Source organism: Miscanthus floridulus, chromosome 4, assembly GCF_019320115.1.
Source record: "Miscanthus floridulus cultivar M001 chromosome 4, ASM1932011v1, whole genome shotgun sequence".
Lineage (NCBI taxonomy): Eukaryota > Viridiplantae > Streptophyta > Magnoliopsida > Poales > Poaceae > Miscanthus > Miscanthus floridulus.
In genome coordinates, this window is record NC_089583.1 from 58,703,495 (window position 1) to 58,775,583 (window position 72,089).

The following is a 72,089-nucleotide window of genomic DNA, read 5'->3' on the forward strand; positions in this document are numbered from 1 at the left end:
AATTGTTATCGGGTAGCTTGATACGGAAGTATATGTATGGGTATACATATATGAAAGTCTTTAATTTTACATTCTGCATATTTCATTATGGGTTTGGGCTGAAATGAAATTCTTATGTAGGTACACTAACAACGAAACATGTAGCTCGACTAGTTACGCTATATATGAGAGAACGTATGTATGCCACCGTGTCTACCGTTAGAAACAAATTTTTCCTAAGTTTGTGAGGACGTACGGAACAAGCATGCATCATGATAACTATCATTCACATAATTACATTGTTCCTCCCCTTATAAATTTCTTACTTGGTTATGTAACTCTTATCCATTATGGCCTTGTCTCACAAAGTGTACATGTTGATGGTACAGATGGCAGCACCAGTTGGATGTGAGAATTTCTTGATGGTTTTTGGAACACCTACCCTATTGTGGAGAGTTCTGCACTTTGCGGGGTACCATGAACCGCCCCTTTATCATTGGATTGAAGAGTACTTAGAAGGACAGCCATGGTACGAGGTGCGGCTCACTATACCAGCCCGCACACAACCGCCCTTCTGGCAAGAGTGGAAGGTAGAATTGGAAGGGAAGACTCCTTGGGAGGCTGTCCAAGTTGTGGCCTTTGAGGTTTTGAGGCAAATATGCCAATAGCATGGGAATGCACTCACTGGCAGTGCAGCAAGTATGTTTCCTTGGGTGGATCCATCCACCACAAATTGGGAACAACGTAGCTAGAATGCTTTGATCAGAGATTGGGATGAGCGAGCAGATAGCTCTAGTCCCTCCATGAGTGCAATGTTTGCGGTGATGAAGATGTTTTGTGCATGCCAGGACACTAGGGATTTCTGGTAGGAATCATACACAACCTACATGGACAAACTCATGAGAGCTGAAGCCGCACAGCACAAGCTTAAGAAGTGTGTGCGCAAGCAAAAGAAAGCCGCAAGTAAAGCCCGATGGGAATCTGACCAAGCCTATGCAGCTTTGGGCACTCTTCATGCCCAAATGGAGCAAGTGGATCAGTAGAGAGCAGCAGCTCAAGAAGCTAGAGCTAATGATCAGGCAGTACTTGTAGGACTACGGGAGGAGTTGGAGATCGCCCGTGCGGAGGTGTCCATAGCTAGACGTCAGCGTGATGCAGTAGAAAACCATGTTGCTACAATAAGGATAGAGCAAGATAGGCACCGCGACATGAGTAATGCCCAGGATCGTGCTGAAAGGGGCCTACGTCAGCAGCTTGCACAAGCTCAACTTCAAGTAATGAACCTTCAGCATGAAGTGCACTATTTGAACAACCAGCTGAACCTAATCTTGGATGGGGAAGAGGATGGTCCAAATATGAAAGAAGATGATGATGAGGATGAGGAAGAGGAGGAGGTGGAGCCTGAGGAAGGAGATGATCCTATCTCTGACCTCGATAGTGATCATGACGAGGATTAGATCGCGTAGTACTTAGTAGAAGTACTCAATGTATCATCATTTGTTATGTAATGAACTTGTAGTTTGAGTTTGGTGTTGGTGATTTGAACTATCATGTAATATTATTATTTGCATGACTATCGCACGTTCGGTTAAAACGCTAATTCCAGTTGATCTATCTAAGCTCATGATTTGGATATTAACGTGCTATGAGTCCGATGAGCAATCAAATTGGTGGTGTCATGTTGCGAGAATGAATTGTTATGCCTCTGTTTTTATTGTGAATTTGAGAATTTTCTCCAGTAATTTCAGTTTGGCATGATTATGATTCATCTGCAATCTTATGGCATCAACCAAAAATCGCTTATTGTTGCAACTTCGCAGATAACGCGCACCCGTGCTGGAGCTAGTAGCAACTAGGATGGCAATGGTGATGACTTACCACCACCACCGCCGCCAATCGCTCAGGAGTTCTTTGCTCAGTTCTTGGGGAGCCAAAGGACAATGGAAGAAGCTCTGCGCCTCATCACACAGAACACCGCTCGTGGTCACCCACATCAACAAGGGGCCGAGCCAAATCAGCATAGTACATTCAAGGAATTTCTGGATACAAAGCCTCCTAACTTCAAGGTGGCTGAGGAACCACTATAGGCTAACGAGTGGCTCAACACCATTGAGCAGAAGTTTCGTCTGCTAAGGATCACTGAGCATCTGAAAGCTGAGTATGCTTCACAGCAGCTGTAAGGACCAGCAGGGATCTGGTGGGCACATTTCTTGTCATCACTACCTGCTAATGCGCGAGTGACATGGGAGTAGTTCAAGTTGGCTTTTCAGTGACATCATATTCCCCTAGGCCTAATGCGCATGAAAGCAGGCTGAATTTATGAGGCTCACTTAAGGAATGAAGACCCTCATAGAATATATGCACACATTCAACAACCTGTCTAGGTATGCTCCAAGTTTTGTGGACACCGAGGAGAAGAAGATAGAGAGCTTCAAGCAGGGTCTAGGCACCAAACTGATGAAGACCATGGCCAATTCCAAGTGCACTACTTACAACGAGTTTATCAATGATGCTCTGACCTAGGAAAACCACAATAACATGCATGCGGTGGCTAAGGGTCACAAGAGGATGTTTGAGGTAGGTGCCTCTAGATCTTCATAGTCTAGAGCGCCTATCATAGCTAGGCCACAATTCCGTTCCCCTGCACCTAAGTTTAGGCCTCCACCACCTAAAGCTCAGAACAGTAGACCTCAGAAACCATTCCGTAAGGCATTCACTATTGCCTTACCAAAAGGAACTAACAGTCAGGGGAGCTCCACAGGACCTATGAGTAATCAGCCCTGTTTCAACTACAACCAGGAGGGGCATTGGTCCAAGGAATGCCCCCATCCCAAGAAGAATGGCAACTAGAATCAGAACAATCAGAGGCAGGCGAACACAAGGGCACGTCCGGGATACATGCATTATACCGCTGTTGAGGAAGTGCCCGCTGGAGAAGTTATCATGGCTAGTATGTTTCTCGTCAACAAGCATCCCACTATTGTTTTATTTGATTCGGGAGCTTCTCCTTCATTTATGAGTCAAGCATTTGCATCGAGACATGATCAAGAAATAATTGAAGTAAGCAAAGGGGGTTATAATATAAGTTCAGCAGGGGCAACTATTTCTACAAATAAGATAGTCAAAAATATGCTCATCTCTATACAAGGGAGGGAGTATACCATGGATTTGATAATATTGCCCAGGTTATCGATAAGTGTAATCTTAGGCATGAATTGGATGAAGGATCATGGTGTTCTCATTGACACCAGCACCCGTACTATTATGTTGAGACAACCCAAGGGAGGGAATGCTTTTCTAGTACCACTCTCCCGCAATTTTGAACTCCAACATTTAGCTTGTGCTATCCAAACCACCACCCTTTGTGATATCCCCATGGTTTGTGAGTTTCCGGATGTATTTCTAGAGGAATTGCTAGGCTTACCACCTGATAGGGATGTGGAATTTAAGATTGAGTTAGTGCCAGGTACGGCACCCATCTTAAGAAGGCCCTATAGAATGCCACCCAATGAGTTAGCAGAACTTAAGATTCAGTTACAGGATCTATTGGACAAGGGTCTTATCCAACCTAGCTCATCTCCATGGGGATGTCCAGCCTTGTTTGTGAAAAAGAAGGATAAGTCACTAAGAATGTGTGTAGATTACAGACCACTCAATGCTGTGACCATCAAGAACAAATATTCGTTGCCTCGCATCGACATTTTGTTCGATCAGCTAGCAAAGGCAAAGGTATTTTCCAAAATTGACTTGAGATCAGGTTATCATTAGATAAAGATCAGGCCAGAGGACATACCTAAAACTGCTTTCTCTACTAGGTACGACTTATATGAGTATTTGGTTATGTCTTTCAGACTAACAAATGCTCATGCCTACTTTATGTACCTGATGAATTCGGTATTCATGCCCAAGCTCGACAAGTTCACGGTCGTGTTTATCAATGATATATTGATTTATTCAGAAAATAAGTCAGATCATGAAGAGAATCTGAGGATTGTTTTATCTAGACTGAGGGAGCATAAGCTATATGCAAAATTTAGCAAGTGTGAATTTTGGTTGAGCAAAGTACCTTTCTTAGGTCATATCTTATCAAGGGATGGAATCTCTGTAGACCCATCCAAAGTACAAGAGGTCATGGATTGGAAAGCCCCGACATCGGTTCATGAAGTTCGGAGTTTTCTAGGGTTAGCAGGATATTATCGTCGTTTCATTCCAGATTTCTCAAAGATAGCTAAGCCCATGACCAGACTACTTCAGAAAGATGAGAAGTACAAATGGACACCAGAATGTGAAGCAGCTTTTCACACCCTCAGAACTCTGTTAACTACAGCACCTATTCTAGCACAACTAGACATTAAAAAGCCTTTTGATGTATTTTGTGATGCATCTAGAATAGGTTTGGGGTGTGTGCTTATGCAAGAGGGATGAGTTATTGCATATGCTTCTCGGCAATTGAGGAAACATGAAGTCAACTACCCTACACATGATTTAGAACTTGTAGTAGTTGTTCATGCATTAAAGATATGGAGACACTATTTGTTGGGCAATATATGTCATATATATACTAACCACAAAAGTCTCAAGTATATCTTTACCCAACTAGAGCTGAACATGAGACAGCGAAGATGGTTAGAATTGATTAAGGACTACAATTTAGAAGTGCACTACCATCCGGGAAAAGCTAATGTAGTAGCAGATGCACTCAGTTGAAAGTCTCATTGCAACACTATAGAAGCATTATTGGAAGATGGATTCAACTTGTTACACCCTACTGTACTACACAATATCACAATTAGTTGTTCACTTGAGAGCAAAATCATAGAGCTATAGCAGACAGATGTAGGAATAAGTCACATCAAGAGAAAAATGCAGAGCAAGAGACCAAGCATTTCAGATTGGACGAAAGAGGTGTGTTATGGTTTGAGGACCGACTTGTGGTACCAAAAGACCATGAGCTTAGGAACCAAATTTTAGATGAAGCTCACTCGTCCACATTGTCTATTCATCCGGGTAGTAGTAAGATGTACCAAGATTTGAAAACCCGTTTCTGGTGGACTAAGATGAAGAAAGAGATCGCTGCCTATGTCGCTAGGTGCGACAACTACAGCAGAGTAAAAGTTGTTCATATGAAATATGTCGGATTACTTCAGCCATTGCCTATTCCAGGTTGGAAATGGGAAGAAATCAGTATGGACTTTATCACAGACCTTCTAATGACACCACAAGGTCACGATTCAATATGGGTTATTGTTGATCATCTCACCAAGTCAGCACATTTTATACCAGTGAACACAAGGTATATAGTTGGGAAATATGCTGAGATATATGTTTCTCAGATCGTGAGACTACATGGAGTACCCAGGACCATAATCTCAGATCAAGGACCATAGTTCATAGCTCATTTCTGGGAGCACTTACACCAGGCTTTGGGAACCAAGCTAATCAGGAGTTCGGCATACCATCCGCAAACTTTAGGATAGATGGAGCGAGTAAACCAAATCTTAGAAGATTTGCTAAGAGCTTGTGTTATATCTTCCAAAGGTTTATGGGAGAAATGGTTACCTTTAGCTGAGTTCTCCTATAACAACAGTTATCAAGCAAGTATCAAGATGGCTCCATTTGAAGCTTTGTATGGCAGAAAATGTAGAACTCCGTTGAATTGGATTGAGCTCGGTGAAAGGAGATACTTTGGTATTGACTTTGTCAATGAAGCTGAAGAGCAAGTACATGTTATCCAACAGCATATGAAGGTAGCTCAATCGAGATAAAAGAGTTATGCTGATAGAAGAAGGAGACCACTAACTTTTGAAGTGGGTGACTATGTATACTTGAAAGTATCACCCATGAAAGGGGTGAAGAGATTTGGAATGAAGAAGAAGCTTTCACCTAGATATGTAGGGCCATACAAGATTCTAGAACGAAAGGGGAATGTTGCTTATAAGTTACAATTTCCACCTAAGATGAGTGCAATATTTGATGTCTTCCATGTTTCTTAGTTGAAGAAATGTCTTCGAGTACCTGAAGAAGCTATCGCACCCACCAATGTACAGCTTCAATCAGATTTGACCTATGAGGAAAAACCAATCTGAGTATTAGAAGTGATGGACAAAGTAACACGGAGTAAGATTATTAAGTTCTATAAGGTGGTGTGGAACAATCACTGTGAACAAGATGCTACGTGGGAACGAGAGGATTATTTGCGAGAAGTTTATCCTGCCTTTTTCCAAGAATGGTAGGTCTTGCAAATCTTGGGATGAGATTTTTATAAGGGGGAGGGGCTGTAACACCCTAGGTGTTAGCCTTGCATAACTTGACTTGCATAGCATGAGCATGATCATCAAGCATTCATATATTAGCATTTACACTTGAAACATTTAATTGAAACCTATGCAACAATGCTTATTATTTCATGTTTCCATGTGTATAGGCCTATGATCATGAGTGTAAACATGTAATTGGTTGATGTGAGTCACAAAAACATGTTAGCAACACTTAGGTTAGCAAATGGGACATTGTTCATGAAGGTCACCTTTCATGATCAAACACTTAAGATTACATGTGTTAACCTAGATAGCACTATGAGTGACTAATACATGAAATGATTGGGTGACCTTGCAATTAGCTTAAACATGTTTAGAGTATCATTATGAACAACTTTGATATTCATGGTTAGGGGTAAATAGGTCTTTAAGCCCTAGTTTGAATGTAGCCCATCATTTGAATGAGACATGTTTGACCAAGTTTGAACTATGTGTTAGAGACCTTGCATGGAGGTGGTCACTAAAGCAAAGTTGTAGTATTTGATATAGGGAACAACTTTTATTTTTGGGTCATTGACTGGTTTAGCTCCTAACATACTTGAATTTGTCTCACAAGAATTAGCAAAACAACCATTTCAACACTTAACATTATTTTTCTAAGTCTAGATGATGAACAGCCTAACAAGCTGACCTTTAGGGTGACATAACTTGATTTCGGTTGCAAATTAGAGCATGATTCTTTAACAACAAATGGAGCTGGTACATAGATCTACAAAAGTCATTTGGGTCATTTGCACTAAAGAGCTACGGTTTAGCAGTTAATTCATTGTCAAAACACGCTGTCAGGCCACCATCGGGTGACTAAATGAACTGAACGATGCCATTCAGTGGCCGACACCGTCAGGGCTCGCGTGCCGCGTGGTGGCCAGCGATGGTCACGCATCACCGGCACCCTGCCCAGCATGGCCAAGGCAGACCGACGCGCGCTACTTCACTCCTAGCAACTGTCTGCACTCAGCCGCGCACGCCATTCGCCTCGCCTCGGCCTCCTTCCTCGCCCGCAGTAGCAGCCGCCTCCGCACCAAGCGCCGCCGTAGCCATCTCCAGAGCTAGCTTGCCCTCACCGCTTCTCCACCGCCGAAGCTACACCACCAGCACCCCCGTGACCCGCCGCGTTCACCCATGCTCGCTGACCATGCTCGGTAAGCTCCTGCACCGTGCACAAGCTCATCGGAGCCCCACCGCCGAGTCTGTCGTTGTGGCCACATCGTCACAGTCTACCATTCCACCTGATAGCTTGTGCGCTAGGTTCGCCTGAGTCTATAGAAGCTCGTCAGCGCTTGAGTTTGCTTCGCCGTGGCCTCCACCAGCGTAGCGCCGCCGTTCCGCTCCTCCGAGCCGCCATGGCCACCGCCGTCGTCATTAGCGTCGATGAGAGGCCCAGCCAAGTGGTGCAATTGACGCGTTAGGTCGTAAGGGTCGTCGCATGTTGATGTCACTGCCGGTGAACTCGCCGTAGTCGAGCTCTGGCCATGCAAGCCTCGCGTAGCGCCGCTGCTCTGCTTCTGGGTCATTGACGAGTGGGGTCCTCTATCAGGTGGGACCCAGCTGTCAGCGGCAGTGAGAGAGTAGGATGGTTCATTTGAATTCTAGATTTCATGTGTTTTATAATATTTAGATCTCCAGTTGTATAGCTTCAAAAATTGTGAAATAAATTTGGTAGTGTTCCTTAGGAAGTGGAGTATTTAAGAAAATTATGATCTTGACACTTACAGTAGAAATTTTGGAAGATTTAAATTGAAACTTGAAATGTGATTTTGAATGCATGCAAACTTGTTTATTTTATATCTAGAGTTTCTGTGCACCAAAAATTATGAAATTTTTGTGGTAAGCTATTCTTGACAGGTATGAGCTCTGGTAAAAATTTGAGGATCAGTGCATGTGTAGATTTGTAGTTATAGATTTTTCTTTTATAAATAGGTAATCCTTGTATGAATTTTTATAAATTATTTATGAATCCAATATTCATGAAATTTGTTGGAGGTCATCCTAGTACCATGTGGATGACAATAAAAATAGGAAATCTGTTGCTTACACTTTTCACTAGGGTTTTCTATTTTTGCTATTGTAAGCCTTTCTATCTTGTCATTTTTATATAGAATGTTCTACTTGGTAAAATGGCATGAAACTTTTACAGTAGTCTTTTGGTAGCAGTAGAAAGGCACTGTAAATTTTTGAGAATTTATGATACATATTTAGTATATATTTATTATTTAACCTAAGTACATAAATAAAATGATAAATGCTTTTAAATAAATATTTTGGGCTTCACCATTATGTTTTCTTGAGTGTATTAGGTATGCTTGAACTGTTGGTAGACTTTGTATTGTAAAAATTTGAATACTTATATGAAGTAGAAGTATTGTTGCTTTATAATTCGAATTGAGCGGGTTTTCGGACAGATTTGGTAGTTTGGTATGTTGCATGGTAAGAATGGTGTTTGCTGTAAAAATGGTTAATAACAAAGTCATAGAGACCTTCTTCATGTATCTTGTGTTAAAATTTCAGAGCAATAGGCCAAAGAGTTTGGGAGTTATGGCTGTTCAAAGTTAGTATTTCCAAATTGCTTAATCTCTGAAATTTCTAGGACAGCACGAGGTTACTTGTCTATTTTAGTTAAGATAAATTGTGAATTAGCTTTTGATGATTAAATAAGAGTTGTAGGCAATTTTATAAGCTTTCGAAAAAGTCCAAGATCACCATATTTGGATAAGTAGAACTTCAGTTATGAGTAAAAAAATTAGCTGCTGTTTTGTAGTGTGGTACATGAACTGCTGAAATGTTTTATTGAATCATTAAGAAGAGATATGCACCTACTCAGTAAAAACACGATACACCTATTATTACTTCAGCACCATGATGTTAAGAATACGTACAAGAATGCTTTCGTCACATATCATCATAGTATACTTGTCATGCATACATTCGCAATACCTTATGCCATATTCATGCATCTAGGATCGGAGGAAGGAATAACGTTGCTAGAATTCGACGAAGTAGAGGAAGGGGACCTAGCAGAAGAATCCTCAAGTCGTAGCTCCCAAAGGTGAGGAGCAGAACCCTGAAGAGCTTCTGGAGTGCCCTGATCACCACCCCACGTCCTTTCTGAAAGGCAAGCCCCGGAGCATTTTAAGTCTCCCAGTATTTTACAAATGATTACTTAAGTACTTGTGATTTATGCATTAGGTTATAAGAGTTGAATGGAACCACTTGATGCATATAAATCCCTTATCCAGATATTACACCCTTAACCCTATATAGGTCTAGGATCGAACATATGCTTAGACCGGTAGAAGTCGGGTGATTTCCTGTCACCTGCGAGATATAGGTGGATACCGGAGCACGGTTGGCTATATTTGCTATCGTGGAAAAGAACCATGGAGCAAAAGTAAATCGGAGTCGGGCGGAGTCTATGGGTGGGTTGACTCATGTGATCCCATCCGTGCTGATTAAGGACCGTACCGTTGTTGGTGCTTCTAACAAGATTGAATGCATGCCTATCATTTAGCTGGCCGGATAAATTGTTCTGACCGCGAAGCCGAGTAGCTCAATTCAGGCCGGGCCTCATTCTGTTGTGCACTCCTTGCGGGGAGCCAGACATGAGCCTAAGGCTAGGGTAGTCCTGAACGTCCTGGCAACTGGTTGTCCCCAATTGTGCAACGTGGTATGAACCCGTGAAATGTGTACCTGAGTTGTACCAAAGGTGACCTAAGGCTGCCTTCGCGCGGCATGCCTGGGTTTTTGTTAGGAATAAATTCCCAGCTGGTTGAAATCGATTTGAATCGCCGTCTCTCCCGGATAGTGAGAAACTTGGCTAGTCCCAACATCAGTAGTAACTGTGTATGGAACATGATGGTTCGGATGAATATGGAATTACAATACCTGCTATGGTTACTATTGTATGCTTTTAAATTGATATACCACATGTTTGGCACAGGATAGTTGCTAATCTAGAGATGGATAGTTATAATTAACTTGATAAAGGAATCATAATTGTACAACTAAGTAAATCGCTTTTATGCAAAATGTTGCCAAGCTATCTCCACTTATACAGCCTTGCATAATCCTTGGAGTCGTTTTTTTCTGGTTTATGACGGGTAAGTCTAGCTGAGTACCTTCTCGTACTTAGGGTTTTATTTCCCATTGTTGTAGATGGCACTATGTATCATGGTTATTGCAAGAGTTGCTTCTATCCCACCGTGGATGAGGAGTAAGCCTTGGGCAGGCTTCTTTATTAATTCCTCTATTTGCTTTTGTGGACTGTGATCCTATTTTGGCACTGTATTAAACTATGTTGGAAACTTTACTTTCAAAATTAATTTGCTTCCGCTTTTATCTATCAAACTCGGTTTGTAATAACTTGGTTTCATACTCTAATGATGAAAATTTATCTGTGAACTTTATGTAATATGTGACATGTATGTTGAATCATGTACGATCTTGGTTGTTGTAAATCATTTATCGAGACCCGTCGTGGTACTCGACGGACTACCGGGTTTATATGGGTTCAAGTATGACAGTGCGACCGCTTGCGGGCTGCCATTGTACTTGTACTCTTATAAATTAGTTCAGTTCTACAACAGGCACGGTGCCGACCACTTCCCACTATCGGCCTGCGCTTGGCCGACTACGAGGCCCCAATGGAGAACCCGTCAAGGCCCTATCCCTTTGGGCTAGAGGGTGCGGGATCTACTGTACCAAAATGTCATCCACTACCTTTTCATCAACCACATTGAGCATGACCACACCACCGATCTCTACATGATGGACCCAACTGACTCCGGTCAGCCTACGCCCATGGTCAACATGGTGGCTATTCACCAGCTCTTAGATGATTCCCCTCCTCTAACCGAATCTCTCCATAATGTTCTAAACGAGAGCCCCAACGATTATTTTGAGGGCTCAACTAAGACCATGCCAAGCTGCCCTACTTTCCCTCTAGGGTTTGTGGACATTATTTTCCATGTCAGCCATGATAGCATCACCAAGAATGGTGAAACCGCTAAAGAGCGCAAAGCTCATCTAGCGAAGAATGTCGATCGCCAATGTCACCGAGATGCAGAAGTAGCCCAAGCAGCCATCGAGGATGGTCGTGGCTCACCCTGCCATCAACATAATCTGGAAGAGGCATTTGACATGGTGGGTGACTAGCCAGTCTACCAGACTCCAAGCGCCAATCTACCCATTGCTTTCAATGAGCTAAACAAACTCCCTCACACTCTAGAGGTTGAGAAGGTTCGAGCACATATCATAGCCATGCAAGTCTAAGTCAATGAGTTTTGGAACGATGCCCCATCTTATTCCATTACGTCAGCTCATAGCCACCAGTCTCGCCGTGATGGAGGAGGCAAGCATCATGGCGTCGAGGGCCCCCAACCTCAAGCTAGAGGTCCCTACCTCTATAGAGGATCTAGAGGCAACTATGAAGCTCATTCACGTCACAATGCTCACCCTCCATGCCCCAGGGAGGTCAGGGTGGCAACCGCAACTAGGAGGTCAATCAAGCCCTCCCCTGTGACCTTCGTGACCACATCAACGCTAGCGCAGATGTCCGTGGCCGCATCAAAAATAGTAGGTCCGCACGATATGAAGTAGAGATGAAACGTCACCAGCAATTCGATGCCGAACATGAGGGATTTGCTGCCTATCAAGCACCACTCCCTACTGGCGCATTAGGACTTTGCCACTTCATGGAAAGGCTCCAAGCCATCTGGTGGCCTATGTGTTTCAAGGTCATTAGTGTTATCACCTATGACAGAAAGACCAACCCCGCTAAGTGGCTAACTCTATACGAGATCACCGTGAAAGCCATGGGCAGAGACAAAGATGTCATGGCGAACTATATTCCTATCATTCTTAACCAGTCTACAAATAACTGGCTCCTTAGCCTATGCGAGAACTCCATTCGATCTTGGGATGACCTTAAGAAAGTCTTCACCGATAATTAAATGGCTATGTGTGAGCAGCCCAACACCAAGTATGACCTAGAGAGGCTTCATCAGTCCTCTAGGGAGTCCCTGCGCTACTTCATCAGGCACTTCTCAGAGACAAGAAACTCCATTCCCAACATTACTAATGTCGAGGCCATCACCGCTTTCACCAAAGGGCTCCGACACAAGCAGCTCCATGGAAAACTATATCGCAAGAGGCCCACAACCATCGGCAAAATGATACAAACAACAAATGGATACACCTGATGCCGAAGAAGCCGAATGGGCTGTCCACTCCGCCCACCGCTAGCACCGCGATGATGATCAGCCATAAAGATAGGTGCTATGATGACCACGACCACTACCATGACAATCAAGACTGCCGCTGATGACTGTGACCGCCACCAAGATGACCACGAGCCCCAGCATGACAATCGTCCAGAGAGCTCGAGAGGTAGACAAGGCCACCATCATCGGCTTGATAACTTGATCAACACCAGTTAATACTCGTGCCAAGCACACCTACGACGCTGACATCAGCAAGCTACTGGATGGCACATGCCCTATCCATAAGGATGCCAAGCACACCATGCGAGAGTGTAGAAGGCCTGAAAGACAGCGCTTGGTGGGGAATCATCAAAGAAGCCATGGCGTGATGATGATGAGACTGAAGATGGTCAGGGTGGAGAACTGAGGCAAGAACAAGGGCCCCACCTAACTAGGACCCCACAAAGACCATCGCCACCATCTTTGGTGGGAGAGCTATCTTCAAAGACAGTAGTAGTAGAAGCTTGGAGCCTGACACATCATGTCAGTCACTACATATGATGGTCCTATCACTGATCCCTAGTACCTCGACTAGTCGAAGCACCCGATCACCTTCTCCTAGCACCGATTAGTGGTCAGACATCCCATACCCTAGGGCATTTCCCACTTGTCCTAGATCCCATAATCAAGGACATGCGCTTACAAAAGGTCCTCATCGACTGGACGGAGCGCCCTCAACATCCTCTTTGCCAGATCTCTAGAGGAGCTAGGGCTCAAGAAAGAAGACCTCACCCCCATGGACTCTCTGTTCTGGTGAATCATTTCTAGGAATATGTCCCTACCCTTGGAACAGATTACACTGCCGGTTCAGTTTAGCATCACCAAGCATTTTTGTGTTGATTACGTCAACTTCCTCGTCGTTGATTTCAACATGACGTACCATGCCATCCTTAGCCAGCCAACTCTTGCCAAGTTTATGGTCATGCCGCACTATATGTAGCTAGTGTTGAAGATGCCGATGGAGTAGGGGGTCCTCTCCCTACGCGCCAACCTTGACGTCCCCTACAACTATGAGAAGGAAAGCTTCATGCTCGCCAACACAATTGACATCTCCATCCACATGTAGGCCTGCATTGTGACTTCGTAGCTAATCTCTTTGGAGGACCTAGAGATCCCAACCAAGGAGGCTACCTGAGCATCAACCAAGTCTAAGGAGGCCAAGGAAGTGGCCCTCATCCCCAGCGACTAGTCTAAGACTGCTTGGATCAGGGCCAACCTCGAACCTAAATAGGAAGACGTGCTCATCAGCTTCCTAAGGGAGCATGTTGACATGTTCACATGGAAACCTATGGACATGCCCGGTGTGCCTCGGGAGCTAGTTGAGCACTCCTTAAACATCTCGGCGATGGCCAAGCCGATCAAGCAGAAGCTTCGACGATTCGCGTAGGACAAAAAGGAGGCCATTACGGTAGAGATAACCCTGCTCTTAGCTGTTGGTTTTATTAAAGAGGTGTGTCATCCGGAGTGGTTAGCCAACCCAGTTCTTGTAAGAAAAAAGAATAAAGAATGAAGAATGTGTGTTTATTACACTAATCTTAACAAACACTGCCCTAAAGATCCCTTCGGCCTACCTCGCATTGATGAGGTCATAGATTCCATGGCCGGCTATGAGCTCCTATGCTTTTTAGATTGCTACTCTAGCTATCACCAAATCGCATTAAAGGAAGAAGACTAGATCAAGATGTCATTCATCATGCCCTTCGGTACCTACTACTACATGACGATGTCCTTCGAGCTCAAGAACGCGAGTGCCACCTATCAAAGAGCCATCCAGCGCTGCCTCAAGGACCAAAATGGGAAGAATGTTGAGGCTTATGTTGATGACATGGTGGTCAAGTCTAGGACTGCTGACACCCTCATCGCCAACCTCACTGAAGTTTTTAAAGCCCTAAAAGTATATCGATGGAAGCTGAATCCCACTAACTGCATTTTTGGTGTTCCATCTGGTATCTTGCTAGGCAACATTGTTAGTTGCCATGGCATCGAAGCCAACCCATAGAAGATAGCGGTGGTGACCAACATGAAGGCACCGACCTACGTCAAGGACGTCTAGAAGCTAACGGGGTGCATGGCGGCTTTAAGTCATTTCATATCTCGTTGGGCGAAAAGGGACTCCCCTTCTTCAAGCTACTCAAGGCTCAAGAGAAATTTGTTTGGTTGGAGGATGCTAACAAGGCATTCGCTGAGCTCAAGTGATTCGCCACCACACCTTCGATCATCACCGCCCCCAAAAAGGATGAAACCCTGCTAATCTACATCGTAGTGACCAACCGGGTAGTCAGCACCACCATTGTTGTTGAATGAGAAGAGGCCGGACATGCATACAAAGTCTAGTGCCTAGTATACTTCATCAGTGAGGTCCTAAATGAGTCTAAGACTTGCTACCCATAGGTCCAAAAGCTGTTGTATGCCTATCCTAATCACATCCCAGAAGCTCTACCACTACTTTGATGCCTACCACATAGCAGTAGTCACTGAGTACCCACTCAGCGACATCCTCCACAACAAGGAAGCCAGCGGCCACATCATTAAATGGGCGATTGAGCTTGGCACCTATACCATCGACTTCAGGCCTCACCACATGATCAAGTCACAGGTGCTCACCAATTTCATCGCTGAGTGGACGGATATGCAGACTCCTATCTCGGTCGACCACCCCAAGCACTAGACCATGTACTTTGACGGGTCTCTCAACCTCAATGGTGCTAGGGCAGGCGTATATTTCATCTCGCCATCGGGGGATAAGCTTCGCTATGTCCTTTGCCTATACTTCCAAGCATCCAATAATACCACTGAATACGAGGCGGCACTTCATGGTCTCTGTATAGCTGTCGAGCTCGGCGTTAAACGCCTCTATGTGTACAATAACTTCGCACTCGTGATCAATCAATACAACAAAGATTGGAATTGCACCAACAAGAAGATGGACGCTTACTAGCGCCGTGATAAGAAAGTTAGAAGACAAATTCTATGGCATCGAATACCACCACGTGATCTAGGGCCAATAATCAAGCAGCTGATGAGCTATCAAAGATAGGATCAACCTAGGGCTGAAGTTCTATCTAGGGTGTTCATCCTAGGACCTTGTGGCCCCTTCCATCAAGTAGGAATAAGAAGGCAATGAAGAAAAACCATCTGTCGAGCAGATAGTCACAGCGGTCCCTGTTCTGAGCAGTGACTAGGAGGGAACCTTTCATCAAATACCTCACACTTTAGATGTCACAGCTAACAACATAGAGAGAGAATGCCTTACCCACCGCAGTAAGCATTATGTCCTAGTTGAAGGGAAGTTGTACTGCAAAAACGCCAAAGAGGAGCTACTCTAGAAGTGCGTCTCCAGTGAAAGAAGGCGAGAAGATACTCAAGGAGATCTACACTGGCACCTATGGCAACCATGCAGCCACAAGAACACTGGTCAAAAAGTCTTTCTAAGCCAGTTTCTATTGGCCCTCATCCGTAGCTAATGCCAAAGCACTCGTTCACCGATGTGAGAACTGGTAGTTTTTCGCTAAACAAATCCATATCCCAGCTCAGGCCCTGCAAACAATTCCTGCATCATGGCTCTTTGCATGCTGGGGACTAGATATGATCGGGCCATTCAAGCCCAGCATCGAGAGGTTTCCACTAGGTCTATGTTTGCATTGACAAATTCTCCAAGTGGATCGAATACAAACCCCTAGTCCAAGCTACAGCGAAAGAAAGCAACCGAGCTGCTTGGCAACATCATTCACCAGTTCGGCCTACTGAGCATCATCATCACCGACCTAGGTCCATGTTCACTAGTTGCGACTTCTAGGATTTCTATGATGAAAGATGCATCTTTGTCAACTATGTCTCTATGGCACACCCAAGGGCCAATGGCCAAGTCGAGCACACCAACGGCATGATCTTGGACGCGTTGAAGAAGCGGCTCCACGAGAAGGAACATAAACACCTAGGCAAATGGCTCAAGGAACTACCAGCTATGGTCTAGGGACTAAGGACCCAGCCCAGTCATAACATTGGTGTCTCCCCATACTTTATGGTTTTCGGCTCTAAGGCTGTATTGCCTGCTGGCGTCGCCTTTTGAGCACCTAGGGTGAAGAATTACAACGAGGAGAACTCTGACCAAGCTCAGCTTATTGAAGTGGAGAGCTTAGAAGAGGAACATCTGGTCACCTATGTTCAGATGGCAAAATACCTCGATGGCTTACGAAGATACTACAACCATAATGTCAATGACTGATTTTTTGTGGTCGGAGATTTAGTACTACATAGGAAATAGAAGACAAATGGGATGCACAAGCTCTCCTCACCTTGGGAGGGCCCCTTCATTATCAAGGTGGTCACCCGACTAGGGTCCTACAGACTATGCGACATGGATGAAAGAGATGTCCCAAACTCTTGGCACATTGATCTGCTTAGACGTTTCTACCCTTGAAGCATTCATTTCAAAGATATGTACCTTTCATATTTGAGTATTCAATAGAGTTTTTACACTGATGTTTCTCCATATTGTCTTCTCCATGCTTTTCTGCTAAGCGATATTGATTCTGCGTACACCATCTTAAAAATGACATGCCAACTACGCCTAAGGCAAATACCCTGAACAAACACGTTGACACTTGGATGCCTCCAGAGATGACTCTGTCTCCGACTTCTCCTTGCTTGCACATGAGCGTCTGCCCTCTAAGTCATGGGTGGTTGGCAGCGGTTCCTTAGCGATGCCCTATTCTTCCCATATGTAAACAGCCCCTATGCCTCATGTTACGGTTAACAGGCTAGCTAGGGCTAGGGACTTAGCTATACACTACTGATCAGATGGTTTATATCAAATATAAACACAAACATACCATAACAACAAGCATTCAACAAAAGTTGCTTTTGTACAACAATTCAACATGAGTTATTTCTAATCTATGGAGCATCGCTTCCCCCTTCACTGAACAGGTCGATGTCACTGGCTAATTTCTTCCCCGGTTCTTCAGCTTCGTTCTCTAGTTTGGCAATCTTGGCCGCATCCATCCCTCGAGCATAGCTAGTCACCACCTGCTCAAGATCTACCGAGGGGTAGTGTGACCGTAGCATGGCTAGCGCAGTGGACGATGGCCCCATGGGCAGTGCTGCATGTGAATTCCTTGAAGTCCGCCCATGCCGTCTGGCAACGGTTGATGATTGACCAATGCGGCAAGTCACCAGGCAATCGTGATGACAACGATGCCTCAGGTGGCGCAAAGATGATGCAGTCAAGTATGGGTTTGATCCCCACAATTACTGCCTCCAGCTTGTCATCCTGAGCCTTCACCTGCTCACCTAGCACCTAGAATTGTGTGTGCGCCTAGTATCAGTATTCTGTAATACACCAACATCAATAAACTGAGCACGCTCCTATTAACATCAAGAGCCAAGATAAAGAAAGGTGCACTTATGTTCAAGATCTACTGATGGCCTTCTCAGTCTTCTCCTTTGCTGCGTCCTTCCCCGTAATGTGTTGCCTGATGTTCTCATGGGAAAGGTCGAGCTCCATCTCCAGCGCAGTACTTCATAGTCAGATATCTTAAAACAGCTGAACACCAACAAAGCAAGACCTAGAGTCATACCTTTCTGCTGGTCACCACTATAGCTGAGTTGTTCCCTCAGTGAATGGTTCTCCGCCTCTAGTAGTTGCTTATCCTTCTCCAGCGCCAGCACCTTCACCTCCAAGTCCTCCTTACAATGGTGCTCTTGGGTGAAGCGTGACTAGAGGTCAGTCATCGACACCTAGAGCTCTTTGTTATCCTCTAGCACCTAGGGCCATCTCTTCTAACTGTCGCCGCATTGTTCAGACACTTTCATCACATTCTACAAAAGCACAAGGGTCAAGCATCGCGTCTAATGAAGGAACAAAACACAAAAATTTCTATGGCCTACCTCGATCCAGCCGATCATCGCCGATAGGTCGTCCTTAATCCTCTTCATCTCTACGCTCGCCTCCCCGTCCTCCATAATTTCAAACTCATCGCCAGCGCTAGATAACTGTGCGGAGGAGCTAGGGGGGTTGAGCAGGCTCCCACTAAATCTCTTAGATCTCTTCAGTAGCTGCCCTAAGGAGGTGATCTGCTTGGTCACCGCTGTTTTCTTATGGGGCGATCAAGCCCCACCTCCGTTGTCACTGCCGTTGTGGATGTCATTGGTTCAGCAACCGTAGGTGGGTTCTACGTCGTGCCACTCAGCATGCCCCCCGCAGTCTCCACTCCTACTTGGGTGGCATCCCCAGACGCTGTCATCATAGTCCATGCTTCCTCAGCGCCTAGGTCACCTTCATCATGTGCCCCACCGCTAGGAGAGGTTAGCCCATCGATTGGTGGCTCCTCGACAATAGGAGCAGTTAGCACTGAATTCACTAGCCCCCCTCAATGGGAATGGTCAGGCCACCCCCCATTCCCTCAAGCGGTGCGCTAGGAGCTTCTTGTCTTGATGCCTACTGCCTGTCATCGGCGGCCGACGACTGCAGACCTTCAGTCGCCTCCTGCACTACAGCAAAGAAACAGCTCATCAAAATCAAGACTATGTACTGATGGAATACCACAAATGATGAAGGAACTTATGATTGGGACTCCCGCTATGTGATCCTAAACCGACGTGTCCTTCTCGATCCCCCTTGACCAATGACAGAGCCGCTTGGCATGTCCGCCATCTTTGGACTTCCCATCTCTACCACCATTGGCGTCGCCACTTAGGTAGGCTCGGGGGTCAAGGTAGAAATTCCCTCGTCGTCTCGGGGACTCACCTACCATCCCCATTCGCAACCATCATGGTCCTCCGAGTGCTCTTAGGGACTGCTACTGCTACCTCCTGAGCTCGCCACCTCTCCCACGTCTTTGCCCTAGCTAGGGCTATTGGTGGAGGTCTCACCGTGCTCAGAGGTGATTGAGCCACTAGCTCATCTTCAGAAGAAGTGTCCAATAGAACTACCTATCATCTTCGAGGCTGATTCAAGTTCTCGATGTTCACTGGGCCCTCCTCACCTTGAGAGGGCCTAGCTATTTTTCTCTACTTCACTGATAGCTCCTCGTCAGCCAATCGCTTCCCGCGAAGCTTTTCATGGACATACTCTATCAGTGTGTCATTACCTCTAGCTTCTTAGCTCTCTGAGCCCTCCTCGTCCACATCAGTGCTCGGCTGATGTTGGGGACTGCTTGGTCAAGCGTCCATAGCCCTTGGCCACTCCTCCGATGGGATTGCTAAAAAGTAAACTGCCCAATCCAGTCCATGAATCTTCAACAACACAAATGAATACATTACAAAGTGAGGACAATCAAGAAAAACACTACAGAAAAGCCTCTCACCACTGGGGGGAGATTTCCTGACTGCCGAAGGCTCATTGCTGGTCTCTGATGGACACTCGACCCATGAGATTGAACAACATCTCGATCCGTCACATGACTTTGTCTTGAGCGATTTCCTCAGGCACCTCATGGGTCCTATCAGTATCTCCTCGGTACTCAAATGTCGGGTGCACCCTCTCCTTGCAAGGCTGGATCCGGTGGAACATGAAGTTCATCGCCACAACAACTCTATCAAACCTTCTACGATCTATCAACCACAAGAGCTCCCTTACTTGCTCCATTCCATTCAGGGCAGGGCCTCTCTAACCACCTTGTGTTTGCCACTAGGCACCTGATCAACGTCGCACTGGACATATGGTTCCACCTGCCTGATGTAGAACCATCTGTAGGCCCAGTACTTCACATTCGTGTTAAGCGGGACAAAGATGTACTGACTCGCCATCCCATCCCGTAGCTGCAAATAAGCACTGCCGACTACCTTAGATCTAGCTCCCCCTCCCCCGCATCTTGAGACAAAAGAAATGGTGTAATAGATTGAAGTGGGGCAAGATCCCTAGATATGCCTCATAAAGATTGATGAAAACAACAACATGAAGGATGGAATTCGGACTAAGGTTGCAGAGACTCATGCCATAGTGGTCAATCAGCCCACGGAGAAAAGGATGAATTAGGACGTTGAATCCACGGATGAAGTAATCTTTAAAAGCAACAAGTTCATCAGAATGGGCGTGGGGAAATTCTCACCAACCGCCAGGCACCATCTCGTTGTCACCTGGTCTGGTAGAATCCCAAGCACCACCAAGTTGTTGAGTGCCCTCTCATCACTGACGGACTGCACCCACTCCTTAGCATGGTTGACCTCAGCGTGGCGCTCACCTCGAGATGTTGTGATTCCTCTTTGGCGCCATCAAGTAGATCTAGAGACGGTGGTTGCTCGCTGCTTGGATCTACTCCAGCGGTGGAGCGGTTGTAGATAGGAAGGTGTATGTACGCAAGAGTGCGAGAAAGATGATGTGGTGTGCGGGAAATGGGGAGCGCGCCTCGGAGCTGTGGCGGACTTATAACGAAACAACCCCTGACCCTTCGTTTTCTAGGATTTTTGGGAAACCGCGCCTACCGCGCTGGCTTCCCTCCGATTTCTCTACTCATCACTGGGCCGTTAACTGGGCTTACCATATCCATACATGAAGTTGCGTTTCGTGCGGGCCGCAAAGACAAAATGTGTGCCAAGCGGTATTTCGAAGGAATTTTTGGATTTTCATGGCAAGATATTTTTTTTGACCCTGCTACAAGATATCTTCGCAATCTTTTAGTAGGCTCGGGGACTACATGTGTACACGTCATCTAGCGATGACTATATTGTTTTTCTTAGCTAAGCTAGGAACGGGTTCAGCACCTGAAGATTACTACTTTGGACCCTAACACCATGAGACTACTTCACCTAGTGCCTAGGCTTGGGGACTAAGTGGGCACACTTCACCTTGCGGTGAATGTGCTTATTTCTTTGACTTAGATTTCTTCAAAACGGCTAAGTTCCTCTACGGTAACTAAGTCAAGGATGCCACACGACCAACTTCGACCCCCGAAACCTAAGTGGGTACACTTTGTCCAAGTTGGAGATTTCAATTTTTTTAACTTGAGCTCCTTACATCCTTCTGACAAACCTCGACTTCACATAAGTTTGAGCTCGGCTCCCGGTTGAATAGCTCGAGCATTGATTCTAATAGCTCGGATGCTCGTTCCAATAGCCCGGGTGCCTTGACTAATTGCTCGGACATCTTTTTCAACAGCTCAGGCTCCTAATCAGACAAGTCGGAAGCCTCTTCCTGATAATTAGCGGTGTGTTGATCAGCTCGGATAAGCTCAGGATGGTGTTGCTCAGAGGATGCAAGGTGCTCAAGGACTAGCTATGGGGGTATGACCCCCGATACCCACTGTGGGGGATATACCCCCGGGTACCACAAGATGGTACATGGGCCGCACCATCCGAGGTGGCCCGGCCCGTAAGATCAAGGCGTACACATCAAGATTACAAGTTGTACTAGATATTGTAATAGTACCAAATTGGATACTTTACTTGTAACCTTGTCTCTTCGGAGTATATAAGGAGAGACAAGGGTCCCCTAGAGGACAGGTTAATCCATCTACATCTCAATACAATACACCAAAGACACAGGACGTAGGGTATTACGTCGATCAGACGGCCCGAACCTGTCTAAATCGCTGTCTCTGCGCCTTGTGTCACCATCTGGTTCCTGATTACACGTACTGTCTACCGATAATCTACCACCACGGGCACCCCCCTCGGTGGACTGCCGACCATATTTCGTCGACAGTGGCGCGCCAGGTAGGGGCCCCTTAAGGGGTCGTGCGCGCTGATCCTCCGGTGAACCAGATGGAATCTTTCTTCAACAACGACATCCGTGGCAACATCAGCTACCGCGGAGGACGCTTACTCGTCGCGAGGGCCTGGACTGGCGATCGGCGTGCGATCAAGGCTCCAGGCAATCAACAAAGAAAGGCGTAACTGATGTATCGAGCTACAGCTAGCTCCATGCAAAAGACGACGTACAAGTCATCCTCAACCAACAAAAAGGACATGCAAGCTAATTGAATACAGAGGTTTGCGTGCGTGTATACACCTACACGTGCATGATGCGGTACATCCACAGAGTAACAAAGCGACGATCATCTACGTTTCACAACACGAGATCAACTTTGATCCAGCCACATCAAGCTAACCAAGAAGATAACTGAAAAATCCAATCGAGCAAACCAGGGAGGCCTACTGATCCGATCTACAAGACCATGCAGTTTGTTATGGATGGTCATGATCTTTCAGCCTGCATGCTAACATGCACATGCATGGGTCACGTCGCCTAAATAGACAAGCTAAGTTATATTTTTATTATTACAATATACAGAGTATATATGTATTTCCTGGATCTATTTCTCCATGTATCTATTCGTTGGCAGGAATTCATCTCCATCAGCACGGCGTCGTCCTGCTTTGTCGATGCACCGCCGCCACCGTGAGAGAATTCGACTCTGCCTCCGCCTGATAGTGTCGACTCCGACTCCGACTCCAATGTGCATGCTGTACGTCATCAAGTACAAAAGAAGCTAGCTATTGGGAACCTGCACTACGTCAATACGAGATATACATCTAGACGACTTCTTCGGCGACTCAGGACTTCTTGCGCGGGACTGCCTAGAGCCTCTTTTTGTCACTGCCGTTCTGTTTTCCGTGGAGTCTGTTGCTTGCCCATTGCCGAGAAGCCTATCGCCGAGTCCATGAGGCCTGATAGATTTGGTATGGACGAGTACGTACATGAATATGTGCCTTTGCGTCAGCCGAACGACAACAAGCCAGCAAGCTAGATCATCATGCAAGCCAAGCCAATCAATCTGTACATGCCTCACGTACATACGAGAAGACATGCAAGCCAAACCAGGATGTCTGCGATCAACTTGCATGTATATATGCATCACATGCAAGCTTCACGTACTTGCATCTACGTACATGACCACGCAAGCGGCTACTCGGCCCTGATCAAGCAGCAACAAGCAAGCAAGAGTTCCGAAGTCTGACGAACACGTAACCTGCACGGCTGCACCGACTCCAGTTGAAACCTTCAACATCGTGCGCCAACCGCCGCGGCCAAGCCGGGAGCATCTCATCTCATGACCACAAGATCTCCGACGGCGACATCATCGCCGAGATGAGATTCCAAGCCATCGAACAAGCTGTCCAAGCCAGTTGGCGAGCCGCAGCGAGCCATCAAGCAAGCCACGCCGAGCCACTGGAGCGAGACGCTGAGTGAGCCACGCTGAGCTCCGACCACCTCGACCACCAAACCACGTCGACCGCGTCCCAAGCGGCTCTGCTGAGCTCCGACCACCTCGACCAGCAGACTATGTCGACCACGTCCCGAGTGGCTCCGCCGAGCTCCGACCACCAGACCATGTCGACCACGTCCCGAGTGGCTCCGCCGAGCTCCGACCACCAGACCACCAGACCACGTCCCGAGCGGCTCCACCGAGCTCCGATCACATCGACCACCAAACCACGTCAGCAATGATGTTCGCCACGAAGAACGGCGCTACGACAATCGCGACCACAGTCATGACGACAGGTCAAAAAGCTCGAGGACCGGACGACTTCATCGCCACCAATCAGATTCCTATCAAAGATAAGTACACTTCTAATATTTATATTTAACACAATTTTCATTACGACGTTTCTCCACAACGTCCTTGTCATGATTATTCTTCAAATAACGTTTGTCCATATATACTGTCTTAAATATAACATACAGCTATACTTAATGCAAATCCTCGACCAGTCATGTTGACGCTCGATGCCTCCAGAGACGGCCCTGTCTCCGGCTTCTCCCTACACATGCACGAGCGTCTGCCCTCTGCGTTATGGGTGGTCGGCAACTGTCTCCTTAGCGACGCTTTGTTCTTTCTACACGTGCACGGGCTCCGCGCCCCACGTTATAGGTTAACGGGCTAGCTAGGGCTGAAGACTCAGCTACATACTAACTGGTTGGGCGGTTTATATTAAGTATAAACACAAACTTCACATTAACACTGATGTTTACAAAGCACCAACTGCTTTATCACATCATTTGCAAATGACTGCTGAGCTGTTGTTTCTTCACTGCTGATTTTTCCCCATAATTTATTATTTTGTACATCATGTACTACCATTCTACATATTTATATTGCAGGAATTTCGAGCTATGCTCGGGGACTTCGTCGCTCGCTCCTCGACCTGTGCTCGGAGACTGCCTCGATCACTCTCCGATCATAGCTCGGGGAATTCATCGCTCGCTCCTCGACCTGTGCTCGGGGACTGCCTCGATCACTCTCCGATCATAGCTCGGGGACTTCGTCGCTCGCTCCTCGACCTGTGCTTGGGGACTGCCTCGATCACTCTCCGATCACTAGCTCGGGAACTTCGTCGCTCGCTCCTCGACCTATGCTCGGGGCCTACCTCGATCACTCTCCAACCACAGCTCAGGGACTTTGTCGCTCGCTCCTCGACCTGCGCTCGAGGACTGCCTCGATCACTCTCCGACCACGGCTCAGGGACTTTGTGTCTCGACTACTATGCGATTGGCAACTCGCATACAGTTGGGATATTCTTTCTCGTTTAGACCTTGCTACAAGGCTCATACCTCGCCTTCCAGCAAGCTCGGGGACTATATCAGGTACGATGCATCCTGCCGGTGCATCTCGTATTGCCTGTACGACGATTGGATTCTCAACTTAACTGGGAATTCTTTTTAGACCCTGGCACCACTATGCCTACGTCACCTACTAACAGGCTCGGGGACTAAGTGGGCACACTTCACCTTGCGGTGAATGTGCTTGTTTTTCGACCACTACGCCTCTGATGATCAAAGATGCTACTGCTTCAAGACGCACTTACATTTCTTTTCAGAAATACAAGTGGGCACACTTCCCTAGGACGGAAATCTTTTTCTTTCTTCTTAAGAGCACCATACATTCTTCGGGCAACCTACTTCTCCGGTGACAACGGTGGTCGGAGATGTCAAGAACTCAAGCCTCACTGTTCGGAGAAGGTTAAAATGGCGTGTCGCATCAGAATACATGGCAGCTCGGGGACTAGCTGTGGGGGATATACCCTCGGGTACCACAAGATGGTACATGGGCCGCACCATCCGAGGTGGCCCGGCCCGTAAGATCAAGGCGTACACATCAAGATTACAAGTTGTACTAGATATTGTAATAGTACCAAATTGGATACTTTACTTGTAACCTTGTCTCTTCGGAGTATATAAGGAGAGACAAGGGTCCCCTAGAGGACAGGTTAATCCATCTACATCTCAATACAATACACCAAAGACACAGGACGTAGGGTATTACGTCGATCAGACGACCCGAACCTGTCTAAATCGCTGTCTCTGCGCCTTGTGTCACCATCTGGTTCCTGATTACACGTACTGTCTACCGATAATCTACCACCACGGGCACCCCCCTCGGTGGACTGCCGACCATATTTCAGTCGACACCCACAGGGCTGTACATGGGGCGAGCCGCCAAGGGAGGCCCAACCTACAAGGCTACGCATGGGTCACGGTACTAGTGGAGGCCTAGCTTACAAGACAACACTACGTGAAGCACGACGTAGGTCGGCATGCCTCGCGAGACTATGTGAAGATCCTCGGTGATCTATGAAACCCGCTCGGATATGCTAGATCCCGTAATATCTGTAACTTCCTATCTTGTAAATCGATCAGGATAGAAACAACCGATCTATAACCCTACCCTTAGGCTATATAAGGTGGGTAGGGACTCCCCCTCATTTTCCATCTGATCATACGCAATACAACCCACCAAAAGACACATGACGTAGGGTATTACGCCAAGTCGGTGGCCTGAACCTGCTTAATCACTGTCTCTTGCGTTCTGTGTCACCGTCTGGTTCCCTCACACGCACCTCCACCAATTCATCTACTACCATGGGCATACTCCTATGTAGACTGCCGACCATATTTCATCGACAGAGCTACACCAGGATTAAGTAATCACATAAAATTTACAAGGGACTCAATTTGACTTAAGGATCAAGTGACCAACCCTTAACTTGAGTTAATTAAGTGATGATCAGATGTTAATCTCTACTCAAGCGAGGGATAAGGTCACTGTGAGTGTTGGATCTCAAGTGACATAGCTTATGGAGTAGCTAAGGACCGTTCATGGGATAATAAGTTTGAGTAACCACCCATTTAGACCACACATCACGTATGTGAGCAGTAAGCCGAGTACTTAGTGGCCACTCGCTTATCACGCTAATTCGACACAAGGGGTGACACAGGGTAGATGAGATGTCTACTCCAGTACCCATTCAAACCGTTCGTGGGTTTGAGAGCCACATTGAGGAAATTAAAGGTCAGAACCTTGAGGCAACCCTTATACAGGCATAGGTATGGAGGTTCGCCCCTAGGTATGTGTGTGGGTACACTTGTACACCTTTGCAGAGATCTTTTCGAAAGCCTAAAGTTTTTAGACGGAATTGTTTGGTTGTCTCTCTTCTAGACTTAGTGTAGTGAAAATGAATGAACTTGATGATGAGATTAATTATAAAGTTGATCACTTAATTGATGTTCTCAACTGGTACATGTAAATATAACCGTTAAGAATTAAGTTAAATTCATGAGCATATCATTTCTTAATAAACGTCAGGCTTTTATGATACAAATGCCTATTAGTTCTTTACATCCACCAAATATGTACGTTGGAATAAGCCTTTAACTACGCAATCTACTCACGGTGCTACCGACAAGTTATTTTGTAAGTACTTTAGACTTGATGACCATTTGAGCCAAGCTAAGTATAGCAAGGAGCTCCACAAGACCACCATTAAGTGTGAGTTCGATGCTCGACAACTACATGGTAGATGGGGCAACATACTAGGCAGTGCATTGGGTCCATTAGACTATCTCCAATAGGTGACCCATAAGGGCACCTAAACCTAAAATGGGTCTCCGATAGTACTGTATCTAGGAGAGGCATAACCTAAATCTAAGTATCATCTTCTCTTTTGGGTTTTATTGTTGGAGAAGACCAAAGTGGGTATTGAACCCTTTGCCTGTAGTACTACCTAAACATGGAATGCGTCTTGTATTTTGGGTGTTGTTGATGAAGATAGTCTTATGGACTCAAAAAATGCATAATGAAACCTCTAAGATTGTCTCCAACAGAGCAGGCAAAGGGTGACCCAAACACAAAATACATCGTGCACAGTGTTTTGCGTCCCAAAATCACGCTCCAACGAAGGACGCAAACAAGGCAACCATTTTGTGTAGCAGGCGAGTCGGAAGGCAAAAAAGCATCGTCTCTCTCGACGACGCAAAACACTGTAGACGGAGGCGCCGCCGCATGGAGAGAGAGGCAAAGAGAGAGGAGGAAGAGAGAGGAGAGAGAGAGAGAGGGAGGAAGGAGGCGGAGGAGGAAGAGGCCGTGCCGTGCCACACTAGATCCAGCGTCCCCGCGCCACGCGCGCCATCGGATCTGGCTAGGGGAGGAGGCCCCGCGCCGCGCTCCTGGACCGGATCAGCCGCCGAGGATCCATGCGAAGTCGTCGCCCATCGGATGCTGTGCTAGGAGGAGAGGGAGGGGGTCGCCGTGCCGTGGTCAGAGGAGAGGCGCGGCCTAGATCCGCTGGGGAGCTGTCGGAGGAGAAAGAGGGGTCGCCAGTGTGGGCCACGTTGCCCGCCGCGCTCCTGGGGCCGCGCACCACGCTCGTCGCCGCGTTGCGCGCGCCGAGCCTGCCGTTTGTCGGAGATAGAGGAAGGGGCACGCCACCCGCCAGAGACAGAGGAAGGGGCACGCGACGAGGGAGGGAGGGGCGCTGTGCTCGTGACGAGAGAGGGAGGGAGCCGTGCTCGTTTAGTTCTGCCGAATTGGCGCCGGCAGGAACACTGTAGCTACAATGCCGTTTTGTTTTTATTTGGTAATAATTGTCCAAACGTTGACTAATTAGGCTTAAAACGTTCGTCTCGCAAAGTACAACCAAACTGTGCAATTAGTTTTTGATTTCGCCAACATTTAGTACTCCATGCATGTACCGCAAATTTGATATGACGGTGAATCTTCTTTTTGCATAATGCCAAAGTTTGGATTTGGGAGGAACTAAACAGGCCCTAAGGGTGGTGTGCGGCGTGGCGGTGGGTGAGGGATGATCGTTGTTTTTGTCGGAGACAGTCTAATGTTACTCGTATGTTTGCTGCAGGCGGGAACGAGCGTTCAGTATAAAAAAAGGGCACGAACAGATAGGGCCCACGGTGGCAGCTAGCCGGGGAGCCTTGCATTACACACAACACAAGCGAGCAGATCAGCCGGCCGGGGCCCTGGGTGGGTCCCGCGTCCGCTCTTGTCTTCCTCTCCCAACGTCAATAGCCGGTTCCACTCCCAAAGTCCGTCCCAACCGAACAAAATAAACTCTCCAAACCCATTTCAATTTTCAAATCTGCTCCTGCTCCGCCGCCGCCGCCACCGGACTTCCAAACCCCACGCCGTCGCTCTGCCTCCAAACCCCAAATCCTCGAGCCCCCTCCGCCCGTGGCACGATGGGGTTCGTGGATCCGGCGGCGCCGCTGCTGGCGACGTGCGGCGGCGACACGGTGAAGCTCTTTGACGTCACGGTGGAGACGGGCGACCCCTGCGTCCTCGCCTACACCCCCGCGCCCGCGCACCCCGTCAACGCCGTCAAGTGGAACCACACCAGTGAGTGCCCCCTACGCGTGCTCTCAGATAGTCAGATCCCCTGAATTCGGTCGCTTTGTTTCGTCACGCGAGGATCTGTAGCTGCGAGTTCCGTACGTGTTAGCATTGGATGGTTCGATCCAACACTTGAAATCCTCGTTGAGATCGCTTGCTGTCGTTTGCTGCATTGTGGTTGGATCATGGGAAGATTTTATATTACCCCTTTAGTGCAGTGGTTATGCTGGTAGGTAGTGTAAGACCATGCCCTGAGCCATCAGTCTTTGGGTGCTCGTGATCTAAATTTTGCACTGAGTAGTTGATGAGCTTTATCTGATCCCATAGAAGCTGATGCAGTGTCTACAATCAGGATTATGCATGCCCTATCTCTGTTGCTGGTATCTTTTTTTTCTATTAGGAAATCAGAGCTTTATTTTCAAAAGAAAATCAACGAATGCACCACTGCTTCTTCTACTGCTGCAATTTGTTTCTGAGAACTACATGATCGTGCATCTTTGCAGTTTAATGTTCAGAGGAACTATGCAGAATATTGATTCTCTGTTGAAGATTGAGCTAGCAAGCACTTTTGTACTGCGCTGTTAGTCGGTGAATTCTTACTCTTGGTAGTAGCAGAATTCTTACTCTCATCGAGAGAGAATGACACTAGAAGTTGGGGCAATTTTCTGGTTTATTTCCAAATGCCATACCACTCTGAGGGGTTGGGGATACATATTTATAGGCTGCTAGCCAGCCAAGCATATGTCAAGATGCTAAAACAGATGCTGTCCTAGATGCTAAGATGTTGTCCTAGATGCTAAGATGCTGTCCTAGCCACTCAAGGATGTTGTCCTTGATGCTGTCCTTGAGCAGCAAGACCACCATATGCCCAAGTTTTGTGCGTCGTCTTGTGGGAAAGTTGAACCATCCCGGTCCTGGAGCATAGTTCATGGAACTTGATCCTCCCAAGAGGCTTGGTAAGCAGGCCCACAAGCTGGTCCTTGGTGTTGATGTAGCTTGTCTTGATGCTCCCTTCCTCCAAACAGCCTCGGATGAAGTGGTACCTCACCCAGATGTGCTTACTCCATTCATGGAAAACAGGGTTCTTTGTCAGGGCCAGAGCGGACTTGCTGTCCATCCTGAGCTCCACCGCTCTAGTGTCTTTGTCGAGGAGATCACCAAGCAGTCGAGCGAGCTAGAGCGCCTGAGTCGAAGCGGTGGAGGCCGCTATGTACTCGGCCTCGCAGCTGGACAGGGCCACCACCTGCTACTTGACCGACTGCCAACTAACGAGGCACTTGCCGACGAGGAAGAGGATCCCGCTCGTGCTCTTGCTGGTGTCGATGCCGCCGGCGTGGTCGCTGTCGCTGTACCCGACGAAGTGTGCCGCCCCAGGGCACCTAGGGTAGTAGAGGCCGTGGTCGAGAGTTCCCGCAACGTAGCGGATGATCCTCTTCATAGCCTGCTGGTGCTCCATCGTCGGTCGCTGCATGAACCGACTAACGTAGCCGACGGAGAATGCCAAGTCCGGCCGTGTGTGGGCGATGTAGCGAAGGCTCCCCACAAGACGTCGGTACTGCGTAGCGTCCATCTCCTCCGTCGTGCTGTCGCGGCTCAGCTTCAGCCTCTCCTCCATCGGAGTGAGAGCTGGGTTGCAGTCGGTGAGCCCAGCTAGCTCAACGACGTGCTTGGCGTAGGCGGTCTGTCGAAGCGTGATCCCGGAGTCATCCTGGTGCACCTCGATTCCTAGGTAGGAGAGAGGCCCCAGGTCACTCATCTGGAAGGTGGCCTTTATCTCTTCCTTAAATACCGCCACCTCCGCATCCTTGGTAGTGATCACCAAGTCGTCGACGTAGATACCCACCAGCAGAGCATTTCCTTCACTGCCCCGTCGGTAGATGGCCGCCTCGTGCGGGCTTTGCTCGAAGCCCAATCCTTTTTAGCGTGGAATCCAACTTGGCATTCCACGCCCTCGGTGCCTGCCGCAAGCCATAGAGGGCCTTGCGCAGGCGGAGTGTTGGATAAGTCTCATGTGTGGCTGGTCTTTGTGGGGCTGTGATGCTCACATGGTCATGGTCCTTGTGACTGTTTTTCTGTTTTTAGGACAGCATCTTAGACTAGAGGACAACATCTTAGAGGACAACATCTTAGACTAGAGGACAGCATCTTAGCTAGGACAACATATTAGCATCTTAGACTAGGATCTTAGACTAGCATCTTGGCATATGCTTGGCTGGCTAGCAGCCTATAAATATATAACCCCAACCCCTCAGGTTGGAATGGCATTTGTGTGAGCTTGTGTGAGAAATAGACAAGAAAATTGTCCCAACTCCTAGTGTCATCCTCTCTCGATGAGAGTAAGAATTCTCCTACTACCAAGATTGAGAATTCAGCGACTAACAAGTGGTATCAGAGCCGTATTATCCTGTAGCCTAAGCATCTCTTGCTCATCTTCTCTCCCAGCCCCACAACAGCCCCAGCTGTTGGCAGCAGCAGCTCCTCCGGCCGCTTCTGTTCACTCCTCTCCTAGCTCATCTGAAGCAGCCCTCTCCCCACGCAGCAGCCCCCCGGTAGCGCGTCATGTCCGCAGGGCAGTCTCAGCGCTCGGTCGCCTCGAGCACGCGGCGTCGGCAGGAGGCCGAACTTGCCGCGGCAGAGGAACGCGAGCGAGCGGCGGCAGAGACCGCTGCGGCGGCGGCAAGGGCGTCGAGGCTGGCAGCGGCGGAGCTGGCAGCAGCCAGAGCGGAGGCGGAGGCAGCGGCGGCGGCGAATGCAGCGCGTGCGGCGGCAGCGGAGGTCGAGGCTCTGCGCGGCAGCATCGGCAGCTCCATTTCCGCTGACGACACCGCCGACGCGGACCTCGAGCTGCTAGGGAGGGAGGCAGCGCGAGCGCGGGCGGCGCAGTGGGCAGCCGCGCACGTCCACGAGCGTGGCGGTAGCCCAGACAGGCGCGGACGCGCCGGCGGCGCTCCTGGAGGAGGCGCGCACGGCGGTGGCGCTCCTGGGGCAGCCGCGCACGCCCACGAGCGCGGCGGCAGCCCAGACAGGCGCGGACGTGCCGGTGGCGCTCCTGGAGGAGGCGCGCACGGCAACGGTGGCGGACGGGTCGATGGAGAGCGCGGCCTTCACAGGCAGCGTGGCTCTCTCTCCCCGGATCGGTACCGTGGTTACCACGGGCTCCAGGCTGTTGTCAGGGACGTCGGTCCCGGCGGTGGGTGGCCTACCTCACCAAGACCAACTACGTTGAGTGGGCTGCGGTGATGAGGGTAAAGCTCCAGGTGCGGCACATGTGGGAGGCAGTCCGGTATGGCGACGTCGACTACGACCTAGATCGATGGGCGCTGGATGCTCTCATCGCTGCAGTCCCGCCCGAGATGCAGTTCTCGCTTACCAGCAAGCGGACTACCAAGGAGGCTTGGGACGCCATCGCTGCGGCATGCATCGGCAGCGACCGCGCCCGCAAGTCCACGCTGCAGGCACTTCGCAAGGAGTGGGAGAACCTGGCCTTCAAGCCAGGTGAGGACGTTGATGACTTTGCTCTCCGTCTCAACACTCTGTTGCAGAAGATGGTGCAGTTCGGCGATGACACCTACGGCGAGGAGAGAGCTGTCGAAAAGCTCTTCTGCTGCGTCCCCGAGAAGTACAAGCAGATGGCTCGTTCGATCGAGTCGCTGCTGGATCTGTCCACGATGTCGATCGAGGAGGCGATAGGTCGCCTCAAGGTCGTCGACAGTGATGAGCCACAGTCCCTCTCGGGGCCCATCACCACTGGCGGGAAGCTCTTTCTCACTCGGGAGCAGTGGCTTGCCAGCCAGGGTGACCGGAGGAAGGGGGAGCCTTCTTCCGCGACAGGCGGCCGCAAGCGTGGCAAGCCGCGTAAGGCGTGCAGAGACGCCCAGGCCGGGGCGCGAGGACGTGCCGAGGGTGATGCCCGCGGAGGCGCCCAGGGCGGCGCCGCCGGTAGGCACAAGCCGGCACGAGACGACACCTGCCGCAACTGCGGCCAGCTTGGCCATTGGGCCAAGGACTGTCGACAGCCACGACGCGGTCAGGCCCACGTCGCACAGGCGGAGGAGGAGCCGGCTCTGTTCATGGCACATGCCAGCATCGAGCTACCTTCAGCGGCACCGGCCGCAGCGGCTCTCCTCCACCTCGACGAGCCAAAAGCACACGTCCTCCTCGGCGACAGCTCCGGCAACGACAAGACTGACGGGTGGTGCCTCGACACCGGCGCCACCCATCACATGACCGGTCGACGGGAGTTCTTCACCGAGCTTGACTCTAGCGTTTGAGGCTCCGTCAAGTTTGGGGATGCCTCCGGCGTGGAGATCAAGGGCGTCGGCTCCGTCATCTTCACCACCGTGTCTGGTGAGCACAGGCTGCTCACCGGAGTCTACTACATCCCCGCGTTGAGGAACTCCATCATCAGCTTGGGACAGCTGGATGAGAACGGTTCGCGCGTGGTGGTTGAGGACGGAGTCATGAGGATTTGGGATCGTCGTCGTCGCCTTCTTGCCAAGGTATCCAGAAGCGCAAATCGACTCTACGTCCTTAACGTGCAGGTGGCACAACCTCTCTGTCTCGCTGCTCGTCGGGACGACGAGGCGTGGCAGTGGCACGAGCGTTTCGGGCACCTTCACTTTGAGGCCCTGAAGCGGCTCAGTGCCACGGAGATGGTGTGAGGCTTGCCGTGCCTCGACCATGTGGAGCAGCTCTGCGACGTCTGCGTGTTGACGAAGCAGAGGCGACTCCCTTTTCCCCAGCGGGCGAGCTTTCGAGCCAAGGAGAGGCTCGAGCTTGTGCACGGGGACTTGTGTGGCCCAGTGACACCGGCCACACCGGGAGGACGACGCTACTTCCTGCTGCTCGTCGACGACCTCTCCCGCTACATGTGGGTGATGGTCCTCAGCAGCAAGAGAGAGGCTGCGGACGCCATCAGGCGCGCGCAGGCTACTGCGGAGGCGGAGTGCGGCCACAAGCTGCGCGTGCTGCGCACCGACAACGGTGGCGAATTCACGGCGGCTGAATTCGCGTCGTACTGCGCTGACGAGGGCATTCAGCGCCACTACTCCGCGCCGTACAACCCGCAGCAGAACGGCGTCGTCGAGCGGCGCAACCAGACGGTTGTGGGGATGGCTTGGGCCCTCCTCAAGCAGAGGGGGATGCCGGCTATCTTCTGGGGAGAGGCGGTGGTGACGGCCGTCTACATCCTCAACCGCTCGCCTACCAAGGCGCTCGACGGCAGGACGCCGTACGAGGCTTGGCATGGGCGTAAGCCGGCGGTCTCCCACTTGCGGGTTTTCGGCTGCCTCGCATTCGCCAAGGAGCTTGGCCACATCAGCAAGCTCGACGACAGGAGCACTCCGGGAGTGTTCATCGGCTACGCGGAGGGCTCGAAGGCCTACCGCATCCTCGACCCGAAGACACAGCGTGTGCGCACGGCGCGCGACATTGTGTTCGACGAAGGGCGAGGATGGGCGTGGGACAAGGCGGTGGACGACGGCTCGGCTCCGACGTACGACGACTTCACTGTTGAGTACGTCCACTTCGAGGGAGCTGGGGGAGTAGGCAGCTCTTCTTCGGCGAGTGCGTCTACCCCAGTCTCCGAGCCTCCACCGACCCCGGCACCTGCTACTCCGACAGCACCACGCTCTCCAGCCAGGACCTCGGCTGCGATGAGCTCTTCGCCGGCTCCACCACAGCCGGCAACGCCACGCACTCCAGCACCGACAGGCACCACTCCGGGCACGTCTACTCCACCACCAGCTCGTGTCGAGCATGGCCCGGTTGAGCTCGCTACTCCGCTCTCTCACGACGAGGAGCGCGTCGACGCGTACCACGACGGCGAGCCGTTGCGGTACCGTACGGTGGAGAACCTTCTCGGCGATCAGCCGGTGCCGGGACCGGTGCCTCACGACCTGGAGGCGCAGTTGCACCTTGCGTGTGACGACGGCGAGCCTCGGTCGTTTGCAGAGGCCGAGAGACACGCGGCATGGCGCGCCGCGATGCAGTTGGAGATGGATGCGGTTGAGAAGAATCGCACCTGGGAGCTTGCTGACCTTCCTCGTGGTCATCGCGTGATCACCCTTAAGTGGGTGTACAAGCTGAAGAGGGATGAAGCCGGTGCCATCGTCAAGCACAAGGCTCGCTTGGTGGCACGAGGTTTCGTGCAGCAGGAGGGGTCGACTTCGACGACGCCTTTGCTCCCGTGGCACGGATGGAGTCCGTGCGACTCCTCCTTGCGCTAGCTGCCCAGGAGGGCTGGTGTGTTCATCACATGGACGTCAAGTCGGCGTTCCTTAACGGCGACTTGAAGGAGGAGGTCTACGTGCACCAGCCGCCGGGATTTGCGATCCCCGGCAAGGAGGGCAAGGTGCTCCGCCTGCGCAAGGCCCTCTATGGCTTGCGGCAGGCACCGAGGGCGTGGAATGCCAAGCTGGATTCCACGCTAAAGGGGATGGGCTTCGAGCAAAGCCCGCACGAGGCGGCCATCTACCGACGGGGCAATGGAGAAAATGCCCTGCTGGTGGGTGTCTACGTCGACGACTTGGTGATCACCGGCACCAAGGATGCGGAGGTGGCGGCATTCAAGGAAAAGATGAAGGCCACCTTCCAGATGAGTGACCTGGGGCCTCTCTCCTTCTACCTGGGAATCGAGGTGCACCAGGATGACTCTGGGATCACGCTTCGACAGACCGCCTACGCCAAGCGCGTCGTTGAGCTAGCTGGGCTCACCGACTGCAACCCAGCTCTTCACTCCGATGGAGAAGAGGCTGAAGCTGAGCCGCGACAGCACGACGGAGGAGGTGGACGCTACGCAGTACCGGCGTCTTGTGGGGAGCCTTCGCTACCTCGCCCACACACGGCCGGACTTGGCATTCTCCGCCGGCTACGTTAGTCGGTTCATGCAGCGACCGACGACGGAGCACCAACAGGCTGTGAAGAGGATCATCCGCTACGTTGCGGGGACTCTCGACCACGGCCTCTACTACCCGAGGTGCCTTGGGGCGGCACACTTAGTCGGGTACAGCGACAGCGACCACGCCGGCGACATCGACACCAGCAAGAGCACAAGCGGGATCCTCTTCTTCCTCGGCAAGTGCCTCGTTAGCTGGCAGTCGGTCAAGCAGCAGGTGGTGGCCCTGTCCAGCTGCGAGGCCGAGTACATAGCGGCCTCCACCGCTTCGACTCAGGCGCTCTGGCTCGCTCGACTGCTTGGTGATCTCCTCGGCAGAGACACTAGAGCGGTGGAGCTCAGAGTGGACAGCAAGTCCGCTCTGGCTCTGGCAAAGAACCCCGTGTTCCACGAACGCAGCAAGCACATCCGGGTGAGGTACCACTTCATCCAAGGCTGTTTGGAGGAAGGGAGCATCAAGGCGAGCTACATCAACACCAAGGACCAGCTTGCGGACCTGCTCACCAAGCCCCTTGGGAGGATCAAGTTTCTTGAGCTCTGCTCCAGGACCGGGATGGTTCAACTCTCCCACAAGACGACGCACAAGACTTAGGGGGAGAATGATGGATAAGTCTCATGTGTGGCTGGTCTTTGTGGGGCTGTGATGCTCACATGGTCATGGTCTTTGTGGCTGTTTTTCTGTTTTTAGGACAACATCTTAGACTAGAGGACAGCATCTTAGAGGACAGCATCTTAGACTAGAGGACAACATCTTAGCTAGGACAGCATATTAGCATCTTAGACTAGCATCTTAGACTAGCATCTTGGCATATGCTTGGCTGGCTAGCAGCCTATAAATATGTAACCCCAACCCCTCAAGTTGGTATGGCATTTGTGTGAGCTTGTGTGAGAAATAGACAAGAAAATTGCCCCAACTCCTAGTGTCATCCTCTCTCGATGAGAGTAAGAATTCTCCTACTATCAAGAGTGAGAATTCAACGACTAACACGGAGCACCTTGCCCTCCTTGCTGGGGATCGCAAATCCCAGCCGCTGGTGCACGTAGACCTTCACCTTCAAGTTGCCGTTAAGGAATGTCGACTTGACGTCTATGTGATGAACACGCCAGCCCTCCTGGGCAGCTAGCGCGAGGAGTTGCACGGACTCCATCCGTGCCACGGGAGCAAAGGCGTCGTCGAAGTCGACCCTCTCCTGCTGCACAAAACCTCGTGCAACCAAGCGAGCCTTGTACTTGACGATGGCGCCGGCTTCATCCTTCTTCAGCTTGTACACCCACTTAAGGGTGATCGCGCGGTGACCATGAGGAAGGTCAGCAAGCTCCCAGGTGCGGTCCTTCTCAACCGCATCCATCTCCAATTGCATCGCGACGCGCCATGCCGCGTGTCTCTCGGCATCTACAAACGATCGAGGCTCGCCATCGTCACACGCAAGGTGCAACTGCGCCTCCAGGTCGTGAGGCACCAGTCCAGGCACCGGCTGGTCGCCGAGAAGGTTCTCCATCGTACGGTACCGCAACGGCTCGCCGTCGTGGTACGCGTCGATGCGCTCCTCGTCGTGAGAGAGCGGAGTAGCGAGCTCAATCGGGCTGTGCTCAACACGAGCTGGTGTTGGAGTAGACGTGCCCGGAGAGGTGCTTGTCGGTGCTGGAGTGCGTGGCGGTGCCGACTGTGGTGGAGCCGGCGAAGAACTCATCGCAGCCGAGGTCCTAGCTGGAGAGCGTGGTGCTGTTAGAGTAGCAGGCGCCGGGGTCGGTGGAGGCTCGGGGACTGGGGTAGACGCGCTCGTCGAAGAAGAGCTGCCTACTCCCCCAGCTCCCTCGAAGTAGACGTACTAGACAGTGAAGTCGTCGTACGTCGGAGCCGAGCCGTCGTCCACCACCTTGTCCCACGCCCATCCTCGCCTTTCGTCAAACACAACGTCGTGCGTCGTGCGCACACGCTGTGTCTTCGGGTCGAGGATGCGGTAGGCCTTCGAGCCCTCCGCGTAGCCGATGAACACTCCCGGAGTGCTCCTGTCGTCGAGCTTGCTGATGTGGCCAAGCTCCTTGACGAACGCGAGGCAGCCGAAGTCCTGCAAGTGGGAGACTGCCGGCTTGCGCCCATGCCAAGCCTCGTACGGTGTCCTGCCGTCGAGCGCCTTGGTAGGCGAGCGGTTGAGGATGTAGACGGCCGACACCACCGTCTCTCCCCAGAAGACAGCCGGCATCCACCTCTGCTTGAGAAGGGCCCGAGCCATTCCCACAACTGTCTGGTTGCGCCGCTCGACGACACCGCTCTGCTGCGGGCTGTACGACGCGAAGTAGTGGCGTTGAATGCCCTCATCAGCATAGTACGACGCGAATTCAGCTGCTGTGAATTTGCCGCCGTTGTCGGTGCGCAGCACGCGCAGCTTGCGGCCGCACTCTGCCTCCGCAGCAGCCTGCGAGCGCCTGATGGCGTCCGCAGCCTCTCCCTTGCTGCCGAGGACTATCACCCACATGTAGCGGGAGAAGGTCGTCGACGAGCAGCTGGAAGTAGCGTCGTCCTCCCGGTGTGGCCGGTGTCACCGGGCCACACAAGTCCCCGTACACAAGCTCGAGACTCTCCTTGGCTCGAAAGCTCGCCTGCTGGGGAAAGGGGAGTCGTCTCTGCTTCGTCAACACGCAGACGTCGTAGAGCTGCTCCACATGGTCGAGGCACGGCAGGCCTCGCACCATCTCCGTGGTACTGAGCCGCCTCAGGGCCTCGAAGTGAAGGTGCCCGAAGCGCTCGTGCCACTGCCACGCCTCGTCATCCCGACGAGCAGCGAGACAGAGGGGTTGTGCCACCTGCACGTTAAGGACGTAGAGTCGATTTGCGCTTCTGGATACCTTGATAAAAAGACGGCGATGGCGATCCCAAATCCTCATGACTCCATCCTCAACCACCACGCGCGAACCGTTCTCATCCAGCTATCCCAAGCTGATGATGGAGTTCCTCAACGCGGGGATGTAGTAGACTCTGGTGAGCAGCCTGTGCTCACCAGACACGGCGGTGAAGATGACGGAGCCGACGCCCTTGATCTCCACGCCGGAGGCATGCCCAAACTTGACGGAGCCTTGGACGCTAGAGTCAAGCTCGGTGAATAACTCCCGTCGACCAGTCATGTGATGGGTGGCGCCGGTGTCGAGGCACCACCCGTCAGTCTTGTCATTGCCGGAGCCGTCGCTGAGGAGGGAGTGTGCTTTTGGCTCGTCAAGGTGGAGGAGAGCCGCTGCGGCCGGTGCCGCTGGAGGTAGCTCAATGCTTGCATGTGCCATGAACAAAGCCGGCTCCTCCGCCTGTGCGACGTGGGCCTGGCCGTGTCGTGGCTGTCGACAGTCCTTGGCCCAATGGCCAAGCTGGCCGCAGTTGCGGCAGGTGTCGTCTCGTGCCGGCTTGTGCTTGCTGGCGGCGCCACCCTGGGCGCCTCCGCGGGCATCACCCTCGGCACATCCTCGCGCCTCGGCCTGGGCGTCTCTGTGCGCCTTGCGCGGCTTGCCACGCTTGCGGCCGCCTGTCGCGGAAGAAGGTTCCCCCTTCTTCTAGTCACCTTGGCAGGCAGCCCACTGCTCCCGAGTGAGAAGGAGCTTCCCGCCAGTGGTGATGGCCCCGAGAGAGACTTGTGGCTCATCGCTGTCGACGATCTTGAGGCGACCTATCGCCTCCTCGATAGACATCGTGGAGAGATCCAGCAGGGACTCGATCGAGCGAGCCATCTGCTTGTACTTCTTGGGGACGTAGCGGAAGAGCTTTTCGACAGCTCTCTCCTCGCCGTAGGTGTCATCGCCGAACTACACCATCTTCTGCAACAGAGTGTTGAGACGGAGAGCAAAGTCATCAACGTCCTCACCTGGCTTGAAGGCCAGGTTCTCCCACTCCTTGCGAAGAGCCTACAGTGTGGACTTGCGGGCGTGGTCGCTGCCGATGCGTGCCGCAGCGATGGCGTCCCAAGCCTCCTTGGCAGTCCGCATGTTGGTAAGCGAGAACTGCATCTCGGACGGGACTGCAGCGATGAGGGCATCCATCGCCCGTCGATCCTGGTCGTAGTTGACGTCGCCGTACCGGACTGCCTCCCACATGTGCCGCACCTGTAGCTTTACCCTCATCACTGCAGCGCACTCGACGTAGTTGGTCTTAGGGAGGGTAGGCCACCCACCGCCGGGGCCGACGTCCCTGACAATAGTCTGGAGCCCGTGGTAATCACGATACCGATCCGGGGAGAGAGAGCCACGCTGCCTGTGAAGACGGCGCTCTCCATCGACCCGTCCACCACCGTTGTCGTGCACGCCTCCTCCAGGAGCGCCACCGCCGTGCGCGCCTCCTCCAGGAGCGCCACCGCCGTGCGCGCCTCCTCTAGGAGCGCCGCTGGCGCGTCCGCGCCTGTTTGGGCTACCGCCGCGCTTGTGGGCGTGCGCGGCTGCCCACTGCGCCGCCCGTGCTCGCGCTGCCTCCCTCCCCAGCAGCTCGAGGTCCGCGTCAGCGCTGTCGTCAGCAGAAACGGAGCTTGCTGATGCTGCCGCCCAGAGCCTCGACCTTTGCTGCCGCCGCACGCGCTGCATCCGCCTCCGCTCTGGCTGCTGCCAGCTCCGCCGCTGCCAGCCTCGATGCCCTTGCCGCCGTCGCAGCGGTCTCTGCCGCGACAAGTTCGGCCTCCTGTCGACGCCGCGTGCTCGAGGCGATCGAGCGCTGAGACTACCATGCGGACATGACGCGCTACCTGGGGGCTGCTGCGTGGGGAGAGGGCTGCTTCAGACGAGCTGCTGCTCGTTTGCGTAGAGGGAGAGGGGTGAGCAGGAGCGGTCGGAGCTGCTGCTGCTCCCAGCTGGGGCTGTTGCGCTGCTGGGAAAGGAGATGAGCAGGAGATGCTCAGGCTACAGGATAGTACGGCTCTGATACCAGTTGTTCGTCGTTGAATTCTTACTCTTGGTAGTAGCAGAATTCTTACTCTTATCGAGAGAGGATGACACTAGGAGTTGGGGTAATTTTCTGGTTTATTTCCAAATACCATGCCAACCTGAGGGGTTGGGGATACATATTTATAGGCTGCTAGCTAGCCAAGCATATGCCAAGATGCTAAAACAGATGCTGTCCTAGATGCTAAGATGCTGTCCTAGCCAATCAAGGATGCTGTCCTTGATGCTGTCTTTAAGCAGCAAGACCACCATATGCTGCAGCCCCACAAAGACCAGCCAACACAGAGACTTGTCCCATCATGCGCTTACACTTTCTGACATTTTATTCTGCACTGCTGTGCACGACTATTGTCTTTGTGTTTTTACTTGACAATGCAGCTCTATGATATCGCACAACAGTATCTAACAAGCTTACATATCTATTGGCCTGAAGTTGAATTTGTAGCTTCACCAAACAAACCATTCGCTTTAAGTACTAAGTAGTACTCTTTGTCCCTTAGCAAAACTATCATACCACGGATATTAGTTATGGCTACCTTCCCTGCTAATGCTTGGAGTTAAATGCAATATACCCTGAAGCAATCAGGCTAAAATGTCAATTTCTAGCCTTTCCATCATGTTTATTTGTATTTACATGCTTACACATACATCAACCAAAACCAGTGACCTGTTATGGTGAAGGACAGGATATCCATTTCTTTCCTGCAGTGAGTGATAGAGAACTTTATTAATATATTTTTTTCTATGTTTCACAAGTAAACGCTAGAAGGGCGGGCTTGGTGCAAGCGGTAGAGCCTTACCGTCTGTGACCGGAAGGTCCCGGGTTCGAGTTGCGGTTTCCTTGCATTGCACAGGCGAGGGTAAGGCTTGCCACTGACACCCTTCACCAGACCCCGCATAGAGCGGGAGCTCTCTACACTGAGTACGCCCTTTTTTTGCATAAGCAAACGCTAAGAAACAGTTTTGGTTTTTATTTTTATTTTTAGTGTAACATCTGTTATGTTACATTTAGCATTCCATTGTTTTCCTAACTGAATATTTTTTTACAAGACATTATCCTCAATATGTTTTTTTTTTGAAACAGAACCTCAATATGTTGAAAAAACGATTCCTCATTGTATTGCACTGTAAAGCTGCAAATAGAAGCACTAGCACTAACAACCATTTGCTCTTAACATGCAGATCTTATTGTAGCAAGCGCTGGGGATGATAAAAGGATCTCATTGTGGCATAAAAAGGCTCAAAATGTAGGACAACTACCAACATCAACTGTTGACCGTGGTGATGACATAGAGGTATCAGGCATTAGTATGATTCTGTGCTCATGTATTATGCCTACAACCATGCATGTGCCACTCTTATTGGGGATTTATCTAGCATTTTCTGAAAATGTTACCTGTTTATCTATTAGTAATGTCAGGATGGAAATTTCACATCTTTGTTCATAGGCATTGCTATATTGCTTATTCATTTGTTACCTTTTTCCTTTAATGATAAACATGCTAAATTTGGACTAATTACATGCACTGAGCCATGCCTTTTCTCTAGACAAGCAGTTTTGAGGACAAAAATGAAATGATCAACCCAAATAATACCTGAGGGCCAAATAGTTCATTTTAGCACTACTGTTTTTGTGTTTTAGTCCATTTGAATTTTTGATTTTTTAGAGTTTTTCTTGGCATTGGCAACAAAGAAACATTGGCGACTATAATGACATCTTTTCACTATATATGTTAGTTGGTTTTATTGGGTTTCTTTCTTTTATTCCCTAATATAGATATAGATTTATTATGCTATTCTTTAAATTTTTAGCCACTTTATTAAAAAATAAAAGCCTCATAGGGTTCCTCTGAAATTTCCTACCCAGCATCTAACATGAGCAATTGAGCATATGGCACTGCTCTCTCTCTCTCTCTTTCAAATCTTTATAACTTTATTTGGTAAATATGTGCCCATGGCTGATCCAGGCAACCTATACTTTCATATTAGGAGTGCATTTATTCTATCAGTTTTAGCAACAAAGGTTCTCGATATCTCTGTTCTGGTGGAAGCGGCCATATTGTTAGGATATGGGATTTGCAGCGGAAGAGATGTATCAAATGGCTAAGCGGTCACACTGACACAATTACTGGCGTAATGTATAACTGCAAAGATGAACATTTGGCATCGATCAGCATGAAGGGGGATCTGATTCTTCATAATCTTGCTTCTGGAGCACGTGCTGCTGAACTTAGCGATCCAAACGGACAGGTAAATTTATTTACTTCTTTGTGTTTTTATGTAAAATGCGCATGCCTCACATTAGGTCCTAGGAGTACCTGAATTTTTAAATTTTGACCTTCTGAATTTATTAGTTTTCCTGAATTATTTATGCAAGGTCAGGTTCTGAGAGTGCTTGATTATTCACGAAATAGTAGGCATTTGTTGGTGACAGCTGGAGATGATGGTTCTGTGCATCTTTGGGATACAACTGCAAAGTCTCCTAAGGTACCGGAATCCATGGGGTTCTGCTTATGTTGTACTTATTCTTCTGTTGTTCAAGTGTTATAGAGTTAACCATTAAAATCAAAATAAAATTGTTATGACGGGCGTCCAGTACACCAGGCACAACCCCTCCAGTGGCTAGGCCACACCCGTGCAGGAGAAGGCCAGAAGGCCCAAGTCATCAGCATTTAGTTTTTATCGGAATTACTATAATTATTAGGGGGTTATTTCTATTATTATTATTAGAGGACATATAAATACTTTGTAAGACTACTTTGGAGAATTAAGCGGAAACATATATTGTTTCTCGGCTTCCCAAGGGAGCCGGGAGTTTTGCCGTGGCCTACCCTAGCCTCGTGCGACAACGGCGCCGCCGCGCCGTCTTCCTCGCGTCCTCAAGCCCCGACCTCCGAACACACACACCTACAGTCTTCGATCCCTCTCTCGCCGGACTAGGGATCGTAACAGCCTGGTATTAGAGATGTTAGGTCCTCCATCCACATCCACGTAGCCGCCGTCCACCTCCGCCTCCCTGCCCGTGCCATCAGTGCCAGTGCCGTCGGCCGCGTTGGGGTTGTCGTTCGCATCCTTGGGAGCGCCCTTAACGTTGGAATCTTTGGCCGGCGACGTGGCTGAGATTGCCCGCGGCATGGCGGCCATGCAGGCGACCCTGGCCGCCCTCATCCCACTACCTCCCCCTCCACAATAGCCGGCACCACCACCACCTCCACAGCCGTCGCAGCCGCAGGCGATCTTCCCCTACGGCATGTCCTAGACCAGCGGGACGGGGGTGCCCCTCCACTTGCTTCGGTGGCCGGCCTCGCCGTCTCCCATCCCGTCGTGGGCGATGGGCTCGACGACTCCGCCCATCTACACGATGGCCACGACCCCTACACCATCGGTGGCCGCGGTCACGGCGTCCTCTGGGGCGCACCAGCCGCCCCCGACCAGCGGCATCTTCTATGGAGGGACGGACGATACCCTCATCTACGGTGGAGGCGGGTACTCTGGCGGCGCCCTATCCGCCGAGGACTCGTCTGCCGCTGCTCCCAACGGCGCCCATGCCCCTCCCAAATTTTACAAGCTGGAGTTCCCGACGTTCGACGACGCCATTTATCCGCTCAATTGGCTCAACCACTGCGAGCAGTTTTTCTGCGGCCAGCGAACATTGGCTTCGGATCGCACATGGCTAGCTTCGTACCATCTTCGCGGCGTTGCTCAAATTTGGTACTATGCGCTGGAACAAGATGAAGGCATGCCGACCAGGGAACGCTTCCGCGACCTGTGCTAGCTTTGTTTCGGCCCCCCAACGCATGGCACGCGACTGGCCGAGCTCGCCCGACTACCCTTCCAGTCATCGGTCCAGGAGTATTCGGACCGCTATAATGCCGTGCTCTGCCATGCTCGCGACCTCAATCCTCGCCAGAAGGCGGAACTGTTCATGGATGGCCTCCCCGAGCACATCAAGGTTGACGTCGAGATGCGCCACCCGCTCGACCTTCAATCGGCCATGTACTACGCTCGGGTGTACGAACGTCGTGCGACAGCCTTCCTGCCCGCGCCGCAACAGCAGCGCAGCGCTCGGCCTCCGGTGCGCCCTGGCCAACACCACCGCGGGTGGGGGAGGAGCCCCCGCCCTACCAGCGTCTACACCAGCAGCGGTCGGACAGCCGCGATTCCGCCGTTTGTCACCGGCGGAACAGCAGGAACGCCGCCGCCAAGGGTTGTGTTTCAACTGTGATGAGCCCTATGTGCGCGGCCACGTTTGTCAGTGCCTCTTCTACCTCGAGACCGACGACGAGGTGCCGGCGGAGGTCGCTGCTGCGACCATGTTCCCGGAGGCGCAGGAGGCGGCCGCTGCCCTTTCCCTCGGCCAGGACGCCGCGGCGCCTGCCCAGACCGCCCCGGCGGTGGAGCCCAAGGTCTCCCTCCACGCGCTAGCTGGCGTGCGCGCGGAGAACGCCATGCTGTTACCGGTGACAGTACACGGTCACCGCGTGGTGGCGCTTCTTGACTCCGGCTCAACGACAAACTTCATCAACGCCGATCTTATGCGCCGGCTTCAGCTAGTCACCACCCCCCACCCCACGTTGCGGGTGTTCGTGGCCAACGGCGACCGTGTTCCGTGCCAAGGGGTTGCTCGCGACGTGTCCCTCGCCATTAGCACCGAGGAGTTCTCCATCAGCTGCTTCGGCATTAGTCTGGGCGAGTTCGACCTTATCCTTGGTGTTGAATTCCTCCGAACCCTCGGACCCATCCTGTGGGACTTCGAGGACCTCTGCATGGTGTTCACTCGCGGTGGCCGCCGCCTTCTGTGGAAAGGACTAGGCTCCCCCCGCGACGACATTCAGGAGCTCGCGGTCCGGGCCGTCCACACGTCCCCAGGGCAGCCGCTCCTGGACCGGCTCCTCCACCAGTTCGGCGGCGTCTTCGACGAGCCAGCGCGGCCTTCCGCCGGTCCGGCCCTACGACCACAGGATCCACCTCCTGCCGGGCACGGCTCCTGTCGCCATGCGCCCCTACCGCTACCCGCAGTTGCAGAAGGATGAGCTGGAACGGCAGTGTGCAGAGATGCTCGCACAGGGGATCATACGCCCCAGCACGTCGCCGTTCTTTGCCCCGGTTCTCTTGGTCCGCAAGGCGGACAACTCCTGGAGGTTCTGCATCGACTACCGCGCCCTCAACGCCAAGACCTCCAAGGACAAATTCCCTATCCCGATGGTGGACTGAGCTTCACGGCGCCCGCTTCTTTACGAAGCTTGACCTGTGTTCCGGCTACCACCAGGTGCGGATGCACCCAGACGACATCAGCAAGACGGCGTTCCGCACTGGCACTACTGAGTTCTTGGTGATGCCCTTTGGCCTCTCCAACGCCCTGGCCACATTACAGGCGCTCATGAACGATGTTCTCCGACCGTACCTCCGCAGGTTCGTCCTGGTGTTTTTCGACGACATTTTGATTTACAACTCGTCGATGGGCCGAACACCTGCAGCACATTGGCATCATCCTCAACGCCCTCCGTGCCCACCATCTGCACCTCAAGCGTTCCAAGTGTTCGTTTGGGGCAGTCCTCGGTGGCCTATCTCGGCCACGTGATCTCCGCTGGAGGCGTAGCCATGGACGCTGACAAGATCGCGGCGGTTGCCTCGTGGCCCGCTCCGCGGTCTGCTTAGGCCCTGAGGGACTTCCTGGGGCTCGCCGGCTACTACCGGAAGTTCATCCGGGACTTCGACATCATCGCGGCGCCCCTCACCCGCCTCCAGCGACGCGATGCGTTCGCATGGGACGCCTGACGCCGACTCGGCCTTCAGGGTGCTCAAGGGCGCCCTCACTACCGGTCCGGTCCTTCAGATGCTGGATTTCGACCGGACGTTCACCGTGGACAGCGACGCCTCGGGTGCGGGGTTCGGTGCCGTCCTTCACCAGGGCGCCGGGCCTCTCGCCTTCTTCAGCCGACCGTTCGCCGCCCGCCACCTCAAGCTCGCCGCTTATGAGCGGGAGCTCATCGGGTTGGTCCAGGCCATTCGCCATTGGCGGCCATACTTGTGGGGCCGTCACTTTCTTGTTCGTACTGACCATTACAGTCTCAAGTATCTGCTGGACCAACGCCTGTCGACGGTGCCGCAGCATCAATGGGTTAGCAAGCTCTTCGGCTTCGACTTCGCCGTGGAGTACCGCCCCGGCAGCCTCAACACCGTGGCGGATGCCCTCTCCTGCCGTGACGCCGAGGCCGCCCCTGAGGAGGGCGGTACTGCAGCAGTAGCAGCGGCGGCGGCCCTCTCTGGGCCGTCCTTCGCCTACCTCGACGATGTGCGCCGTGCCACAACCACTGCCCCCGACGCCTTGCTGCTGCAAGAGCGCTTCCGTGCGGGCGACCTTGCTGCCCCATGGCGCCAGGACGCTGGGCTGCTGTTACACGGCTCCCGCATCTTCGTCCCCGATTTTGGTGACCTCCGGCATCAGGCAATTTAGCTTGCCCATGGTGCCGGTCACGAAGGCATCTAGAAGACGCTGCATCGCCTTCGTTCGGATTTTTATATCCCAGGCGACCGCTCCTTGGTGCAGGATTGGGTGCGCACGTGTGCTACATGTCAACGCAACAAGACCGAAGCCCTACAGCCGGCGGGCTTGCTGCAGCCCCTGGCCGTGCCATCCCAGGTGTGGGCTGACATCTCCATGGACTTTATCGAGGGGCTACCCAAGGTCGGCGGCAAGTCGGTCATCCTCACCGTCGTCGATCGCTTCTCCAAGTACGCGCACTTCATCGCGCTCGGCCACCCCTACACCGCGGCGTCCGTCGCCCTGCCTTCTTCGACGGCATTGTCCGGCTTCACTGGTTCCCGACGTCCATCGTCAGTGATCCGGACCCTGTGTTCACCTGGGCACGTGTGGCGCGACCTCTTCAAGATGGCGGGCGTCAAGCTCCGCATGAGCACAGCGTTCCACCCCCAGACGGATGGCCAGTCGGAGGTGGTCAATAAGGTAATCGCAATGTATTTGTGTTGTGTTACAGGGGACCGCCCTCGCGCTTGGGTCGACTGGCTGTCGTGGGCGGAGTATTGTTACAATACCTCCTTCCAAACCGCCCTTCGCGCGACACCATTTGAGGTGGTGTACGGCCAGTCCCCCGCCACCCATACTGCCATACCGACCGGGGACAGCACGTACGGAGGCTGCGGACGCCCTTGTCCGCAGCCGTGATGATATCCTCGCCGAGGTTCGTCAGCGCCTCCTTCAAGCCCAGCAGCTCTCGAAGAAGTACTACGACGCCAACCACCGGGACCTGGAGTTCGACGTCGGTTCGTGGGTCTGGCTGCGCCTCCATCGCACGGCGCAGTCTCTGGACCCCCGCGCCAAACACAAGCTGGGGCCGCGTTGGGCAGGGCCCTTTCGCGTGCTCGAGCACATTGGGAGCGTTGCTTATCGTCTCCAACTGCCGGATGGTGCTCGCCTCCATGATGTGTTCCATGTCAGCCTGTTGAAGCAGCACCGCGGCAAACCGCCTGCGACTTCGGGTGCTCTACCTCCGACGCAGGACGGGCGCGTCCTTCCTGCTCCCGAACGCGCGCTGCAGGCGCAACGTCGCCAGTGGTGTCTGGCGCGTGGTGATCCATTGGCACGGCTTGGCTGAAGACGATGCCACTTGGGAGCGCCTCGATGAGTTTCAGGAAGCTTACCCCGACTTTCAGCTCGAGGACGAGCTGTTTTCGCAGGCGGGGAGAGATGTTATGACGGGCGTCCAGTACACCAGGCGCAACCCCTCCAGTGGCTAGGCCACGCCCGTGCAGGAGAAGGCCAGAAGGCCCAAGTCATCAGCATTTAGTTTTTATCGGAATTACTATAATTATTAGGGGGTTATTTCTATTATTATTATTAGAGGACATATAAATACTTTGTAAGACTACTTTGGAGAATTAAGCGGAAACATATATTGTTTCTCAGCTTCCCAAGGGAGCCGTGAGTTTTGCCGTGGCCTAACCCTAGCCTCGTGCGACCACGGCCCCGCCGCGCTGTCTTCCTCGCGTCCTCAAGCCCCGACCTCCGAACACACACACCTACAGTCTTCGATCCCCCTCTCGCCGGACTAGGGATCGTAACAAAAATGCAGCCTTCAAGATAGCTTATCATATAGATGATAGGGAAAGTTATTATGATATTCCCTAAAAAATTGACAGTAATGTTATCTATCTATCTATATATATACCATACAGTCATTATACTCTCTTTTGCATACCGACATTTTGTCTTGCAGCATGGCGTTTTGTAGTGCCTGTAGAGAAAGCTGTGTTAGCTCCATGTATTCTAAAAGGTGCTAAGCTTGGAATAGGGTGCCAGCTAGTTCCTCCATAGGGCACCTAGGCCCTGTTAGGCACAGCTTCTGAACCAGCATTTGCTTATGAATAAGCCCACCATGTGCAAAAACGTAGCTTGTGCTGATATTCCCCCCCTCCCCTCCACCCCTTGGTTCTCCAAAATGAACTGCCCTTGACTTTTCCTGTCAGCTTCTTATACTGTCTGACCCTAGCAAGCTTGTTCGCTCGCCTAATCTCCCTCTGCCTCTGTTCACACAGCCATGCTGCCTCTTTCTGCTTTGTCGCTCTCCAATGGTTGAGATCCCACAGAGATGCCCTCGGTTGTCGAGCTCCCCTATGATACCCCTTTGAGCTTGGTTCCCTTGGAGGCGGCCAGAATTGCCAAGTGCAAGTTTTGGCTATGGGAGCTGCATGTGTGCCATGGTAGCAAAAGCTGTGGCCGTTTGAGTTGCCCATGTGCTGAGGGAGGAGCTGTGACTGACGGGCATGGCGGCTTCCTTGATTTGGGGTTGCGTGAGTGCTTGATTTTTGGCTGCACCACCAGGGATTGGAGCTCGAGGAAAGGGATGACGAATGGTAGATGTTCGTAAAAAGCTATAAAAAAGCCCCAAAGATCCAGCTTTTTTGTACAGCAGCTTGTCTAAGAACCAGATTTTCTGGGCAGGTGGGAAAGGCCAGCTTATGCGTAATTTTACGTTCTGCAAACAGGGCTCTATGAGGCAACCTGGACATGCAGGTTGAACCTAGGAACGTCGCTGAACAGAGCAAGACAAACAGAGATGGGGCCATATCTGGGCCTTGAGGGCTTGATTAGCCTAGTGATTAGAATGGAAAAGTGTTCGGTGACCCAATGTTGAACAACCCTGATTAATGCCCAAGCCCCATTCTGAAGTTTTTGTACTAGCTTCTTTCCTTTTAAAAATAGAGGCTCAAGACACTTTATTTTAGTTAATGAAGTCCAGACCTGAGATGGAGCTAGAAGCTGGACCTGTGCCAAACTGATGGGCTGGCCACTTAGCTCCTGTATTTACCAAATTTGCAGAAGTAGTCTGCTGACCAGTTCCCTGATGGGTGGAACAGGGTGCATTTTAGAACACCGGGACTATTTGTTTCTTGGAAACCTAAATTCGCATTTTTCTTGTTTTTTATTTGTTTGACAGAGGTTTGAAGGTAAAATACATGTAGTACTCATCTTGACTCTTGAGTCTTTATGTAGCTGTGATTATTATTCTGTTGTTTTTGGTACTATAAATTTACTTTCTTGAATTGATTCTTCATTCTGACTAAACATATAATCTATTGATATACCCTGGTTATCATTGTTTGTTTCAGAAATATTAAAATAACTGACCTGCATGATCAGCTTTCTTCTGCTTATACTTGCTTTAATTTTCTCGAATTGACTAGCCGCTGTTGTGCAGGTTTCATGGCTGAAGCAACATTCTGCACCCACAAGTGGTGTTTGTATTTCACCATCCAGCGATAAGGTTTTGTGGTTGTAAATGCAGCTGGCATTTCATGTCTGAATGAATAATGTCTTTCCCACACTTGAGGTTTATATTTTGTTTTTGCAGACAATTGCTACAGTGGGCCTTGACAAGAAGTTATACACATTAGATTCAGGGTCAAGACGGCCAACACAAACTATTCCTCATGAGGCTCCATTCTCCTCATTGGCATATAATGATGATGGTACTATATTAGCAGCGGGCACAAATAGTGGACGTGTGGTGTTCTATGATGTTCGAGGAAAACCAAAGCCATTGACCATCCTTCGTGCATATAATACCTCTGAGGTGAGAAACCACATTCATCTTTTCTCTTTGGTCTGCAAATTGTTGTTGACTTGCAGAAAATTCTGTTTCCTGTTGTACTTTATACATTGATTTTTGCACATCATGGTATAACAGTTCCACTTGTGAAAGCATATCAAAATACTATTATTTTGTATAATCTGGTACATCTGTTTGCTGATGTAGTTCATGTGATTGTTCTTTGCTTTGAATGACTGGCACATGTGTTTTCTTTTCTTGTTGAGATGTGGAGGTCTTTTCACCTTTTTGCATCACATTTGTAGTTCTGTGCTCTTTCTTTTTTTCTCTCGAACAATGTTCTGAACTCTTTGAAGGGCGGGCCTGGTGCAAGCAGTAGAGTCTTACCGCCTGTGACCGGAAGGTCCTGGGTTTGAGTCGCAGTCTCCTCGCATTGCACATGCGAGGGTAAGGCCTGCCACTGACACCCTTCCCTAGACCCCGTATAGAGCGGGAGCTCTCTGCACTGGATACAGCCCTTTTTTTTAATGTTCTGAACTCTTTCTCGAAACAACGAATCCCTGGATGAAAATAAAACTGTATTTGGTTGAGAGAAGTCTCTGGCAATGAAATACATTCCTATGTATTTTTGCTGAATCATTGTCATGCGAACTTGATAATTGAAAGGTATCCTATTTAAATTAATAATTAAAATGAACTGATGGTTTTACATAAAGACTGTTTCACGAAATTCTTACTCCCACGATCTACTCTTTAATTTGTTTTTAACATTCCTGAAATTACAATTTCAGGCTGTGACAGGTTTATGCTGGCAACGGTCGAAGCCTGTCGTTGTTAATGAGAACAGTTCTTCTGAAGTTGCTCTTCTTGGGGGAACTAGTGAAGAGTCTGTTCTTATGCCAGATCCCTTGCCTTCAGCAACACCTACAAATCTTGGTTCTGGAGTGGCCACTACAAGTCTTCGCTCTTCTTTGACAGCAAACACAAGTGGCTATCTTTCGACCTCAAATTCTTCTACTATGGAGGAAACTCCATATAGAACTCGTCCGCTGTCTGGTGGACCGTTATCAAAGCTACAGGCTCCTCGTAGTAACTATAATCTGAAGGATGATATGGATGTATTTTCTCCACTTGTTGATGTCCAGCCTTTCACACCATCTAGTGGCAACTGGTGGGATGAGCATGGAAGTGATGATACAAAAAAAGATGATAAACAAGGAGAAAAGAAATTTTCAGCAACCCGGAAGTATTCGTATATGGAAGGCAATGATGAGCCACATCCGATTGCAGATTGGCGGTCTACTGCAAATTCAAGACAGGTTCTTCATGAAAAACTTATACGCTTATGTTTGAGGGGCACATGTCTCATCGTGAAAGGATAAACCATATAGCTTTTTTTTTCCTGATGTTATACATGTTTGCATTGTACAGGATAGCATCTCATCTGTGACTACTACATCCATGCCATCATGGAAGAGTGAACTATCTGTATCTTCACCAGAGATAGCAACTGGAAATGCATTACCAGACAGGCTAACTCAACGTCAACAGATCTCACGCTTTGGGTCTTCAGTCTTTCCAACTGGTGGCTTGGCATTTACAGCCTTACAAGATTCAGCTTCAGCACCCAGTCACTCACTGAAGGGTTCTCTTACAAGTAACATTTTAATGAATCTACAAAACAAGGGCATCTTGAGCAATGCACACTCTTCCCTGGACGCATCCTCTCCTAATCTTCAGAGTTCACTTCCCTCATCATATGTTTCAAAAACTATGCCATCTGTGATTCCTGATCAACCAGGAGCAGCACAATCCACTTCTATGTGGAGACCCACAACATATACTGATAGAATGAGCTCATCATCTGTTTTTAGTGATGGATTAGCTTCAGCATTTGGTTCACCAAAATCAAAGAAGACAGGAGCAGAAAGAAAAGATGAGATGCTCAGTAGCATTTTGTCAAGACAAGAAGCAGCAGCTGCCTCTTCATCTGCAATCCCTCTACCAAGCAATGTAAGAAGTTCTTGTTTACTAGTGCAACTAGTATGACTAAAATGTTTTAACAGCATGATTTGCTGAACTGTTATATTCTATTTATTAGGGGGTAGTGCCACCACAACTGGCGAACACAGGTTCTTCATCTGATCAACACGGCACTTCTTCCTTCTCACTTCAGTATGTGCAGCGCATGCTTGAAGAATCTCTTGGGTCTGTCCAGAAGTCCATCCATGAGGATGTGAGAAATCTCCACATTGAACTCTTAAGACAGTTTCACATGCAGGAGGTAAAATTTCTAGCTCAATATGGTGATGTTGCTTTGTGCTTCATGTTTTGACTCATAGATTCAAATTTGATTTTAAGCTGACTTTGTTTTGTTCCCAATGGCACACACCTATATAACCTGCTCCAATGCCATGCAAGATCTTCATAAGTTATCTATGGTGGGCTCACCTAGATCAGATTTGTGGACAGAAGCATCATAGGTTGCATTTGGTTGCCTGCATTAGTTTGTGCAGTTAACCTGTGTCCCATAGAGGCCTATGCAGGCTTGCACAGTGCTCAAAGGAGGCCAAATGCTGCATTAGTTAGTATGCTAGATTTGGTCGTATTAGGCAATACATGCTTGTACAAGTTGATGAGTCCCACAAAAATGGAATCTTCACCTCGCCAACTTCTAGAACATGGAGGTGATCACGTGCAACAAAATATAAGCAGCCAAAACACAATCTTACTGAACACAGCTTGCATCTGCAGAACAACCAAACACCAACATATTGCATATGTTTATGCTACCTTGTGTTGTGTTTCATAAGGCCTAATATATGATAAGGTTAGTGCAAGCAATAGTAAACCTGCACTGTTTTTTTTCATACAGAAATAATTTAAAGTAGTGGATATATTGTGACAACTGCCCCCTGATTTTATGTTTTCTCTACCACTAGTACTTTCGTTTGCCATGCTAACTGCATCCTTCTGAAGTACTGTATTAGTTGCATGAAACATTCAGTTTCCTGCATCTGCATGTCCTTCCACTATAATGGCTGTAGTGGCTAACCATCTATGATGATTGAGGCAGGTTGTTAGCTTTATGAGTTTAGAATCTCCCTGATGAGGCATAGGTTTATTAGCCTATGTGTCTATAATGTCATTTGTTCTGAACTCAAGATATATCTGCATAATTCACCTTGAGTAAAAAAAATAATTGGAAATTCAAAAAAAGGAGAGGTTACCAGAGCATTGGAGCTCAGAAAACCACATTTATTACAGTTAATAAACTTCCATTTTTTTAAATCAATGCCTTTTAAATCTTGAAAGTTTGAACAAAGGATTTTAAAGTTTAGGAAGGTTACATGATATCGAATCCTGTAGATACTATTTTAGTCGTTTATAAAATGTATAAACATACAGTTATGAACTTGCTGCTGCGAAACACAAATGTGTATATCAGCGCACTCCCATTTTTTCTCAATTAATTTCTTGGAAACACATAGTTTGTGGTTTCTGTCAAATATTCACACTAATTTTGAAGCCATTTCACAGAACCACACATTGCTGCTCTGTAGTTTTAGAAAACCTCTTTTGTTCTGTTGTAGAAAACACCTGATTACGTGGACCAGTAGTTTTACAATGATCATGGTGTGCCTGTTTTCTCGCCCCATTGAAGTGAGAAAAGCTTGCGCAGACTCTGCAAAATAGAGCTGGTAGTTCTGTTCAATAGTATGGTTTCTTGCAGCTATTGTAGAATGCAAAATCTATCTGACGACCTGTCGAGCTCTGGTTGTATGGCGCGACACTCAATAGTCTTCCTCTCCTTCTCTTCTTCTCCATCTCCGGTGGGCTTAGAAAGGGGGTCGAGGGAGGCAGGCAGGCAGGCCCGGCGGTGGGGATGGGAGAGGCGGAGGCGGCGGTGACACCGCCGGAGTGGGTAGCAGAGGCGGCGGCCAGGCAGGGTTAGGGCGGGGGTGACCATGGCCATGGCGGCGATGGGGGGAGGGGAAGGAGGTCGCCGTAGGCGTGGTAGTGTCTCGACGAAGACCCTACCGCGCCGCGGCGGGGCGGTGGGCGGCACACCGATTGGGAAAGTGATGGGGTCATGCGATCGTTAATAGCGCAACTCGTTGCGCGTTATTGGCGTTTGTAGTAGAATTTCTTACTGTGTGCAACGTTTTGTCAGAGGTGTTGCCTTTTTATGTTGGAAAAGTACTACAACTTTATTGAAGATTTATCTTGTTTTATTGCTGAATATATTATGAAAACGATGATCAAGTGAATTTTATTTTATTTTTTTGTAACTGCCATGAGTGCAATTAAAATGTTTTTTCATCATGATTCTATAGTTTGCATTTGATTTTTTTTCTATTCAATATCCATACTCAATAGTGATTTTTTATGTAAGAAGCTTTTGTTTCTACACCTATGAAAAAAAATGAAAGCATATACAGTAGACTAGTCGAGCCTTCCCTTACCCATGTCTATCTGATCTGTTTTTAAGTTAACACTAGGAATATTTACCAATGAAATAAACTATTGCTCTTATTTTTCTTTTGTTTTGAAAGAGGAAGGCAGCTTGCTATTTTTCTGTCTTGCATTCCTTTGGTACAGTACAATCATAAATTGTCGACCCTTGTCACTGCTCGATTCCTTGTTTGAAGTTCTGAACCCATACCTATGATTTCGAAATGCTTGTTCGCTCTATGTACTCAATCTTTTTGTTTACCCTTTGTTTTAATACATTCTTCTTTTTTGACATAATGAACCTTTCTGCGAGAAACAGATGGAAATGTCAGGCGTGCTGAACTTGGTCATGGAAAAGGTGGAAGGCCTGACAAAAGAAGTGCAGCAACTAAGAAGGGAGAACCAACAGCTCCGGCAGCAACTTCTCTAATATGTGCCTTTGGGGCCTCTATTTGGCATTTTTATGCTTTGTGGAAGAGTGCAATTTGCTCCGGAGTCCTAGGTATTCTCATACTGGCTGTCTAGCGCATGACATATAGGAAGCTCGTGTTTGACACGGTTGTACATAGAATCCTCTTAGTTTAGAAGCATATTGATTGAATTATTGTTTTCTCTGTTTGTCGTGTTGTGTTGGACTGTTTCCATATACCTTGGGCGGCCTGATTTTGGATGGCATGTGTGAAAGGTCAACAGAGGTTTTCAATGTAGCTTTTGTTAATAGGATTCCTTGGTGAGGCTAAAAATACTCGTCCTTAACAATGACATATGATATTTTGCTTCTTGTTATAGCAGATGTGGCTAGCTTATTACTCTGTCCAGTTTGTAAGGCGTCTTCTGATAATGGCAAGATTTCTTAAATTACACTTGACCATTCATTTATTTTATACTCCCTTTGTCTCTGAACAAATCAATTTCTAAAGTTGAAGTTTTTGGAGCCAGGTAGAGAAGTATCTCTGGCGACCCAGTGGGTCTCAAACACCTGGGCTTGAGTTCCAAAAAAAAACCCCTAGGCTTGCACCAAAATCAAGCCTAAACCATCCAATATGTTCAAATCCTGTCCCATCCACAACATTGCTAGCCTGTTTTAGCTTATCTGACTCTTGAATTGGCTACTCTTTCCTTCTCTTAGTTATTTCTAGCAGAAACGATGGCCCTGGTGGTGGTAGGGAGAGCTTGAGGGGCTCATGGAGGGTCTGATGCTCTCAGAGGAGAATTGTGGGATTAACGTGCTTGGAAGACGTCAGTGGGGGATGGAGGTAAGGTGGTACAGGCAGTGGGGATGCTATGCTCAGCAAAACCTAGGCACATAGAAGGGATACATTGGGGGAAATTTGGTGCCCTCTGAAGGGAGTCTGGTGTAAGGAATTGCATGAGAATCTCTTCCTATTTTCCTTCTTGCAACTGGGTAAGCGGCGGGCAATAAATGAGGGGTTGTGGGAGTTTGGTGGTGACTTGTTTGTGGCGGTGGGTTTTGATGGCAAGAAACGCCTGAAGGATCTGGAGTTTGTATACACGCCGACATGGATTCATGTCTTCGATCTATCACTTGGCCTCATCAATGATACCACCGAAAAGGAGATGTCTGCCAAGGTGGGAAAGACCTTGGTGGACGATGATGATGACTGATCAGCAATTAGGGGCTATTAAGTTGGATATTCACTAGGCACTGCTTCGTGGGGTGTTGATGCAAAAGGATGAAGGGGGAAAGGATTGCTGGTGCCCAATCAAATATGAATTTTCCCAAACTTTTGCAATGTTTGTGGATTGTTGGGTCATATATCAATAAAGAGTTTGATGAGAACTGTGGCAAGGATGAGAGGAAACAGAATGGAGACTGGTTGCGGGTTTATCCTACATGTACAAGAGTGGCATGTGGGGAATACAGGGGATGAGATGGAGCAACTAGGATGGGGTTGGACCTGAGCTCAATTTGTCCCATTCTACAGGATGCAACACATGCCCTTGTGGGAGAGAAGGATTTTAACAAGGATAGAGAAAGTACTTTGGTGAATAGGATATTGACTAGGACCTATATAAGACTCCGGGAAAACAATGGCTTTGAGGAGGGTGTCAACTTTAGAGAGAGCAAGAAGCTACTGGAGGGAGAGGAACATAAGAGGCAGGAGGTGGAGGGAGCAGAAGTGGTGGACATGACGATCTTTGCTGATCAGGCGGGACTACAGGAGCAGTTCCGCTAGGAAAGATGAGGATTATAACATGGAATTGCTGGTGTTTGGGGAATGGCCCCACAGTTCGTGGGTGCAGGAGGCTCCTGATGTGCTTTTTCTTGCAAAACAAAGCACAACAACAGATGGATGGAATGGTGGAGATGGAGGCTGAACATGCCTAATATGTTGGAGATTTGTGGAGATTTATGGTATGTTCACCATCAACGGAGTCACTCAAGAGGCCATTTGACTCTACCTCTTCTCGTTGTCATTGCCCGAGAAGGCGAAGCAGGGTGGTTCTACTCCAACAGTGAAGTCATGAACAATTAGGATAAGTGTTCCAACGCTTCCTTGTCAAGTTCTTCTCGATGGGAAAGACTAATGACCTTCGTAATAGAATTTCAAGTTTTCAACAACAAGCAGATGTGTCCATCCCTGAGGCGCGGGAATGCCTTCAAGAGTACATTCTAGTGTGCCCACACCATGGAATGGAGGATTGGCTCCTAATCCAAAACTTCTACCACAAGGTCATCAACATGACTCGTGACCACATCGATGCTATTGCTGGAGGAGCCTTCTTCTCGCTGAATGTGAATGAAGCTAACAACCTGATCGAGAAGATGGTCCCCATCCAAGGGTGGAGCAATGAACGACTCCAACCTCGCAAGCGAGTAATGCACACCGTCATGGAAGCAGATATGTTTGCTGCTAGGATGGATCTTCTCATGAAGCGACTAGAAGACCGTGAGAAGCTCAATGGTCAAGAAGTTATTCAAGCCATGGATGCTCGCATGACATGCAAGGCCTGTGGTGATGTTGGACATTTGGGAGATGCATGTCATGAAACCCATAAAGATGTCAACTTTGTTAACAACAATAACAATAACGGGTATTGTCCTCAACAAAATCAAGGATCCAATCAACGCTCCAAGCACTAAGGAGGTAACAATTTCAATGGTTATAACAATAATCAACCTTCTCTTAAAGTTCTTGTTCTTGGCAAAGCTAAAATAAATGAGAACATTAATAAGAAGTTGTATATTGATGAAAAGATACTTGAAAATGTTCATGCTAAACTTGATGACTTCTCTACCATGAAAAAGGAAGAATTCCTATGAAACCTGAGGGAGCCACTCGAGACCGCTAGTTTGGTACCATAAGGGCGATCTGCTATTAGACTCTCCCTTCACGATCAAGAAGGATGATCTGGTAGGCCAATCATCAAATGCTCCATTGGACCCCAGACGTTCAACAATGACATATGCGATCTCGGATCAAATGTCAACATTATGTCAAAATATAACATATGACAATCTCCTATATGCACCCTTGTCCTACACACGTCCAGTGAGTGCTAAACAACACCACTGGCAGCACTCTCTTGTCTCTTCGCAAGCCCTCTCAAATGTTTTGTCAAACATCTAAGCCCTGAGTTAGCATTTTTCTAAGTGTTTTTTCAAAACCATTTTTTGCTTGCTACTCACCATGTCACTAGACCTAAATGCAAATGATGTAGATCAACATCTAGTGGCACTTGATAACCGTGTTAGCTAATTGGAGCTCCCCACTTAATAGTACGACTTTCTATACTAAACCCTATCCCACACTCTATTGCATCTTCACCAGCAAAAGCAAAACAAAATCCTTATTTATACCCTTGCCTTCACAATATTAGATATTGTTTTTTTCTTTCTTCTTTCCCAAGTGAGAGCTTGTTCCAATTAGATCGATCGCATTTCATTCATTTACAAGCCTTGCTCATCACCTTGGTGTGGACTTAACCTAGCTTAATCACACGCTTAACAAAATGTTAGTCCACTAGCTGTCTCAATTACCAAAACTAAACATTAGGCTTTTATAAATTCAACTCCATTTCGATGGAAAAAAGAGAGGTTTGCGTTCTCTACACATGATTTGAAGTCAACTAACCTCAAGCATGTCAAGATGATTCGACCGAGGAGTTAGTCAAAGACAAGGAGTTAGTCAAAGACGAAGGGGAGAATTCATCCCCCAACCAGAAGAAGGTTGATAAACCTGCCAAGGCACAATCAAATCCAAAGAATACCGAACAAGTTTGGTGGAAGAAAGAAGTGCAGTCATCCGCGTTGTCTTCTCTAGGACCAGATGAAGCGTCATCAAGCTAAACGTGATGGAGAAGTCCAGCTCAAGGACTCAAAATCATGAGCCCTTGCCAAAGGAAAAATGCATGTTTAGACAAAAGTAGTAGAGAAGTGTTTGTGGCTCCACTTATCTTCTTGTCCTCCCAACTAGGTGATCTATCTTCTTGTATCTTTGTACGACTATGTTGTGCTTGTTTGTTTCGTTGCCCTCCTTTATCGATTTAACCCCAATAGACTTTGGTACATTAAAAATAATATAGTAAAGTCACATATTCACTAATATTCTTAGTCATGCTTCCATGTGGATAAACAAATACGATACCGTGGAATACTTCTAGGTGAAGTGCTATAACGGTATTTTGGGCGGTTGTGGAATTATCACTTGAGCATAAGAAATACCAACAGGGCTCTCCTCCTTCCTTGTGGATGTAGGCCCCATTGTCATGTTGGGGTATGGGTGGTGTTGGAGTGTTGTGATGATGATTTCTTCTTAGTTGTGGCCCCTTCAATCCATGTACATGGCACATCCACTGTGAGAAAGCACACTTGCATCCGATGGTCAACATTGCTTATTAGGAGATGTTTCTTCACCTTTTACTAGGATTGAGGGCTTAGGGAGGAATTAGGTGGGTAGCACACGAGTCACAGATTTATACTGGTTCAGATATGGGTACCCTACTTCTAGTGGAGAGTAGATCTCTTATCTCATATGCTTGGTGTTTACAAGGGGCGCTGATGTCTAGTTGCCTAGTTTGCTAGGATTGCAATGGTGCTATAGGATGTACTGAATGGGGGCTCCCTACCTCGCCTTATATAGTATAGGAGGTAGGGTTACGGATTAGATCTCATTTAGTCGAGATATGGGTTTTGTATTCGGTTACAAGGAAATCTATCGGATAGAATCGGTTATTCTTAGTATATCTTAATCCCCAAGCTCCATTAGACCGGTTGCTTGTCCACCATGACATACCCCCTCTCGGCTAGGCCTCATATTTGATCTCCTTGGCCCATCATACATGTAGTGGGCTCTTTTGTGGGCGTTGAGGTACCTTGGGTCCACATCACCGATAGCTAAGCTACCCACCTGATTCTCTGTGTGTGATTTGCTGATCTTCATCGCCAGAGTTAAGTCTGGGCGTTTGGGTTACCCGATTTTTTGGGGTCGGGTAATTCAAAATTCGGGTAATAAAAATTGCTACCCGATATTACCCCCGAAAAAACACTACCCGCAAATTCGGGTACCCGATAATTCGGGTTCGGGTTCGGGTATTACCCGATATACCCAAATTTACAGAAAACAACAAACTACACTAAATTTCAGTAGCGATCTATACATAATTTCAGCAGCAATTTGTATAGAATTTCAATAGCAATTTGTAGAGAATAATATATTACAGTCACTCATTCAAATAGAGAGAATTATATTCTAATAAAGTGATAAGTTAAATGGTCAGCTAACAACACATGATGAATACAAGACAAAACAAATCTTTGGGTAGTTCGGGTAGTTTGGGTACCGGGGGATATTACCCGAATTACCCAAACTAATTTCGGGTAATCAAAATCGCTATCCGAATTTGGGATCGGGTACCTCGGGTTCGGGTAATTCGGGTCCGGGTTCGGGTAATTCGGGTACGGGTAATGGGTATCGGGTATTTTGCCCAGGCTTAGCCAGAGTTCATCTGTCTGACACTATTTACCTTCTCTAGCCATCTACTAATCCCTTTAGACACGCCTCCATCGAAGTGACACGAATGATTAAGTCATACTCTTGCTCACACTAAACATGATCAAGTATGAAGTGGTTATATGACACATGTGTTGTCACAGAAGTCTTTCACATTCTATGTAGTCCGGGTCAGCAATGTTGACTTATTCATAAAATAAAGTAAGAGCATCTGCTAGCAAATATATATACCAAAAGAGGGACAATATAAGATTCAACTAACTCCATAATAGACACTAGAAGATGGAGGGCGATTTTAGGAAAATCTAAAACTAGGTCCATATTTTACAAGCTAAAACAAAAATTTTATGAATTTTCTAAAAATGTATGGATAAGTTTTGAAAAATTATTTGTATACCTTTTTTTTGTTACAAATCGTATTTGACCCCCTTGAGTATTAAAGTAATCTAATTTATCATCTTTGTGATCAACGTAACGTGGCACCACATAGTAGGCTAAAACCCTCATTTAAACCACCGAGGTTGTTAAAACAAATAGTTTTATAGGTGGAGAGGAAAATCATATTTAAAAGATAGTTGGGGGTGGGGATTGAAAGGACTTTATAGGGAAAAGAACTTGGGCTATTTGGGCCAAATTAGACATGAAGAACTCGGCCCAAGAATAAACTACAATAGGAATTTCATTTAAATAAGGAGGAAGGTTTGAGTCAATCATAAATCTGAGCATATTTTGGATTTTGAGGGAATTTAGAAGCAAGAAACCTTTCTTGGGAGTTGTTTGGAAGGGATTTTCCTGGTGTTTGACGCATTTGAATTGAAACAAAGGATCAAATTCAAAAAGTTAATGATAGGTTAAAAAACCATGCACAAGCATCACACGCGTGGTTAATGCATTATTGGTTTTCAAAATAAATTAAATATAACTATTTCTACATACTTGTTTAGGTTTTACATCAAAACTCAAAAAAGTTCAATGAGACTGAATTTTTTTTTTGAACCTGAATAGATATATTACTCATGGGCTGACAGCTCGTCAACAACAATTACATTAATTTGATCAGGGAGAGAGCTTAAGATTTGCCCAAACCCTTCAACACACTCGTACCCACTAGCAGCAATTGCATCTGGAGACAGACACACAACGGAAACGACTGAAATTAACAAGCACCAAGAACTTGAACTCAGCGATCAATCCACCAACAGCACTATCATCAAAATCATCTGAATAGAAAGCCTGCTTGACTTGACTAGCATCTGTTTCTAGCACGATCCCAGTGATTCCCAGCCTGAAAGCTTCCTGAACTCCATGCAAACAGGATATTAGCTCAGCTTGGAAGGCTCCAAGCAGGTGCTCCACCTTCCCTCTACCAGCCGAGACAACTTCTCCATCACTATCCTTGATAACAAAACCCCAACTCCCCATTGCTGCACCCGGGATAAATGATGCATCACAATTCAATTTCAGTTTGCCTTCAGGTGGTTTAGACCAACGCTCCCTGTGCCTTGGAACAGACTCAGACGCTACTACCTGCTTACTCAAAGATTCGGCCACATTCAGTCTAATGAAATGAGCAATACCAGATGCTAGACGGGGTCTCCCTCCCTCTCTGATGTTATTGCGTTCTGACCACCAAGCCCAGAGAGTGAATACCATTGTAAGTCGCTTCTCAGTTTGTGCTTGGAGTATGAAACTCATGGCGCTCCTTGTTGACTGCATAGACGCCAGCGTTACTCTCTCATTCTCCATCTGTAGGTGTCTCCAAACTTGCCTGACAGTCTTGCACTTGAAGAAAAGATGCCCTCCATCTTCATCAAACCTACCACAAACCGGACACTTAGGATCAATTCGCATGCCCCTGCGGATCAGGTTAGATCTTAGTGGGTGACTATTATGTGCAACTCGCCACATGAAGTGCTTGACTTTGTTTGGACAATTTAATTTCCAAATCTTCTGACATAGCTGATCATCACCTCCATTGCTGCTGCTCTGAACCGTGCCTTGCATTCTTTGCTTCAGTTTGTTATCTCTACAAACCTTGTAGGCGCTTCTCACACTAAACCGACCCTTCGGATCGAAATGAAATGCTATCGTATTTGGGCGGTTCACATTCAATGACAGCGCCAATATAAGCTTTTGATCTTCTTCCCAAAAAATGCCATTCACAAGCTGCTGGTCCCAGTCCCCAGTGATTGGATTGATCAAATCTGAAACTTCGGTAATAATATTAGAACCTCTCGGGGTGATGGGCCTTCTGGACCAATCGCACCGAAGCCATGGGTCTGTCCAAATGTTCAAATTGTGACCGTCTCCAACCCGCCAAATCATACCTTGTTTCACAAGTTCTAAGCTTCTCGCATAATACTTCTCCATGTGTATGACATCCCAGCTCTCGGTTATACTATCCAGGCCAAGTACCCCTGGATAGTACTTGGCCTGCAGAATTCTTGCGCAGAGAGAATCTGGGTTTTTACAGAGCCTCCAACCTTGTTTAGCAAGCATAGCAAGATTGAAAACATGGACATCCCCGAATCCCAGACCACCTTCACGCTTCGGTTTCATCAAATTCTCCCAGCTAAGCCAATGAATCTTATGCTGCCCCTCCTGCTGATTCCACCAATATCGACATACCATGGCGCTAATTTGATCACAAAGCTCCTTTGTGAGATCAAAACAACCCATAGCAAAGGTAGGAATCGCTTGAGCAACTGCTTTGATCAAAACTTCTTTGCCGGCCCACGACAAAAAAATTTCCTTCCAACCTTGTATTCGCTTCCACACCTGATCCTTCAGATATGAAAAAGCTTCTGTCTTAGATCGGCCAATATGCACAGGCAACCCCAAGTACCTCTCATTTTCAGTTTCTCTAGTAACATTTAGAATTTCCCGAACTGCACACCTATCTGAATCCTTTGTGTTCTTACTAAACAAGACGGCCGACTTGGTCTTGTTAATCATCTGTCCCGAACAACGCTCATGTAACTCCAAGATCCCTTGGAACTGAGTCGCATCCTCCCTATTTGCGCGAATCAAGATCAAAGAGTCAACGGCAAAAAGAAGGTGAGAGATGCTCGGCGCTGCTTGACAAATTTTCACACCCGAAATAAGCTCGTCCCGTTCAACACGTTTCAGTAACGCTGAAAATCTTTCCGCACAGAGAAGAAATAAGTAAGGTGATAATGGGCCACCTTGCCTCAGGCCCCTCTCCGGTTGGAATTTATGCGACAGTTCTCCATTAACTTTCACCTGGTAGGACACAGAGGTATTCTAATCATCACTTTCCGCAAGAATTCCCACTCCACGCGATCATATGCTTTACTGATATCAAGCTTGATTGCCGCGTAACCTGTACCACCCTTCCTCTTCTTCAAAAGATATTCAGTCAACTCATAAGCTATAAGAATATTGTCAGAAATTAATCTCCCAAGCACAAAGGCGCTTTGATTTGGTGTGATGATGTCCGGCAAAATGGTCTTCAAACGATTTGCAAGCACCTTGGCCACAACTTTGTACACCACATTGCATAAACTGATCGGTCTTAAGTCAGTCACCTTCTCCGGCTTGTTGATTTTTGGGATCAAAGAAATAATAGTGTCATTCCAACCAGCCGGCATGTGACCACCCCTGAGCACATTCAGAGCCTCTATCGACAATATACCACCAATGACATCCCAAAACTTCTTAAAGAAAATAGCAAGCAGCCCATCCGGACCTGGGGCCTTGAGATCTCCAATAGACTCCACTGCTGTCTTGATTTCATCAGATGTGAACTCCCTAGTCAGGCTATCGTTCATTTCTCTAGTGACGCATGGCACCACAGCACTTAGCAGCTGCTGGATGTCATCATGTGTACCTGAAGAACCGGTTCTGAACAACTGCAAAAACTAATTAGTTATAAAAGCCCTCTTCTCTACTTCCTCCTCCACCAGACCCCCATCCTCCCTTCTAAGATTTCCAATTCTGTTGTTTTTTCTTCGTTCCGAACAGAAATGGTGAAAGAAGGTTGTATTACGATCCCCCTTCTCCAACCACTTCACATGGGGACGCTGTCTCCAATTGTATTACGATCCTTGAAGCTCAATGCCGCTTCTCTCTGAACTGAATCATCGCTGATCAGCTGGCGTCTACAAGCTTCTAAGTCCTTCTTTGCCTTCTTCACATGTTTCCGAAGATCACCAAGGACATTTAAGCTCCAATTCCCCAAACCAGCCGCAACTCCTTTCAGTTTGGAACTCAAGCTTTCACCAACAGAACCCTCCCAAGCCTCCTCAACAACTCTTGCACAATCCTCCTCCTCGAGCCAACTCGCCTCAAACCTGAAATGGTTATCCTCCCTATTTGCCCGACGCCTAGGTCGATGATACTCTGTGTCATTGACCACAGGCCGATGGTTGGAGTGATATGGATCTCCATTTTTAACATGGACCAGCGGGAACATACTTCTCCACTCCACATTCGCAATCGCTCTATCAAGACGTTCCCTTATATATGATTCTCCGTTGGTTTGTTTGTTTCTCTAGGTGAAAACATCTCCAGAGAACCCCAGATCAGAAGCCTCCAAAGCCTCCCGAAATCGGTCCAAACACACTTGCACACGCTGGACTCCACCCTCCTTTTCATGATGATATAAAATCTCATTGTAATCACCGGCAGTCAACCAAGGCAAATTGGTTGGGTCCTATGAGTGAGGCCTTGTTTAGTTCCACCTCAACTTCCAAAAAGTTACTACAGTACCTGTCACATCGAATGTTTGCGGCACGTGCATGGAGCATTAAATGTAGACGAAAAGAAAAACTAATTGCACAGTTTGGTGGGAAATTGCGAGACGAATGTTTTGAGCCTAATTAGTCCATGTTTGAACACTATTTGCCAAATAAAAACGAACGTGCTACAGTAGTCCCAAAATCCAAAATCCTCCAACTAAACAAGGCCTGAAGATCTCTCAACAGTTCCCAAGTCATATGCTTCTGGTCGGCTTGAGATTCCCCATACATGCCTGTAAACCTCCAAGTGCCATGCTCCTGATCTGACACCCCCATATCAATATGATTTTGGATTTATTCTGCACGACCACATCAATCCCCCTCCTTCGCAATCCACCACCACCATGTTTCCCATGCTCAACTTCTGCTTAAAACTCTTCATCCTGTTCGTGTCTAATTTGGTCTCCGACAAGAACAAGATGTCAGCTTGCTCGGCCTTCTGACACCGCAGGAGGCCGCAAACTGCCGGGGCGTTTCCAACCCCGGCAGTTCCATGCCATAATCTTCATTGCACCTTGTGGGGCTGGTCCGCCAGCCCCGCTTCCTGAACAACAAAAACATCGACAAACTCCCCATCATGCACCACTCTCGCCTTCTTCACTGGGTCCACCTCCATATCATCAACATCATCCAGTGTTCTCTTCTTCTCCACCAGTTCTCCTCTCAGCTTGTTCATACCACTATCCTTCTTGGAACGAGGAATACGTTTGTAAGTCGACCTCTTATTATCACCCTTCTTTTCCTCTCCCTTAACCCCCTTCTTATCTCCCTTCTTTTTCTCAGCCTCAATATTGCCTGCACGCTCCTGTTCACGTTCTGCATGGCATTACCCGGCACCTTCACAGCTTCTAAACCCCTAGCTCCCTGCATGCTCCTGTCTATATTTAATACTCTTTTGCCGCCACCCCGTTGCTCAACAGTCTGGGATTTTCCTTCAATAAAAAGCACCTTTTTAGCATTCTCATATGCATCTTGATTGTCTTTCTCAGTCACAGCTTTCCTCCAAGAGCGACTGTCACTCCCTCGTCCACCAGACCAGCCCCCATTACCTCGGCTGCCAGATCCCCCTGTCCGCCAAGCAGCACGGGCATTATTGTCCCTGCCCCAACTCCCAAAAGATTCAATAGATATCTTCGGTGGGATAAAGTGCAGCGCCCTTCCAAACTGCATCACCTGGTTCTCCGAATTCTTCTTATCGCACCACCGATCTGTATGCCCAATGATTCCTCAGATATAGCATAAATCTTGTAGGTATTCTTAAACCACCGGGCACCACAAATCCTTCTCCTCCTCCTCCGAAATCAGAGTAACACCCCGCATGATCGGCTTTCTAATGTCGAGTCTGACCTTGATCCGGAGAAACTCCCCAACTGCTGAACCATCTTCCTCCTTGTCCAGCTCCAAAAAAAAGCTCCAACTGCTTCCCCAATCGCCTTACCATAACAAGCGTTCATCATACCCAGAGGTATTTTCAAAACCCTAATCCAGATAGGGATGAAAAAGAAACTCATCTCCCCCACCGTCTTCTTCCCATCCAAATTCACCATCACCACTGTTAGATAAGCCTAGCATCTAGATTTATCTTTTGCATGTTTTCTTTCAGTTTCAGCACACGCACGAGCACCGGGTTGTGGCTGCCGTGCGAATAGGAAGTAGTGGCCGAGAGCTCGCCATGAACACTGGCATGCAGCCATGGCCGGCGTTCGCAGAGCGTGGGGATGGACGCACAAGTCCCGCGTCGTGTGCGCCGTGGCTATCATGCCTTGCACCGTTATTATTCATTCATAAAATAGCAAAGAAGAACACCCAGAAAAGCTGCGCTTTCAGGCAGCACAAATATTCAGTGTCCAGTGTCTGGCGTGCGTTCACAGGTGTTCATCGTGTTCGAGCTCACCGTTCGTTCGCTGAGTCCTCGCTGCCGGCATTCGCCGCGGTCTAGAACTGACAAGTGGCATCAGAGCGAGTACGAAGGGCCTCACTGTCGCCATGGCGTCTCCACCGAGACCCCGTGGCCGGTCACCGGGCGGGAAGAAGAGCGACGGCTCCGGCATCAAGACGCCGCCGCGCGTTCCTTCCCCGAGTCGCTCCCCACCTCGTCGATCGCGCCCACGCGGTGGACGCCGCTCACACACCCGCGACGCATGCCATCCGCGGGAGGTCGTCGTTGAGCGCATCATCTGAGAGGGGGGTGGTTCCGGCAACTGGCCGCAGCTGACGCGCACCAACTACCATCAGTGGTCGCTGCGGATGAAGCTGAAACTCCAGGCTCGCCACCTCTGGGACGCCATCGAGTTCCCCGACACCGCGGAGTATGACGACGACCGGAGTGCCCTCGACGCCATCTGCAGCGCGGTACCGGAGGAGATGGTGCCCGCGCTCGCCACCAAGGACACCGCCTACGACGCCTGGGAGGCCATCAAGACGTTCCGCATCAGCGACGACCGCGTGCGGAGATCAACTTCCCAAACCCTCCGGGCGGAGTACGAGAACATCATGCTCCGCACCGACGAGGCCATCGAGGAGTTCGCCCTGCGTCTCACCAACATCACGCAGCGGATGGCAGCCCTTGGTGATCTGGAGCCAGACCATCGCGTGGTGGCCAAGTACCTACGCGTCGCTCGTCCGCGGTACAAGCAACTGGTAATCTCAATTGAGACACTCCTTGACTTTTCACAGTTGTCAATCGAAGAAGTCACCGGGAGGCTCAAGGCGGCCGACGACGTCGAGCCATCGCCGCCGCAGAACGCGAGCGGCAAGCTGCTTCTTACAGAGGAGCAGTGGATCAAAAAGTACAAGAAGAAGGGGCCAGAGTTCTCTCGCAGCGGCTCCAGCTCCGGTGGTCGTGGCAGAGGCCGGGGCAGAGGACGGGGGCGCGGCTCCGGCGAGCCTCGTCCGCCGCCGGACTCTCCCTGCCCGCGCTGTGGCAAGAAAGGCCACTGGGCCAGCGACTGTCGCAGCAAGAAGAAGGAGGAGCTGGCCCATCAGGCCCATGTGGCCCAGGAGGAGGAGGAGCACACCCTGATGCTCGCCTTCGACATGGCCCATGAGGAGGCCGTTCCCCTTTCTCCACCGGCGCACTCCTCTGCTCCACCGCCGCCGTCCGCAGTGCTCCACCTCATCGAGCGGAAGGTCATCCCCAACCTTGACGATGAGGTGGACCGGGATCTGAAGCGATGGATCCTGGACAACGGAGCGTCCAATCACATGACGGGATCGGGCGCTACCTTCTCCGACCTCGACACCGCTGTCACGGGCTCGGTGCGATTCGGGGATGGCTCCATGGCACGGATCGAGGGTAGCGGGACAGTCCTGTTCTCCCTCAAGAATGGGGAACACTGCTCCCTCACCGGCGTCTACTACCTGCCTCGACTCACCGCCAACATCATCTCGGTCGGGCAGCTAGATGAGGGCGGATTCCAGGTGCTCGTGGAGCACGGCATCATGCGCATCCATGATGAGGAGCGGCGCCTGCTGGCCAAGATTCCTCACGGGGCCGGGCGACTGTATGTGCTCGATGTCACGCTGGCACGCCCAGTCTGCCTTGTGGCGCGCACTGACGATGAAGCCTGGCGGTGCACTCGCGCTTTGGGCATCTCCACTTCGCCGCCCTCTGCAAGATGGCGAGGGAGGAGCTCGTCCGTGGCCTGCCCCTGCTCACTCAGGTGGACCAAGTGTGCGAGGCCTGCCTCGCCGGCAAGCATCGGCATGCCCCGTTCCCTCAGCAGGCCCAGCGGCGCTCCACTAAGGCGCTCTAGCTGCTGCACGGCGACATCTGTGGGCCAATCACGCCGGCTACACCAAGCGGCAACCGCTACTTCCTTCTCCTCGTCGACGACTACTCCCGCTACATGTGGGTGTGTCTTCTCCCCACCAAGGATGCTGCTGTAGAGGCCATCAAGCGAGTCTAGGCGGCGGCAAAGAGGAAGACCGGCAAGAAACTCCTGGCGCTGCGGACGGACCGGGGTGGCGAATTTGCTGCCACCTACTTCACCGAGTACTATGCCCACCTCAGCGTCCGGCGCGAGCTCATGGCGCCGTATACACCTCAACAGAACGGCGTCGTCGAGTGCCGTAACCAGTCGGTCGTCGGCACCGCCCGGAGCATGCTGAAGGCGAAGGGACTACCTGGGGTGTTCTGGGGAGAGGCGGTCACCACCGCTGTGTACCTCCTCAACCGCTCCTCCTCCAAGAGCATCCAAGGGAAGACACCATACCAGCTGTGGACCGGCAGCGCCCCCAATGTGCAGCATCTCTGCACCTTCGGGTGCATCGCCCATGTCAAGGTAAACACGCCGCATCTCCACAAGCTTGATGATCGCAGTCGCAAGATGGTGTTCGTGGGCTACGAGCCTGGATCAAAGGCTTATAGAGTCTACGATCCGACAACCCGGCGCGTGCACATAAGCCGGGATGTGGTGTTCGACGAGGCAGCTCAGTGGACATGGCTCGCTGAGCACAACGGCGAGCCGAGGGACTTCACCGTGGAGGACCCAGCACCAGTGGAGGCGGACACAGTCAGCACCACCATGAGCACCATGCCGCTCACCACTCCGTCGACTACGACACACTCTGCTTCACCGACGTTGCCCACAACCCCGCCGTCGAACGAGTACATGGCAGGAACACCAGTATAGGACTCAGTGCCTACAACATCGAGCCCGGCCCCGTCACACGGGGTTGAATTTGCCTCTCCACTAGGCTCTTCCCTTAGTGAGCAGCTCGACAATGACCACGACGACGATGCCCCGCTCCGGTTTCGCCACGTCGACAACGTGATCGGCTCTGCACCAACACACGGCCTCGCCGCATGGGACCTAGAGGAGCGACTCCTACTCGCGAGCGACGTCGAGCCGACGACACTGGAAGAGGCACTGCGTCACAAGTGCTGGAGGCACGTGATGCTGGACAAGATGACGTCCATCGAGGCGAGCGGTACATGGGAGCTTGTCAAGCCGCCGCTGCGCATCAAGCCAATCGGCCTCAAGTGGGTCTACAAGACCAAGAAGAATGCGGTGGGCATCGTCACCAAGCACAAGGCATGGCTTGTAGCAAAGGGCTACATTCAGCGACAGGGGATCGACTTCAATGAAGTCTTTGCCCCTGTTGCCCGACTGGAGTCCGTGCGCTTGCTCCTAGCGCACACCGCCTGCAAGGGATGGGCAGTCCACCACATGGATGTCAAATCTACGTTCCTCAATGGCGTGATCCAGGAGGAGGTCTACGTCGCGCAACCACCCAGGTTCGTCCTGCGTGGCCATGAACAGAAGATGCTCCGCCTCGTCAAAGCTCTGTACGGTCTACGCCAAGCTCCCCGCGCATGGTACTCCAAGTTGGACAAGTCCCTGCTCACGCTCAGCTTCAAGAGGAGCATGTCCGAGCATGCCGTCTACCTGCGAGGCTCTGGTGCGCGCCGGCTGGTGGTTGGGGTCTACGTCGACGACCTCATCATCACCGGCGGCCATCAGGACGACATCGACACCTTCAAGTAGGAGATGCAATCCACCTTCCAGATGAGTGATCTGGGGCTCCTGCGCTACTACCTCGGCCTAGAGGTGGCACAGACGGCGGAAGGCGTCACTGTGTGCCAGAGCACGTACGCGGCCAAGATTCTAGAAACGGCGGGCCTCACCGGGTGCAAGCCCACCTGCACTCCCATGGAGCCACACCTAAAGCTCAGTAAGCAAAGCACATCCCCTGCTGTTGATTCAACTCGTTATAGAAGCATTGTGGGATCCCTGCGTTACCTCGTGAATTCGAGGCCGGACTTGGCATACTCAGTGGGGTTTGTGAGTCATTTCATGGAGAATCCGACCACTGAGCACTTAGCAGCTGTCAAGCGGATCCTCAGATACATCTCTAGGACCCTTGATCATGGCTGTCACTACCAGAGGAGGAAGAAGGAGCAGTC

General features: G+C 49.7%; 2 protein-coding genes and 1 non-coding gene across 4 annotated transcripts in view; 2 read left to right on the forward strand and 1 right to left on the reverse strand.

The window, feature by feature from the left end:
• Positions 1-28,768: 28,768 nt before the first annotated feature.
• LOC136551526 (protein NEDD1-like) lies at positions 28,769-56,307 on the forward strand. 2 transcript variants are annotated; one of them, XM_066543058.1, is made up of 10 exons: positions 28,769-29,121; positions 42,104-42,216; positions 42,911-43,171; positions 43,304-43,408; positions 50,641-50,706; positions 50,794-51,015; positions 51,783-52,310; positions 52,423-53,004; positions 53,093-53,275; positions 55,766-56,307. In XM_066543058.1, the coding sequence occupies exons 1-10, from the start codon at positions 28,965-28,967 to the stop codon at positions 55,874-55,876; spliced, it is 2,328 nt and encodes a 775-aa protein (XP_066399155.1). In that variant the 5' UTR covers positions 28,769-28,964; the 3' UTR covers positions 55,877-56,307. The 2 variants fall into 2 exon arrangements, with proteins under 2 accessions (XP_066399155.1, XP_066399156.1); XM_066543059.1 differs by lacking the exon at positions 28,769-29,121 and having other exon boundaries at positions 42,889-43,171.
• A 1,690-nt stretch (positions 56,308-57,997) lies between these two features.
• On the reverse strand, positions 57,998-58,104 carry LOC136553006 (small nucleolar RNA R71). Its single transcript, XR_010782914.1, has one exon. It is a non-coding gene; the product is annotated as a small nucleolar RNA R71 (small nucleolar RNA).
• A 13,569-nt stretch (positions 58,105-71,673) lies between these two features.
• LOC136548533 (uncharacterized mitochondrial protein AtMg00810-like) overlaps positions 71,674-72,089 on the forward strand; it is a 900-nt gene continuing 484 nt past the window's right edge. The window contains exon 1 of the mRNA XM_066540023.1: positions 71,674-72,089. This exon is cut by the window's right edge and continues 161 nt beyond it. Coding sequence (XP_066396120.1) covers positions 71,674-72,089 — 416 coding nt within the window.

Excerpts from the sequence above, each read along its gene's own strand:
- LOC136551526 (XM_066543058.1), top strand. The coding sequence starts at position 28,965 with ATGGGGTTCGTGGATCCGGCGGCGCCGCTGCTGGCGACGTGCGGCGGC. Across the intron at positions 29,122-42,103 it reads CGTCAAGTGGAACCACACCA|ATCTTATTGTAGCAAGCGCT; the intron begins GTGAGTGCCCCC and ends CTTAACATGCAG. Across the intron at positions 42,217-42,910 it reads ACCGTGGTGATGACATAGAG|GAGTGCATTTATTCTATCAG; the intron begins GTATCAGGCATT and ends CTTTCATATTAG.